Source organism: Lissotriton vulgaris, chromosome 6, assembly GCF_964263255.1.
Source record: "Lissotriton vulgaris chromosome 6, aLisVul1.2, whole genome shotgun sequence".
Lineage (NCBI taxonomy): Eukaryota > Metazoa > Chordata > Amphibia > Caudata > Salamandridae > Lissotriton > Lissotriton vulgaris.
The window spans coordinates 1,610,181,176-1,610,253,264 of NC_141694.1; positions in this window are offsets into that span (position 1 = coordinate 1,610,181,176).

The window sequence follows — 72,089 nt, forward strand, 5'->3', positions numbered from 1 at the left end:
ACGGCCTTGTTGGAGTTATTGTGTTTGTGTGTATTTACTTACTTTTTGTGTTAAATATGTATGTAATGGTGAATAATAATGTATGTTTTTAAGTTTTTTGTCAGTGGGAATGTTTATTTTTCTATTCTAGGTTTTGGATACAGCGTTTTCGTTTTCAGAACTTTTCCATTTTATTTTTCGGGTTTCCTGGAGCGTTTCTTATTATGTTTTTTAACTTTTTCGGGTTTTTGATGGATTATGAATTTTCGATTTATTTGCCTGTTCGATGGATTTGGCACACTGTAGTTTTGCATTTTATTGAGGTATTTTTTTTTATTCCTTTGGATTTATTACTACCTGGATTATTTTGGATCATTTGAATTTGCTCTTTACGTTGCTGTTAAAGGTAAGTGATTTTATATTAATTTTTTTTGTGGATTGGGAAATGCTTTATGTTTATACAGTTTTTGTTTAGTTAGATATTTATTTTGTCTACATATATTTAGATATTTAACTGTATTGGACACAATAAATATGTAATAATTTGTAAAGGAAATGTGTTTGTTTATATTTTAGGGAATTTTAGGATTATTTTTTAGCTTATATGGTTTGTGTTGTTAGATTAGTGTTTTGGCAATCATTTTTATTTTATTATTCTTTAGTTTATTTATAAAGCGCACTGTCACCTTGCAGGCATTCTGGCGCTAACTGACTCACGGGCAAACAAGTATCAGACAAGGCAGGACCACACAATCGGTCACTTGGGAAACAACCAGGTTTTGATCTTTCTCCTAAATGGGAGAAGTTCCGTAGTTTGCCTTATCTCAAGTGGGAGCAGATTCCATAATTTAGCAGCTGCCACCTCAAAGGATCTGCCCCCTGCTCTGACCTTCTTAAATCTAGGTACTTTCACCAGCCTGGCCGCTGAAGACCGAAGAGGCCTGGCTGGTGTGTACCAGGTAAATTTCGATTGCAGGGAGGCAGGACCAGTTCCATGAAGAGCCCTGAACACCAGGCAGAGGGCTTTAAATTGTATCCTCTGTCGCAGAGGAAGCCAGTGCAGCTTCGCAAGGGCAGCCGGTCCATGTGCTCTTCTAGGAAGTCCCAGACCCAGTCTGGCAGCTGCTGATTGCATACGTTGAAGCCTTTACAACAGAAACTCAGGGGAGCCCAGCAAAAGAGCGTTGTAATAATCCAATCTACTGAGGATTGTGCACCTTGCCACTTGAGGACGTGCCTGGAATGGTAAAAGTGGCAGAACTTTCCTCAGAGATCGAAGGATGGCAAAATAGCAGGCAGTCGTTTTTTTTACATGAGTCCCCATACTAAGTTTTTGATCAAGCATGACCCCTAAATTATGGACTGAAGCCACAGGCCGTACTTTAGTCACTGTTTCAGGAGGCCAAATGTTTTCTGGAAATGGGCGGGAGATCTTATTCCCAGCACTAAAAAGCACTTCCGTCTTACCAGCATTAAACTGAAGAGAGTTATCCTTTAGCCACCGTGACGTATCCCGCAGACAGTTGTGTAAAACTTCCACAGATGTTGAATCCTCTCCCTCAAAGGAGAGGATCATCTGCGTATCGTCAGCATAGTTCACAGTCTTGATGTTATAGGTTTTAATAAGCGAAATCAAGGGTTTTAAATAGAGATTAAAAAGTATGGGACTAATTGCTGAGCCCTGTGGGACTCCATGAGGCACCTGATTGAACACCGATTGAAAAGGGGGCAGAGACACTGCCTGCTGCCTATCCTGTAAAAAAGATCGAAACCATGCCAGAGCACTACCTCTCACCCCAGCTTCAAATAGACGGTTCAGAAAAATCCTATGGTTAACCGTATCAAAGGCGGCAGACATATCTAACAGAATCAGGAACACTGTCTGTCCCCTGTCTGCACACCTCTGAAGCTCATTCACGGCTGTCACCAGAGCCGTTTCGGTCCCGTGAGCTGGCCGGACACCAAATTGATCATTCTCTAGTAAATGATGCTGTTCCAGATGTTTGGAGAGGGTTGCACTGACCAGGCGCTTGACCACCTTAGCTGGAAAAGGCAGCAGGGAAACAGGCCTGTAATTTTTGGAGCCATCCGGATCTAAAGAGGCCTTTTTCAGCAAGGGAGAAATCACAGCCTGTGCTGGGACAATACCAGTAGCGATGGATTGGTTGCAAATTAGGCGGAGTGTGGGAAACAGTTCCTCCTCATACTCCTTCCAAATTTTGCATGGCACAGGGTCCAGAGGAGACCCGGAAGGGATCCTCCTAGCCAGCCCACGAAATACATCTTCAGTGAGGAGTGGGAATTCAAGTAGTGGTTCCCCCAACGCCCAAGCTAATTCGTCATCCCTGTCTACCGTTGCCCCAAATTCAATGTCAATAGGGTGACAGGTGTCAGGGGGAGCCTCCAAATCCTCAATATTTTTCTCGATTTTCTCCTTAAAGAATTTAGCCAAGTTCTCACAGAGTCCTTGAGACGGGACAATGGCATTCTTAGAACATTCAGGGCTGGTCAGGCTATTTAATATATTGAAGATGCTCCTGGAGCTATTAGCAGCCGTGCAAATCACAGAGGAATAATAGTCCGCCTTGGCTTTTTTAATCACACTTTTATATTCCGAGACTTTGCTTTTCCATAGCATCCTTGATGCTTCATCATAATCCCGCCTCCATCTTCTTTCTGCCTGTTTACAACCCTGCTTCAAATTGACCAGCGTATCATTGAACCATGGGGCAGAGACATTCCCCTTACAACGACGTGTTCTTAAGGGAGCATGAGTCAAGTCAAGTCAAAAGGCACTTTATTCGATTAAATAAAAATCATAAAAGTATGCTATACAAATACATAAAAACATCATACAAAGCTGTAAAAATACTGTACATTTAAAATTCATTAACAAAAACATATACATATACAAATACATATACATACACAAAGACATATTCATTAACAAATACATATAGAGTGACCTAGCACACAGGAATTACACTGTTATCAAAAATAATTCATATTCCTTTATAAAAATATATGTGGGTTGGACCAGAGCCTAGAAATTAGTTCATACTATCAGGTATAGGGCAAACATTTACATTAACTCCATCTAGACTTGTATGGAGTCTCTTCCGTCTAGCACGGATAGATGCAATCAGAAAATTGGCTACACAGAACATCACCCGATGATTTTCCATTAATTGTAAAAACAATAGTGCTGGTTTCAGCTGTAGGAACCCCATTTCCCTCAGAAGAGGCTTAATATACTTTACCCTGCCTTCCGAGAAGAAGGGACAGAAAAAGATAAAATGTATCAAATCCTGATTGGAAAAATTATCACATTCACATGGTGCATTTTCCATTGGAGTGCACCAGTTCTCATAGGTACCCAACAGAAAGTGTGCCTGATTAAATCTAAATTTAGTTAGCAACCAACGATGATAAGGACGTGTAACAATAGTCAGATACGGTTGCATTGACATTGAGTTAATCAGCATAAAATGTGATCTTACTGTCGGTTTAGAGATTTCAATCGACTCTCTATCCATTTCTCGGGTCCTAATGAAATTTTGTTTTACCCAGTGAATATCATCTTTAATCAAATTTTCCGGATTTAAATATAGTTCCGGTCGACCCAGGAGTGCAGTGGTTGTTTTGATGTATGCCAACCATTTAATATCAGCCACTCTATCCCGCCCCAAACAGTCCTTAATAATTTTATGATTCAATGTAAGTTTAGGGTTAAGCCAAGTTCTGATCCATAGTAAAAGCGGTGCCATGTTTAACATGTCCGCAATATAACCCATACCCAACTCTGCATGGACCGCAAAAGATGAAGTGGATTGGGGAAGACCCAAGAGGGAACGCAAAAATTTATTTTCCTCTCTCTGAATCAAAGATAGATCTTTATAGCCCCAGATTGCTGCCCCATACCTGGCTATGGCCATAGTTTTGGCTCTGTAGATCGCCAAAATGGCCTCAGGAGGTTTCCCACCCAGTCTTTTCGCAAAGCCAAGTATTGCAGCCGATGACTTTTTCACTGCTACTCTTTTATTGGCCACTTGGGGGCCCAGCTGCCCAGGTCATCAAACACTACACCAAGATATGTGAAGATTTTTACTTTTGATATTACTGAGCTATTGCACGAGAGGGTCTTGGTATTATTCCTTCCTTTCCCAACAAACATCACATGCGATTTCTCCACATTAATTACAAGTTCCAGGTTTTGCATAAAATTCCCAAAGGAGTTTAGGAGGCGTTGCAAACCTATGGGAGTCCTCGACAGCAGCACTGTATCGTCAGCATATAATAATACTGGCAATTTAGTACCCCCCATACACGGGATGTCTACAGATGCCGCCGCCGAATTTGCACTTAATGAATTAATATATAAAGAAAATAACATTGGGGCCAAAATACACCCCTGTCGAACTCCCCTCCCGGACTTAAAATCAGCCGTACACTTCCCATCTTGCGACATGCGTATGGCCGCTTTCAGGTCCCTATGCAATTCAGCCAGGAAGTACACCAACGCCTGGTCTAGGCCCATATCCAAAAGCATGGTCCACAGCTTTGACCTATTTACTGGGTCAAAAGCTGTGGACAAGTCCATAAACGCTAGATAGATTGACCCCCCTGCGGCCACAGTGTATTTACTGACTTTTAGATGTAAATTGAGGCACTGGTCCTCAGTTCCTCTGCCAGATCTAAAACCATACTGTGCATCACACAAGATGTCATTGTTGGTTTCCCACGTTGCAATTTTAGCTAGGATAACCTTCCCTAGTATTTTAAAGGACGAATCCAACAATGATATCGGCCTATAACATCTTGCGTCCCCCCTCTGGCCCTTCTTAAAAATAGGGACTATTATAGACCGTGACCAGGTCGTAGGCAATCTGCTTTTATCGATGCTGGCTATATTGAAAACATTTGTGAGGGCAATTGACCATATGGAAGGGTTGGATTTATACATATCTGCAGGTACCCCATCTGGGCCGGGGGCCTTATGAGCAGTTGTGTCCTCAATAGCCTTTAGGACTTCCTTAATGGTGAACCGCAAAGGTGGCCCTGATTGTGCACTTACTGTTGGTACAAATGGATCTATCTGGAGGTTGCTCCCATATATTTTTTCAAAGTGGTTCAGTCAATCTTTTTCAGATATATTCAATTCCAGCGGGGAGTTTTCTTTCTCACTGAACAAGGGTGTATTTACGATTTCCCAAAATTTGGAACTATCCCTCAGGGTGGCCCTATCATAGAGTGAGTCCCAAGCATTTTTCTTAATCTCTTTCTTACGTGTCTCTACAATAGATTTATAATTTTTCCTTAGTCTGGCCACTACTTGGGTGTCCCGGGGTGACTTTTTTAGTGCTGCCAATAAATCTCTGTGGGCCTTTGAGCATTTTGCGTCAAACCACCCATACAGTTTTTGCTCCTTGTGTTTCGTCTTAGATGTTAGATTCGAGCTTACTTGTTTACAAATAATTTCAAAGGAGGTAATAATGTCACCTCCAAACCTAAGAGGGTCCAAACAGGTGTTAATTTCATCTCCCACCTTTTCAGTAAGTTCACAGAAAAAATCCTCTGGGATAATTTTACTCCACTTGACCCGCCTCCCCTGGTCTTGCACAGATAAGTCCATGTGGTGGACAGTCTTTGTATTTGTAGCAAGTATCGCTAAATTTTTATTACTTAATTCCATAACTACTAGGTTATGGTCACTAAAAGTAGTTTGTACAGCATTATAAAAAATAACATTTTGTAGCAAACCTGGGGACACAAATATGAAGTCAATAATAGAGTTTGAGTCTCTTGCACTGTAAGTAGCTACCCGTTCATTAGGGTCGATAAACTCTGGCTCAGATAAATCGACATCGGACAGTAGTTCTTCTAGCGCAACCCCCTTTATTCGGACAGTAGTTCTTCTAGCGCAACCCCCTAGGGAGCATGAGCATCCAACACCGCCGTGATCCCTGAGCAGAGTGAGGTATAATTCTCCTCAACTTGCTTGTCCAAGCCAAAGGACTTACTCAAATTGAATACCCCGTCCGAGGGATTCAAACGAGCAAGCGCCTTCCAGTCTCTGCACCGAAATTCCTTAATAGCCGGTGGAGCCTTAGTGTAAGCACCCTTAGTGATTACAAAAAATTTGACAAGAAAATGGTCTGACCAGTCCGTGGGCAAGATTTCTCCCATAGCCAGCAGGTCAGGGACCGCAAACACCAAATCTAGGAGGTTCACCGCCTTGTGAGTGGCTCCAGTGACTTACTGAAAAAGGCCAAAGCTTTCGCAAGATTGAAGTAAGTTGAGGAGACCCAAATCAAGGGAGCCATTGCGCCAAAGATTAAAATCCCCCAGAATGACCAGCTTATGGTGGGACGCTGCAATATTAGTCAGAGTGGCTAAAAGCGCTTGTTGTTGCAGAGTGCTGAAAGCCCCTGGCGGTCTATAGCATAACACACCGGTGAAGACAATCCCAGAGCAAGTCCGGATAGATAACCCCAGCAGCTCCGTTCCCACCATGGGGTCCAGATCAATAATGTCAATTTTACAAGTTGCATTATAAATAACTCCTACCCCCCCACCCCTACCAATAGGTCTGGGAAGATGTAAAAATTTAAACCAAGGAGGGCAAGCACAGCCGAGCTCGACCAGACAGTCAGCATGAGTCCACGTTTCTGTCATAAAAAGAACGTCCAACTCATGTGTCTCAATCATCAACTGGATCTCTACACTATGCTTTGGCAGGGCCCTGACATTTAAAAGCCCACATCTCAAAAGATTGTTAGCAAGAAAATCTGCTCGTGGCTGGGCCGTATGCAGCAATCTGAGTATTCCCTTATCTGCGTGAAGCCTACCAATCTGTAAGAGCATCTCTCTCGAATAAGGAGGGCCGGGAAGTTGTTGGCACATATCTTGGGGCCCAAAACAGGCAGCATAACTGGCGCTGGGCCCTTCCTTGGCGCGGACGGGCGCAGACGGGCTTGCCTTTGGCGCGCCTTCGCCCCGCCGCCGGCGCGCCCGCTGCACTCGCCCGCTGCGCGTTCGCTCCAGTGTTGTTTATATGGAGCCCAAAGCGTGCAGCCTCGACCACTAGACCGTGGCCCAACTACACCCAAGATGGCGGGTCCGCTCGCACGGACGGACCCGACCAGGGGAGACACCAGAAGCCTCGAGCGACCGCTCCAGTCCTGCACAGGGTAAGAATGTCCAAAAATGCATGCTATGCATGTGATTGCACAAAGCGGCAGGCACCTCTCGGTGCCTGCCACTTTGTACATGTACATGCAGGGGGTACCATAGTTACCCCCGATGTGCACCCCCACCCCCCTACATATCGGGGGACCGCAAGGGGCCCCCAGAAGCAAAGGTCTACATGCTTTTCCAAGGCGGAATATCCGCCGCGGAAAAGCATGTCTCCGCACCCATCATAATATGGCTGGCGTTGTTTTGCAGACACCGCCACCATATTGTGGTCCACATCCCGCGGATCAGCGGCGGACAGACCTGCCGTCCGCCGCTGATCCCATAATCTGGCGGTGGGTGTTTTCAAGGGCCGCAGCGGTAAATCCGCATCCCCGGGCGGGCGGTGGCTTCCACCATCCCAGAAGATGCGGATTCACCTCCATCATAATCGACCCCTTAGTGTTGATTTTTGCAAATGTTTCCATAGACATTGGTTAAAGTGGAAGTAACATCCTTGTATGGATGTGTGAGGATATTTTTTAATGATGGAATTTATCATGGCATGTTCAAAGTCTATTATTATTATTAAGGGAAAGAAGTCTGTTGTTTCTTCTTTTATTTTGTTTAATATTTCTGTGTATGTTGAAGTTTGTTTGTTTGGTAACAAACAATAAATAAATGGTATGCAAGTATTATGGTATTGCCCATGTATGGTATATAATTGATAGAATGGTTTAGGGCATATGGTAAATGTGCCATACATCATCCATGTTTGGCTTTCTTTTAATTTTTGTATGTTGTTTATTGTAGAAAACAATATTATCCTTTTATTTTTATTGTTGTTATCGTAGAAGATAAAAGTTTCATCGTTATGAGTTATGGTAAGATCAGGTGGAATTATTACCTCTTCAAAAGTTTTAGGTGTTGGTATTGTTGGTCTTGTGGATTTGTTTGTTCTAGCTATGGTTCTTTTTATAGAAGCTATTGTTGGTAATTGACCTCTTGTTTCTCTAGGTACTCTAGGTAGTATTTCTTTAAGTATCACACTTGTTGGTAGTTCTGAGGTGCTGCTTATTTCCTTAATATTTTCTATAGTAGATCTAACCTCTATTTCGGAGATATTAGGTGGATGGTTGTGTTCAGTTGTATTAATTACACTTGTTTCTCTGGTTGTTGCACTCCCATAACATTTGTTTGATTAATACTTAGTACATTTCCAGTTTACTTTAAGGTGCTTTTGTTTTTACTGAGTATAAATATACCCCATATAGCATAACAAAAATCTTCCTTTCTGAGATGTAATAAATTTAGCATCTTCAGTCATTGTTGTTTTCTTAAATCTAGAAAGATTGTATTAAATAGTATTAGAAAATGTATTTATAATATAGGAATAAATAATAATATATGTACTTTTGTTAGGTACTTACCAATTATAATGTAGTTTACTTTCAATGTAGATGTTTTCTATTTTGGTTGATGCTGTTCTGTATTTTATTGGTCTGTGGAAAGAAAGTTAAGTATATTTTAGTGAATGTTTACATGTGTATTTTGGTTAAACATTTTGTAAGGTACTATATTTTATTATTAAAAAGTTCTATTTATTTTATAAAAATTAAATACAGGTTTAAAAAAATATATTTTTTAGTTAAATATTAACATTCTTGTGTTTTTAAGAGAAATAATAGTACATGTGCATTTCTTATATACTTACCAAGTGTTCTTTATTTGTTGTTCAATGTTGATTTTTTCTTGATATATTGCTGCTTTTCCTTTTTAAGATGTCTGTGGAAAGAAATAAAAGTATGTTTAATATTTTGTTTTTTATTTATATGTGAAGTTTTTTTTAAAGAAGCATTTTAGATTTTCCTTCTTTTAAACATGTGTTTACATTTTTTAACAATTTTGAAAGTAAAATAGGAGTTTTTTTAGATGCATATAACATTTGAGCATTTTATTTAGCTTTTCCTTAGTGTTTAAAAAATAAATTTAGTATACTTACATTTTCAGTTGGTTGTTTTAGTTTGTAGAAAATGTTCTTATTTTTCTTAAGGTTGAATCTGTTGTGGAAATATGATAAGATAGAAATATAATTAGGTTTTCAAGTTCTGAATGTGAATTGTAGGTTACATTTAATTTTACATTTCATCCAGAAACATTTGATTACTTACTTTTTGTTATCTGTAGTTTGTTTGTTATCAGATGATTCTTTAAGGTTGAAGCTGAATATTTTCTGCTGGTGTTAGAGTATTGAGTTTAATTCTTTATATAGTGTGTCTTTAATTAGTGTTTGGATGTCATTGGTCAGATACATTTAAATGTGTTTCTATTGGTTAGTTTGAATTTTTTTAAGTTACTTAATTATGTTAGTTGTATGTGAAATTGTTATTTTGAGATTGTGTTTCTTTTTATGTATTTTATGAATAGTTTTTAGATGTTGTATAGCATATAAAAAGTATTATATTTATTTAAAAATGTTTTATATTTTAAATGTGTTTGTTTAAATTGTTTTCATTTATGTCATATTTTTTAATAATTATTTTAGGGAGATTTTTTTTAGTTGTGTTTGGTATGTATATTAATAGTTATATGTGTTTTAATAATCATTTTTTTTCAGTTTAGAGATGTCGATATTTGGGTTATGTCGATAATAGTGATGTCTATATTTTTGGTTTCGATATTTTTGTAATGTGATATATTTATTTATAACTGTCGATATTTGTAATTTCGATATGTGTGTGTGCGATTTTGTGGGATAGATGTTTTTGTTTTACGATATTGTAAAATCGATGTTTCTGTCGTTTTATAAATAAATATAGGGTGTCGATTTATTTGTACTCGATATTTGAGACACCATATTTGTGTAATTCAATTTTTGTGTTTTCGATAATTTGTCAGTGATTCAGCCACTACGGCCCTCAAGGATCTCCACTGGCTTCCGGTGGAGCGAAGGGTCCAGTTTAAGTCTTTATGCATTATGCACAGGGTGATAAATAGTAGAAGTCCCTCATTGCTATGATCACTGGCCTCTCTCTCTATGTGCCCATTAGTCCTCTTAGATCAATCTCTGCCCATCTAGTCAAGGTCCCCAGGATTCGCAGATTGCGCTGGGGTGGAAGCTCCATTTCTTTCTTGGCATCCAAGCTCTGGAATTCTCACCACCTGGAACTTCACCGTCTGGAGCAAGAAGTTTCTTTCCACAAAGCCTTGAATACCTGGCTATTTGAGGAATAACAGAAGACCTGAGCTGTTCTACAGTAGCTGTGAAAGCGTTGGGAGGCCTATAGGTAGCTATGCAGTATACAAAAACTGCAGAATAGAATAGTTACATATGACACAGTTTACTTTTTCTGTCACCTCCTCTTTCACTATTGTGCATTTTGTCAGTCCTTTAGAAAGTAATTACTTTCCAGCCTCCATTGTGCTCTATCTTCAAGTGTTTGGCCACTGCGCAGCTCTGGCTTTTGTTCACCACTACTATTAAATGTTCCAACACGCATTTCTTTAATTCACAAATTGTACTTCCAATCGATTTTAGTCTACACAGACATGTTAGGACATATACTACAAAGTTGTATTTGCATGCATTTATATGTTTGACCTATTTTATCCAGTTGCTGCTCCATAATATATGCAATTAAGTACCCCCTGCCTTACATTATAAGGATATTGCAAGTCACCAAGGAGTTCCTTTATATGGTTATGGAACTCCCACATGACTTGCAATATCCTTATCATGAACGGTAATGGGAGTTGTATTCCTTATAATACATGGTTACCCCTTGACCTTTCCCGCAAACCACTTATTATACTAATGTGTATAGCTCTTTCATATGAAAGATAGAGCTGCTTTCAAACATGAAAAATAACAATAGAATATCTATTGCAAAATCAGGTGCACCAGTATAGCTGTTAGATTGTTGTTGGAAAAAGATATTAGAATCAGTTCATTACAAGCCATTTTTATTTAAAAAGGCCCAGTAGCTCAAAATGTGTGATAATATGCAGAAACATTCGAACTTTTATGATAATTACCTACGGAGTGCAAAAAATAAACACTTTCCCACAAATATCCCCTTACTGCTTGCCACTGTACAGCTAGACAAACAGAGCAGAATAAAGAAAAACAACTTTTCGTTCCTTAAACATTTGCTTTCATTATTTTCCATTGGCTGAACTGCCTTTCCCCTCCTCTGCTGAATCTAGCAGTAGGCATTTCAACATCAGAACTCAACTATAATAAGCTATTACAGTTGAGTGGCTACGTCATTGACTGAATTTGTCGACGATTATAAAGAAATTAGAGTTGCCTTTGTATACGAGATAGCAAAATCCCATACTATGTATTAAGTCCTATTGTACATGCCTTTCAAAAATTGCATTTCCAAAGCCTGTCTTGGCCGTCCACTCCAAAATGGGTAGTTGTTGATTTTGAAAAATGAAAATTTCTTGTGTGAATTATGTTCCAGGTTGTATTACTGAGTAAAGCATAGCCTCTTATTTTTTTTGTTTGAATATCTTTATTAGCATTTTTGTATCAATACAAAAAAAATAATAATGTTTATAAGGGTTTTATCACATATTTCACCTTTCAGTATGATTTTCTGCCTATGTCTACATTTCTGGCTAAAGCAAGAGCAGAGCTTGGTGGCTGTGTCACACCCGATTCTGCTGGTTAGGATCAAACATTACCTTTGTTTCACAGCTTGTATTATTCCCCTTTTACCTTCAACGGGAATCTCAGGCATCTGCACATTAACTTGAGCCTTGTTTATAACATAAAAAACTTGCATATTGGCAGATCAAAAGCAGTTTACTTTATACATATGTGACCCATTTTTCCTGAATTTGAACGATTTATCGCTAATGTATAGGATAACTTATTACAACAAACAAACCAGCACACTCAGGTCTTTACACATTATCCCCTTGGCTGTATCATATTATGGTCTAGCCCCTCCCCCCTGTATCCTTATTGCGTCTTGTCTTATGTTTCAGTTCACCTTTATCTACTCCCCTGTGTTCCCTTGTGCATGTTTCTGGTTTGAGGCCCCCTACACCAATGCGTGTATGTGCCTTGGGATGTGTTCCAGTCAAGTAGTTGCTTCTCCTCTGCCCTCACCTCCACCCTGTGCATTTTCTCCTTGTGCCTCCTGGGTCGTGGTGTGAGTCTCTGCCTGAATCGCGTCCCGACACTGTTCAATGGGATATTTACGCAGTCTGGCTATGTCTTTCTCTTTCCTATGCATCACTTTGTTTTCTGCCTGGGCCCAGATCGCAAGCCAGTATTTGAAACAGGGGGGATTAGCATACCAGTGTTTAGTGATTAACCTTTTGGCCACGATTAGTCCAAGGTCTATGAATCTTGAGGTGGATTTCTGTTTCTTAGATCTGGGGAATATCCCCAGTATGCATTCTTCCCAGGTGTGCAGTGAAGATCGATCAGTGTATGCTGCCAGCGCTGCTGTTACTTCCCGCCAATATGTATGTAGTGCCCTACAGGACCATAGCATGTGTAGAAGGTCTCCCCCTGTCTGATTACTCTGAGGGCACGCAGAGGTCGTTAAACTGAAATAAGTGTTTGTCTGGTAACAAGTATGCTATGTGCATAATGTACGTTATGTATGGTGCAAAACTTACCATTTTGTGGTATTTGAGTTAGGCTTACTAGGATAGTATCCCATTCCTTTTCTGTCCACCTGTTTCCCCTGTCCTCTTCCCATCTTGTGCGCAGTGACACTACTGGTTGGCAGATGTGAGTTAATAATTCTTCTGCCAGCCAGTGCACTAAATGGCTCCCTTTTCCCATTACCTGCAGCTATTGGATCAAAGTTGTGTTTGTGGCTTAGTGTCTATGTCTCCCCAAGCTGCCGTTAGTGATCGTATGGTTGAATTATTGATAGAAATTGGCCTGCAGGCAAATCATTCTCGCTGGTCAGTCTATTAAAAGGTATCAGTGTGCCTTCCTCAAACAAGTCCCCAAGGGTGCGTGTCCCAGCCTCTTCCCATTGTGCAATTACACCATATGTTATGCTTGTTTTGTTTCTCAGGGTGCCTACTAGGGGCAATGCTGGGGCGTAAGGCGTTATGCTCTTTGTAAGATATAGACTGCGCTTGTAACAAGGGTAAGCTAGAGCCAGGCCTGGGGCATCGGAGTAGGGGACCGCATAATTGGGTGGAACAAGCATAGCCACTTAATGAAGAGAGGTACATAGCTGGAGAAGAAGGAAAATCCCATGGCAGTTCATTTCTTCTATTTGACCTCAACTTCACTGAAAGTAAATAGATTATTTAATAGGCATATTTCCATCACTTTCCCCAACTTTTTATTATATCTCCATTATTACAGATCCCTTAGGTTTAAGAAGTATTTACATGCTTCTATTTCCATTTCATGATCTATATAAATATATATTGTTATTAATCTGCAAGTTGGATTCCTAGATATAGTTTAGATAAGCTAATATAATCCAGTGTGTCCCTTGAATATGAATTTAAGTCTTTTTCCATTGGACCAAGAAATATTCTTCATATGCTGAGGATTCCTCAAATTATGCCCCTTTTGATGAATCTATAGGTTTTGAGGTGGTTGGTTGGTTTTCTTATGGACCCTGGGTAATAAAATAGGTATTTGGTGCTACTGGATGGTCCACCATCAAATATGTGTGTTCATCATCATGCAGTAATCCCATTTCTTACCACAGAGCAAATTTTGCTTTGTAATAGTGTTTACTTTCTTCTGTTGGATTATTTGGCAGCTTTTAATAATATTTTGTATCCAGTAATTGTCTCTCTTTTATAGGAGTGGGTGGTAAACTCCACTCTGGCACCAAAGTTCGCAGAGTTTTGCCACTCTGCACTCAGCATGGAGCGTTGGGTGTGGCAAAAACTCTGCAAACTGCCGTGTGGCGGAGTTTACTGGCACGCCAACCCCTACTACAGATTTAAAAACAAAAAACTCTCTGGGACCGGCCAGTCCTAGAAGTTTGAAGCTGACAATGTCTCCATCCCTTCTTGTCTGTGAAGCCTCTTGGATCTCCAAGGGACTGTCCACTCAAAGGGTAAATAAAATAAGAAGAGATCCAGGCCGCATGAACTCGTTTGCGAGCTACGAGTGTGAATGGTGGTTGTATTGACACCTTCATCCCACACAATGCAGTGGTTGCTGCATGCCACACAAATGCCATTGTCCCACTGCAATCTCTTACCACGGGACATGTAACTTGCCTCATTACGCCTCTTGGCAAGTGCAACCCCAGCCGACACAGCCTTGTGTTCCTTGAAGGGTTTTGCAAGTTAACAGTGTATGTTTCCAAACCCTGTGCATGGGTCCAAACCATATCTGCGATTTGAAATGATGCCACGTGACTGAACTAAATTTTAATGACTGAAAATACTTCATGTTTTGCCCTGGTAACGGCTATTAGTTGTATAATGTTTCTCTTAATGACAGTTTCCTGAAAACCCCAGCAACCTGTATTATCACTTGCAGTCAATAAACGTAACATCACAACGTAGATGGACTGCACAGTATCTGGAAAAATGGAAGAGGTAAGTGATAGTGGAAACAATAATTGGTGGTTATGCAGGGGTCTTAGGGTAGAGGACTAACTGGTGCATCACTGTATTTGCTCATTGTTGGGGTGCAAACCCATCTGAAGACCAGATATTGGTGCCCAGATTGACAGAGGCACCTAAAAGGCACAACTATTCTAGTGCCACATGCACTTGTCATTTCCACTGTGACAGGAAATACTCATGCTAAGAGATGGCCTCAGCGCTAGCACAAGAGCTCATTGCTTCAGTCTGAGTATGTGCTAGGGAGAAGTGTCTTGTGTTTATGCATGCAGTAGCACAAGAGCTATTAACTGCTCTCTGAGCATGCACCTGAGTCCAGTATCTTGTTTCTGAGCATGCGCTCTTGAATGGCTAGTTCTTGGGACTTTATAACAATCGAGATGATTATGATTGGTTAGAATCGAAGGGAATGTTGTAACAACATGCTGCAAAGAAGAACACAATATCTTGTAATCTTGCAATATCAACTAGTGCATGTTACAAACCAGATTATTTTAAAAAATATTTAATTTTAAACATGTCTATTAATTTACATTAATTATAATAAAATGTGCAGGTACAATTTACAAAGGTGATGCATCTTAAAGCTAACATATTTACTTTGTATTAATTGCTAAATATTGTGACAGTTTTTATAACTTATAACAATAAATAAATAAATAGTATGTCCGTAATGGTGGGCTATTTCTTGGGAGCATGCGCAAAGAGATGAAGTCTATTTTTAGAATCAAGGCACCTTGTTGCTCATGCACGTTAATCACAACACTTTTCTTGACTCAGCCTCTCTAATGCATTAAGGGCTGGTGCACGGACATACCTCACTGTGAATGAGGGAGAAAGGGCAAGTCAAATTTGTTGGTCTTGCTTCAGAACTTTGTTTCTTTGGTGGAGCATCTGTAGAATTAGACGGGCTCTAGACTGTCCCCCCCCCCCCGTCCTTGCCCAGTTACAGCTCAGACACCGCATTTTCACCTGGGAAGAAAAACCTTTGCACTAGGAACAAGGAAAGGTAAGACTGTATGCAAGGTTTCTGTGGTTGTGGAAAGACAGGTGTGGAACTATAGTATCATGATGAGGTTCTCCAGTCCAGATTAGGGGTAGGTGAAGCTCCATGGAATTTCACAGAGTTTTTATGGAACTCTGTTTAATTTTGATGAGTAAAACTCTGCAAGGTCTGCGCACCGCCGCTCTTCTTCCTCTATGCAATATGTTTTAGCCATTATTACAATATTGCTTCCGCTATCTGTTGGTTTTATTTTTATTTTTGTGTTGTTTGTTTAAAGTCATTGTTTCCTTCTTATATACATTTTCAGTTTCATGATTATATACAGTTTCTTAAAATTACCCAACACCTTTATGATTAAATCGTGATATATGCCAATCTATTTCAATCTTATAATGTATGACATTATCTGGATTAAGTTGTATCTTACTTTCTCTCACTCCTTTGCCAATGTTCTTAGTTCTTCCATGAAATCACCTACCTCTGTTAGTTCGGGCACATTTAAATCATTTCTTTCCAATTCGTTGAAGGTTACAAGTACTGAGACATCAGTAATAGTCAGTCAGTCGATTATACTTTTATTTGATTTCGTTAAAAAAATCGTAAAAAAAGATTGTAAAAACACGTTATACACAGTAATTAAAAGCAATGATTTGAAAGATGAAAAAGGTAAAAAAAACACTTTTGTCATTACGCAATCCCCGTTAACATTTAAAATAAGAAATGTTATGTTTATAATCAGTGCGGTATTAAAGTGATAGGATATTTCGTTGAGAAACAATAAAAAATTAGTGCATGAAAAGGTGAGGTCCAGTCAGTCTGTCTTGTGAGGGCCACTCACGTTAATTATTCTGATTGATCTAGTTCTTTGGCTGCCATGTCCAAAGATGTAATAGATTTGCAGGACCGTTGCACTGACAGGCCTCCCAGACTTTCTATGACAGCAGCGCTGCATGTCCTTAATTGTTTTTTCCTAAAAACTAACGAAGGATGATTTTCTGGCTTTCTAAAAGCGAGGGGCAGATGCATAGTAGGTGAAGTAGTGTCTCATCTCCCTGTCCGCACATTCTGAATTCTTTCGGCGGCCATGTGCGTTTCCATTTTGGGGTCAGATCCTTCGTGGGGAAGTGCCCCAACCGTAGCATCGTCAGGTAGTGCTTTTTATGGTGTGAGAAGTGTTCTCACAAGTATTGTTGTGGTTTCAGCGTCTGATAAGATTGAATCACAGCTTATGCATGTTTTTTTGTTGCAAATGCAGTTTTATCCATCAACAAAGACCTTTGTTTTGCTGCTGTGTTCGCCACTTTTATGAAATGCAATAATGGTTCATGCATTGATTTTCTATTTCTTCTAGTCAGATTGTATGTGTTATATTACTTTGTTGCATACATTTTTGCTAACTTAATTTTCTGAATAGGTTTAGAGAATGGAAGAGATGGCAAAGAAGAAGGAAACATGAACTGGGACAAAGAAAGAGAGAGCCCAGCAGTCCCAAAAATGAGCATAATGAACTTATTGTTCTAAATATGGGTTACAACATCTGCCCCTCTGCAGACTCCGATTATAATGAGTAATCTCAACACACACACACATAAATATACATATAAACACACACACATGCACACACACCACACACATATATTTGTATGTAATTGTGGTGTGCTCTGGGGGAGAGGTTTGAACCCTTATGTACAACTTTAGTACTCTTTTGAACAAGTTACATTTATTTGTGGGACTGCTGATCTCACTCTTTCCTCATCTTCGTTCGTATTTCCTTCTTCAACAATATCTTCAGTTTCCTCTCTTACCTCTTCTTGTTCTCTTCTTGCTCTTCTTCTGCCTCTGCCTTAGAGTTCTAGCTGTTCCTCTTGCTTGCTTCTGATCTTGGTAGAGGAGATGCATTTTGTCTAAAAAAAATAGTTTGGACTCATTTGTCCTTATACATTCTGAGGTGCCCTCTCCAACACTTATTATTCACTCTTTGATATCCAGGTCTGTTGTGAGCATGTTGAGAACTTCCTATTTGCTAAATTCATACTTTTGACTAAAGTTAATATTCTGCTTTGGCCACAGCCCTCTTTACAATGTTGGAACTTTCTTTGGTTCATTGTTCTTATATCCTCCACATTCTTATCCATTCTCCTTTTAATTCCTCATGTCTTCCTGTATTATTTTTCATATTTCATCTAGTTCATTTTTGCCATGTTAATTTAATATTTCCATAAATCCAATTGGGAATTTCAAGATATATTCTCCCCACTCCTGAAGGAACTCTGTGCTTGTATCCTGGTGAAATAGCAATAACAATATCCTTACTCCGTGTGAAACTCTCTGTGAGACTCAAGTCCCAACTAACCTGTAGATCTAAATGTTGCTGTGGGAATGACATGGAACGCACTAGTCTCCATGTCAGTAGTATCGAACACGTCCAGCATTCCACTATGAACTTATAGTGAAGAGAATGGAAGTAGATAGATATGACAAAAGGCACACAAGAAACATTATAGGTTTGTTGTCAGTAGGAGGTTCTCTTGGATTTTCTGCAGTCTCTCATGAGTGGTGTCCTTTTTTTTATTAAACAGAGCACAAAACTAGTGCTGCTGTCTGCTATTACTTCACCTTAAAATACGTGCAGTTTTTCATTTACATGGATTTCACATGGATGATACCTTTCTATAAGAATTGGAACATACACAGGATATATTCTAATAACTGATGCACCAAGGTAAGCATTGAACATATCAATGCACAGTAACTTCACCTTGTTCATCCAAAAAACTCTCATGAGAGTGGCCTTGTTCCGATGTCATTTAGCATTTGTTTATACTTCACAACTTGAGAAACTGAAAAGGTTCACATAGGATCTGCACATAGCACAGAAGAGACCCAAGACAGTTGTTACATCACAACTTTGAGGGTCTTACAGAATCTCAGTATGTAGGTGGGAGCCACACTTACGAGTCCCGACAGGAGTCCGGCAATACAAACACATATTATGTAACTCTTCCTAGCTATTACAAACCTGAAGCCTCTGAAGACAGGCCTGGAAGGGACTGAATAATTGCAAGGATACAAGGAATGTCTTTGAGGTGACAGAAGAAATTTCAAAAAGAGCCACAAACAGAAAACTTCTGGGAAGATGTTTTAGATGTCTCTCTTTAACATAATCTCAGCTAGAGAGCCAGGAGCTCTGGTGAAGAGCTAACTAACCCCAAGCAGAAGAACACAGGTGAAGAGCATGGACCAAGCTGATGCTTCCTCTCATCAAAAGGGAGAAAAGGCAAGCACCCGTCCACTCCATTGGTGTGGCTGTTATAGATTGCAGGATCCTCATATACCACAGTAGATCTTTGAATCCCTCAACCCCTACAGTAGATCCTCGAGTCCTTCTGTAGTTTGCCACTCAGATGGTGCACACAGTCCTGGCTTTTGGTGTGCCTGCATGGAGACAAGATAGAATGTGATGGTGATGGAGGAGGGAATCTTGCCTGCATACATATGTCATCCAAATATTCCTGTCATGCAGCATGGACGATATCCTTAATAGCAATGCTCTGAACAAGGAATGGAAGGGGCGGCCAATAATGCAGGGACCACAGGTGGGTGGTAACGAGGGCGAGCACCTATGATAAGCTATGACACTATGCTTACCTCGATATATTTGACCAGAGTAATTTACCACAATGTATTTATGTTGTTTCTCTTTACCTTCTCTAATTGTTCACATTTCTCTTTAGTCGATATTTAGTCTTAATATTTGTATTTCCTTTGACGAGCCCTTCATCGACTTTCTTAAGTCCAATACTTCTGCATTAAATCTCACTTTGCGTTATTGTTTCATTTATGTCTACTTATCTCTCTGTGCGTCATGTATTTCCATGACAATTTGCATATCATTTATTCAGCAGATACTCTGTTAATGACACAGTGTTATCACCCAAAAAATTATATGAAGATAATATTCAAGTTTAACGGATACCTGAATGCCCCTTACCTCCTAGGAGATGGTTGGATTCACCTCAACATTTGGTCCCGTTGCACCGGCTTCTCAACCAGGTGGTAGTATAATCCTCAATTCCTCCCTTTACTTCAAATGCTTCTCTTCAAATCCTACAGGAAATCTTTCTTTGTCTGCCCTATACTCCAAACTGACTTCTTTGTTCACCTGCTCGGAGGTTGTTTAGATTTGGATTTTCCGGGTTTCAATTCTTCCCTGTGTATGTAGACCGCCACCTTGGTCTTTAAATGCGTTCCTCTTAGTTTGGTTTTGTAGTGTCTAGAGCACATGGCTTAATTTGTAGCCGGTGTTTAACGGGAGGACCAGCCTCAACTGTTTAGTAGGACAGTGTTTTGGGAGTGGTTGCCTCGTGATAAAGGTGTTTTCTGTTTATTTTTCTCTTTTCAAGGGGGCTAAACACTTTGGGTCTGAATACATGTTAAGCGGAACAAAAATAATGAATGCTTGCATGTATTTATTTTGCTTTGCTTATTTGTTAGTGCTTAGGTTATTTTCCGCATCCGGATTTAGCAGGTGGGAAAGAACCTAACACGATGGTTCCCTCCGAAAAAAAAGAGCAGGAAAAATTGCATGAGACTTTAGCTGTTGAAGGTTCTCAAGTCTCTTATTTTCTAACAAGGGGAATCATAAAATACTTTCCTCCACTAAAACACATCTTCCCCTTCTCTCCCCTACTGTTCTCAACCTACTACCTCACTCCCAAACCCAATCACTGGCCCGCATATATTTACCATCTACTCAGAGCAGATGGTGGCAAATGTGTGCAGTAAAAGAGAGCGAGTAGGAGCTTCCTCGTGGTTTATTAACTGGAAAGACAGGTCCCACAGTTCCCCACTCCATGAGGTTTTAGTTGTAATTAAACAATACTGAGGCAATATTACCGGTTACCGCAGAGACACAGAATGCGATTTGACCGTGCTGTAAAACCACCCCAGCACCATGCAACTTGCATTTAGGACCTTTATGATTTTCGTGAACACCCTGACGAAATGCATTAGGGTACTGTAAACAAACCTAAAACATACACACTTAGCCTGATTCATTCATTGTACACAGTAATAGAAGATTCGACCAAGAAGATTTGCAGAACAATTTGGGATTGCTGATTGATAGAGAAGTAATAAATATTGAACGAGTACTTGGTATCTTTACGAGCCTACTCGCTGTGCGGTGGGAGATTGACCTGTGCTATGGTATGTTTTGGCACAGCACTTTTGATGGAATATCTCATAGTACAGGAGCAGTGATGCCACAGTGTTTAAAACTGGACATATTCCTCCAGGACATTCTGTTTCAATAGTTTCAGTGGAGCATAGAAAGAGTATCAGATAAGCACGCTCTCTTCCTAAAGAGATAATTCTGAAAATTGTTTGAGATGGGATGAGAGCTGGACCCCCAAGGAGCACAAAAGAGCGGCCACTCGACCTGCTATGATCAGCACTTGAAGTAGAAAGTGCCCTCAGAGCTCAACACCCGATCGTGTTTTAGCAAGGCCGAAAGGTAAAATGTCGCTCTTTGGTAAATAGTTTTGTAGGTCAAACATAAAAATTTAAATTGAATTCCCCATTCAGTGGGGAGCCAATGCAGACTTCTACCAGCCACTGAGACATAACTGAACTCCCCAATCCAACAGATCAGCTTGACAGACACAATTTGCACTCTTTGTAACTTTGACCCCCTTTCTACACTGCTTCTCTTGTAATGTATTTTAACATGATATGCCAGAATGGTGGATGGAAAACCTAAAGCTCCCCCACCCCTATGTTACTGATCTAGCGACGACCGGGAGGATGAGTGCCATTTCGTTCCACATGACTGGATGGAAGTCAAACTGTTGTTTGTACAGAATCTTCTACTCCACTAATATGTCAGAAATGTTGCCCATAGTGGGAGGCGAAGTAATTGGGCTGTAATTAGAGACCACCTCTGGGGCCAAAGAAGGTGGGAGTTTTCATTCCAAACTTGAGGAATGACACCAGAGACTCATTATATCATGCTCGACAAAACCAGTTGCAGTTGGTGTCAGATGCACGCAAGACAGGGATGTAGTGTTAATCCCGATTCTATCAGCCCTGGGGCTACCTCGGCTTTTTGCTGACTAAGTAGATGAAACTTCCCCATGTCGTGGGAATCTCCCTGACTGGAGACTCATCCTGTTGCCAAAGTAGTAGGACGTCGGTAACTTTTATTTCAGAGTAAATGGACTGCATTTTAAACTGAACAAACAGAGAACTGTCTTAGGGCCAGATGCATCAAACGGGTTTGCCCATTCTGTGTCTATCGAAAAATGTGTTGATGCATAAGGCCCTAAGAACCTTTGTCTAAGAACCTTTGACAACTAGACTGTGCATGAGCAATTCATACAGGATTAAGAAATTAATATAAATTCAAGAGCAATGTGTGTGAAAAATGTTCTGCCTCTCCTTTCTGACTTTCCTTGGATGTAGAATCTGCTGCCTAAGTTGCAGCAAATGTTTCTGGAAAGTATCCGATATTATAGCATAAAACACATAATACTTGAATTTACCACTAGAGCCACATCGCGGTCTATGGTATATGGCCTTTCCTTACCAGCATCTTGTACTTTTAATTTATCACAGTATAGTTGGCGGGAGGTCATTCCCAACTGTATTGATCAGCTTATAGGCAGTCCCCCAATAGGTGAATAAAGTAACATTCAGATGATCAGTCCAATCTAGTTGGGAGGTAGCATCAACTGGTAAAACGTCTTGGGGGACAAACACCAAATCCAGCATACGCGTCGCCTGGAGGGCAGCATTGAAGACCCATTGCTGCAGACCTATTCCTTCTATCATACTCAGGACATCTGTGGCTGTTTGACTATTGTGGTCATCGATTTGTAAAGTAAAATCACCAAGGAACAGTATCCACTGAGCCTAAATGAAAACTTGGGTTATTATCTCCAACGTTTTAATCATGTTGCAGTAGGGTGGTGTATACGCATTAACAGTGCATAAACATTAGAATTAATTACATGATTTTACATGCAAAGCATAACCAGATCCTCTAGATCCCATTGGGATAAACACATCACGTGTAGATGGTCTCATGTCACAATTGTTGCTCCCCTCCCTCTGCTGACTGCAAAGTTACAGACAACAATTCTAGAACCCGATGAAAATGCATTTGCGAAGGTGAGCCCGAAACATTAGCTAATCTGGTTACTGTTAGCTCCAAGCCATCTCATACATTACTTGTTAACAGGTCCAATGTTTGCCATGGATGTCTGGCAAGTGATCGACAGTTGATCAATGATCCTTTAATGTAAGTCTCCTTGCAGTGGGTGACCAGGCTGCATCTTTGAACGTATCCTAGCCCTGGGGTGAGAGTGCACCCTTAAACCTTTTGTGTTCTTGGATAAGGCCACTTCCTTTATTGAGAGGAAAATACACCTCTTGAGATTAAAGCTCACCTCAACTTCCTACCGCCACCAAACTCCCTAGCAATAAAAGCCATCAAACTTTCTGTACTGAGGTAGGATAGGTTGCACTAAAATAAAATGCAAAGATGCAAAAAAAATGCACGACATTCAATAAAATCTGGATCTGTGTGACTGTGTTCAGGTTAGAATTAGATACCCGGTCACTGGTCAGCATAGGACCATACTCCCTGGAAACTAGACATCTCGCCCTCTTGTGTCCTAAGATGATGCACGTCTTTGGTGGAGAGGGGAAAGAGACCAACAATGAAAACCTCACCTCCGTTTCTTTCCACCAACAGAGCACCAGCACTTAAAACCATAAAACGTCCACTACTGAGGTACGATACACTGTACAAAAATGAAAAATGCAAAGATGCATGAAAAAGTCCCAAGTGGGCTCTTCACTAAAGTTTGGAACTGCATAGTGGTCCTTGCTATCACTAAAATGTGGAGATACATAATGGTACTCTAAAGTACTGGAAAAAGTAAATACTGTTTTTTTCATAACTACCATTACAACGTATCAAGTCTTGGTTAATATATTTTAGATTTTGTCCTGTACAATATACTTTTTTTCTTCAAGTTATCTCAAATGTTCTTGGGGCTTACAATATGCGTAAACTCTTGCAAATGACCAAACATGCTTAATATTGATCACTCTTTTACTTAATTATGGTGACTGTTTTGACATCTTGTGCCTAGTCTACATTTGTTCACCAGCCCGACACTGCCCACCTGCTCCAGTAACTACTCTTATGTAATCATGAACTTTATCTATGTAGCTGTTGGATATTTGAGGGAAATGATTGCATGACCTTGGTCCACCACTACCAGGGTTGGATTTGGGCCACAATTAGGCCCGGGCAGACAGAACAAAAGTGGCCCACATTCGCAGTTCGCAACCTTTCACAAAACACTGATTGATTAGGATCATGGAGCTAATGTTAGTAAACATCTGCGCTAATAAAAGTATTTTAAAACTTATAGGGCAAAAAACTTTTGTCAAGACTGGAAACAAAATGACTCTAGAGCCACACCCAAAAGTTTCCTGGCGCTAGTTTTAAGGCCTATAAATCTCATTGTCACCCTGAGGTCCTTGAATTTCCATCTCAACCTAAGGTGCCATAGCCTCAGCTCAATCTTAGATCCCTGAATGTCATGTATACCTCCACTCTGTCAAGTTTCTGTCCATCCTTAAGGAACCTTACATCCCAGTGACTAGTAAGTCTCCACAGGATCATACTCTGTCCTGGGTCTTGAGAGTTCTCTGCACAGTCAGGAACTAGTGGCCAGCAGCGGCCCATGCAGGTAAGAGAAGTGAAGCCAGGTGGGGGGATTTCGACCGAGGACGATGAGGGGAAATTATTTATTTATTTAATTTTGGCTCGTGGTCATCTGTCGAATCCTTCCCAACCCGGTCCCACCGCTCTTAGCTGCGTGGGCCGCTCCTGCCAGAGGCCCCTGCTTATTCTAAATCAGCAGTAAGAAGTCCTTTGGGGTAGTGTGTGAAATATAAATACTGTCACTCACTAATGCCTCAAGACTCTAGTTCATCATCAATTAGTTCCCAAAGAATTCAGTTATTCTCAGAACTCTTAAGCTCATTCCCACTGGTGGGTCCAGTTTGGCTCTTACACTCTGATCCTTGAGGGTCTTGCCCACAGAAAGGTCCCCATAGGTTACTGCTCTCTCAGGTGCTCTTGGATGTTTTTTCACCCTAAGATAGTCGTTTTCATCCTTAGCCCTTTAACACTCACCCTGGATTTGTTATATACTCACAGTATTATTATGGTCCTTAGGGAGGCCCTCCAGTGCTCAGATATTGGTGAAAGGTGCATCATTATGTTTGTTGTACTTGCTGCTAGCATCAAGCCTAAGTTCCGACAAAATGAATCATGCTAGCATGTGAATGCATACATTAAAAATCATAGTGACACTTTCCTTACACATGCAGTTTTATATAGCACAAACGTGGCTCAGAGGTATAGGAGTGTTTTACATGAGCATCAGATAACATTACAAAAGGTCAGTTTCACTTTTTCTTTGGGCTCAGGTGGATTGAGATATTTGCCTAGAGCCACAGGATGTTTGAGCTGACACTGGGACTCAAACCTGGTTTCCCAATTTCAAATTCAGCTGTGGCCACAACCTTCCCCAGTTGACTGCAGGAATTGATATGGGGGCAGGGAAAGAAGAACAGCAGAGAATATTTTACCCTCCCCTCATTCCATAGAGGGGAAGGGGATAAAAATAAACCGAGGAGTTCCCTCCTTGCCTCTAATAAACCACCCATCACCAAACTCTTTAGTCCTCTCCCCTGCCCCAGTCCTCTGCAAAGCAAGGGTTAATGGATTCCTATCCGTAGCTCCTTGAGGCCTCAGTTATACCTGGATGGAGCCAGGGGCGGCAGTCAGACATCTCATTCTGTGACAGCTGGAGCAACCCATTGTCACTCTGCCTCTGACAATTAGCCAGCTGGCCTGACTTCTTGTGTACTGGGACAGGCTCAGTATATCTAGGTGAATGCTGTAATAACAACCTTTCATATTGTGCACTTGCGGCGGCGTCCGAGACAGCCCAAGCAGGTTGCACTACTTTACAAACCGAGAAACTGGCCCACCAAGTGGCCTCAGTCACAGGCCCATTGGCCGATTGCCCGCCTTGCCAATCCGAGGCTGACCACTCCTGAGTGGAACCCTTTGCACAACAGAGGCAATGGATTTGAAGAAGCGCAGATTGTTCATGTTTTCGGTCTGTCTCAATATTCAAGATGAGTACAGGCACTGTGACTCTCCCTCAGATAAGACCCTGGCTCTGCAAATGTAGATTTGTAGATTGAAGTATGGAGAGATAAAGATATGGAGCTACAACCAGGGCCACTGGATTTATATGGAAATTGTGATGTGAAGGTTGAGTTTGCAAAATTATGGAGCAAGAAAAAGGCACATTTTGGCCAAGTGAAGACAACTTACGTGGCATTATATGTCCAAAGGCAAACTGTGGCACACATTCTGTGGCATTAGTATCTTACTATTTTATATTTTAAGGCACATTGATAAAATTATAAAGGGATCCCGATGTTATCGAAAATAAGTTTGTCAATAAAGAGAACTGTATATTTTTTGCTGATCCTCGACAAAATGTTACTGACCAGCAATTAATGCCTGTTTCCCACAGAGGCATTGGAACACAACTGCCCCTTCTACTTCAATGAGTGCAATTGATTGTGCAAAACGGACAGAGCTGTGTCACATAAAATTAGCATTAAGAAATTGTAATTTAAGATGTGTCTATCCATTTTGGGGCTGACTGGTGCCTTAAAAGGTTGAACAGTTGAAGCAGCTGTATTTTACAATTTTCGACAGTGGTAAATGGTTGTTTGTCATGGGAACCATAAAGAAATGTGTTGATTATGGCAAAAAAATAGTAGCATTTTCTGACACGTAAAGAAAACAACAGAATGTAAGGTACTAGCATAATCCAAAGCAAAAATACAACACAACTCAAACATAATAGTGCACAACACAACAAAAGAGTCAAAGCACAGCACAACAATCACAGTAAAACAGGATAAAAACACAGTGGAATAGTGCATCACAAAAACACAACAGCAAAACACAAAACATCACCACAACAGAAAGAAACACAACACAACACATAGGCACAAACATTCTTGTCACACATTACCACCTCCATAAATCTGCTTTCATAATATGTTGTTTACCAAACACTGCATTAGTTACCAACAAAAAGAAGAAATAGTGGCAGTCAAAAATGTTTGTGATTCATCTCAATATGTTGACCTCATCTGAAAGTAAGCATACCTGTACATTCATTTGGAGCATTCACGTTATGCTGTAAAACTTGCCTTCAGTTTTGGGTTTACCCTGTGTTAACACACAGGGTAAACCCAAAACCCAATCTCTTTCTATTAAACCACCACTGTTGAACATTGTGATACATTTTATATTTATTAAATATGTCTCGAACTTGGATGTACTTATACTGAAAAAGAGATGTGACGTGTTTAGGGCTACTTCTAAAGTCATTCAATTCAATTCAATTTTTATTTATAATTCCGAGCTCCAATAAATTTCACATAAAAGATATACAAGTAAAAAGAAGAAATTTCAATGCATCAAATCATCCTCATATTAATACCATAATAAAATAAACAACAAAAGCTATGGAATCAGCACCCATCTACAAAGTACAATTGCAAATAATGTCCTTTGAAACAGTAGTACGCATCCGTGTCAAATGAACAGGTCCGAGCTTGGCAATCATATATTTTCAATCCTTTATTTTGATTTCATAGTAGAAAAAAATTATCCAATTCACAAACGATTTTCTTTTTTCTCTTTTTTTCTAGCCAACGCGTTTCGTCTCTACAAATACTGGAAGAACTTGTGAGAGATCTGTCTTCATTCGCTACTTTGAATCCGTGCTGTTCGTTTTAGTGGGCCACCATGCCGTTCCTAAGTCATTTCTGAATACTCGTGGGACATGACAGATCTCTCACAAGTTCTTCAAGTATATTAAGAACTCGCCAGCTCATACTGCATACCATAAGACAGATATTTGAGCCCTGAAGAAGTCTCATTTGTAGAGACAAAACGCGTTGGCTAGAAAGAAAGAGAAAAAAGAAAATCGTTTGTGAATTGGATCATTTTTTTCTACTATGAAATCAAAATAAAGGATTGAAAATATATGATTGCCAAGCTCGGACCTGTTCATTTGACACGGATGCGTACTACTGTTTCAAAGGACATTATTTGCAATTGTACTTTGTAGATGGGTGCTGATTCCATAGCTTTTGTTGTTTGTTTTGGACTCTGTCCTTAAAAGGAACTTATAGGGTTGTGTTCCTAGGTTTCTCAAGCACCATCACACTATTCAAGTGTCACTGACTAGGACAGGTGCAGGCATCTTGCTCCAACCCTTCGTTTGTTATATTACCATAATAAAATACAAACAAGAGCACAACAGTTATAATTTCATCATACAATAAAGATTAAGGGACATTATTTAGGAAAAGACAAAGGCCAGTCCATTAAATCATATCACCTAATATATAAAGTGCAAGTACACATAAATAAGGACATTACTCAATCAATTATACATCGTAAAAAACCACAGTATACTATTTCAATAAACAATATTCTAACATCTTTCCATTTGTAATCCAAGAGAGTGTGCAACACTCAAATATGACCTTTCAGAACTAAACATATAGTAGGGGGCGTACAAGTATGACATTACACTTGGATGTACATATACTGAAAAAGAGTCGTGACGTGTTATGGATACTTCTAAAGTCAGAATGCCTCATGAAATAACTGCTGCTTTGAGAACAGTGTTTGTGAATGTAAACATTAATTTGCAAGAATAGCGAAACAAAACATTTTGATGGAGAAAAAATAGTGATCACCCGATTTAAATGTAATGTAAAGACTGTATATGTTTGGTTGTTGGTGCTGGCAGAAGACCTTCAACAAGTTCGTCATCCAGGGATGTTTGTATCATCACGGGCAATCAACAACGGGTGTGAAAAGTGGCCTTGCGCTTCACGAGCGTCGATTTCTAATCAGTTTTTTATCAGCTAACACCGGAAACAGTTTTTTTTTAGTGTATTACATTCTGCAAATTGTACCGAAGGTGATAGATTATGTAGAAAGGGTGTCAAATTAATAAGTAGCATCTAAGTCTGTTTTTCATTAGAAGAGGTGTACCTGGAAAACAATTGGCTTACATTAACAATATTGGACCATTACTAGGACTGTGCACGTACACATGTTGCTGTTCACAATTAAGCTGTAATAACACACCTTAAAAGACATGCCAGGCCAGGCTTCTATGTGTAGTAGTACGTCTGTCATATTACCTAGAGATGCTGATTTCTCCTCAGCGAAATTGTGCATAGTGTAAAATGTCCCTAGAGGGCAAGGGCACTGGAATGTACAAACACACATTTTGCCCCTCCCCTACCTACACCGTCAGCAAGTGATTGGGGGAGGGTGGGAGGGGAAGGGTGTGGGGGGGGGGGGGGGGGGTGTAACTTCAACCCTTGGCTGCAGTAACTTTCTCGACCAAAGGTGGGATTTTAATTCGCGAATGCCCACAAATGTCCCTTTTTGGGGGCGTTCACACAATCAGAAGGCAGACAAGACTACACCTTGTAGCAAACACTTCCCACCCCTTTAATGGGATTTGCTACTGCGTTTTTTTTCCGCCCTGAAGAATGATGCCGTAGTAAATCTATTTACCACTGCCAGGAGTCTTTTTGTGCATTCATTGGAGGCGTACATGGATAGATTTTGATCCATATAGATACAAGTTTACATCCGAAAATGCCTTTCCGTATCGACCCTTGTGCGCTCAGACCAAGGACTACAATTATAACGCTATACCTTCTTGGGTAAATATGTTTTTAGTGGCCACAGTTACCTGGAAATATTAGGTCAATAAAAATAAGATTTGCTAATTACTGAACATTTTTTTTGCAGTTTTACATAGCGCGAACTCGACCCCAAGGTGTCAGAGCGCTTTACAAGAACCCCAGTTGCATTACAGGGGGACTCCTTTATTTCTAGGCACGGGGAGAGTAAGTGATTTGCCCAGAATCACAGGATGTTTGAGCCAGACTCGAACCTGGTCCCACGCTTCCAAGTCGGCCGCTCTAGCCGTTAAGCCACAGCCTAAGCGGACTCTGTCCTCGATGTATAACTTTAGTGATTAGCGTTTCTTAATGACTGTCTTCATCTCTTTCTGTTCAGGTATCAGCTGAATTTGTTTTTCATATATTCTGAGCTGTCGCACTTACTGAGCAATGTGTTCGGCGTATGTATCGTGAGGTGTTTGTGAGGGTGAGCCAAGCAGGTCGAAGGTGTCTCATTGGTTGCTGGAAGGTTGTTTGTTTGTACCACCAATTGATGATGTAGACATACATGTCCCAGCACACTAACCCCATTTGACAGCCTTGAAAATGTTTATGGTTGACTTGACTCACTGCTGCAAAATGGCCATAAGTTTCGAAAGGTTTTCTCGGTAACTTGCCATGGCTAATTCTGTTTATAGCAACGGACAGAACCCTGACTATCAGTAAAGATAGCTATCTATCTATCCTTTCAAGGGAGGTCAGGGGAAACAAAGGTGACAACTATTCTTGTCTTGCCCTTGTGTGAACTTTGATCAAGAGAAAAACAAATGCTTATCCATGTGTTATCCATGTGTTTCAAAAACCTGTACATTTTCTGCGTGGTGTTTTCGATTACTTTTCTGTGTAAAGTATGCCGAATTAAAGAAGCCTTTGACATTCTGGTTAATCCAAACACAACTTCTATTTAATGTTGATAAAACGAAAAGGTATGTACTCTGCATACTTTGAGTGATATTGATGAAACCCTGCAAGGTATAAGTACAAAGCAGTGGCCTGTTTGCCATGTTATTGCTTGTTTTTTTGTTTTTCCCAATTTTTAAGCGCTTTTTACCCTGGCGTGCCTCAAGTGCTGTTCTCGAAGATACTTAATTCTGTTGCTTTACCATATGCTATTATTTCACGAGTGAATCTGAGCAAATCGTAAAAAAACGCAATCGAGTTGTCATATTTCACATATGCAGCCATCATTTCTTGTGAAATGGCATATCGAAATGTCAACAACTTTGTTCGATAAGGTTTTATATGTGCATACAAATTGTTTGTGATGCTAGGATCTATAGGGGTGCATTCACAAAAGGGGTGTTTGCGAGGGTGAGGGAAGCAGATCCAAGGTGTCTGGTTGGTTGTTAGAAGGTTAGGCGTTTGTTGATGTATGGTGGCTCTCCGTTGTGCAAGGTCTTGTAGGCGTGGGTCAGCTTCTTGAACTGGCATCTCTTCTGGATCAGGAGCCAGTCTAGATTTTTTACGGTGGGGGTTAATGTGTGTCCTTCTGGGGAGTTTGAGGATGAGTCTTGCTGCTGAATTAGTATAGTCTGGATACTCTTCAGGAGGCATGAAGTGATTTCTACGTAGAGTGTATTTCCGTAGTCCAGTCCGCTGGTGACAAGGGCCTGTGTGATGGTCCTTCTAGTGTTGACTGGGAGCCATCTGAAGATATTGCGGAGTATGTGAAAGCAGCAGATGTGACTGTGCTGACTTGTTTCTTCATCGAAAGCTTGCTGTCAAGGATGATGCCGAGGTTGCGGGCGTGGTCTGTCAGGTGCAGGGGGCTCCATGAGTCCTCCTGATATTGGGTACCGTTCTTGATGTATTTACCATTTGGAGTCCCTCTAATCCACTTAATGGGCAGTCAGACTGATGAGCTCGGCCCTCAGTCTGATTGTCTAGGGAACAGGGCCATACCCATTAGGTTGTACTGCCTCTTTCCTTCTTTCTCAGAGAGACCCACTTTACCCTGGCCTTTTAGATACCAAAGGAGGATGCAAAATGTAGCCCACCATATCATCTCCTCAGTAGATTATCAGGCCAGTGCTCTGGAGTCTGTATGACACAAGGACAGTTAGGCAATCTGTGTGACAAGTATGGCAGCTATCCTTGTAAACAAAGACAGGTTGGCATGCGCGGCGTTCTTCTATATGTACTGGATAATGTTAATATGCCTTGTAGGCCTCAATGCATATTACTATGGTCTGCATTTATGTAATGAATTGTATGTTAAGTGTATTCACTCGTTATAAGGACACTAGGCGTGAAAATCAGGAGTCAAGAAAAATATGATTTTTTTGTTCAAGCTGAAAAAATAATTTACGGGGTAGATATACGAACTTGTAACGAAGTGCAGTGCAGCAATTCACCTTTCTGAGCTTCACTGCATGACAGGGAAAGGGCAGAAATGCACCATATTTAAGTCAATATGGAGCATTCCTGCCTTTTTTCCCTGCGCTGGTGTCCTTTTGGCAGCCTAGCACCAACGCAGACACCCCTGCACCTGGGCGCAAGGGTGCCTCCGGTGCATGCAGGATTGTTTTTGTGCAGGAAGGGGAACCTTCCTGCATAAAAATAATTCTGAGAGGCATATTCCTCTATCTATCTCTGTGGCAGAATGCAGCACACATAAAAAGAGAAAGTAATGAAGAGAAATACAGATATTTCTCTTCCTTACGCCTCTCCTGGGATGGGGTGGGTCTCCAGCGGATAACCAGCGGATAAGTGAGAGAAAGTTAAAAGGTTACAGGAAAAGGTGTCAGAGGCAGAACAGCAAGACTAGGTCAGAGTAGAATGTGTCAAAAGAGATGATTCATTCAGCAGATGGAAGACCTGTGCTGCCAGACAGTTTGTTAACCACACTGTCCGGACATTATCAAGGTCCCGCTCATGTGGGGAGGGTTGCCATGGAAATACTGTTTAAACAAACTTGGTTCAGCGTTTGATTCAGGTTGATGGCTGAGGGATTGTGTCACAGATGTGTTGTGTGTCAACAGATACATTTAGGGACCATAAAGCAATTTTTCTAAAATTTAAAGTCCCTAATACTAATTCCCTTAGTCATAACACTCAGACTACTTTCAAGCAAGGAAAGAACTCAACAAAATTATTTTGAGCTGCATTCCTATATTAGGAAGTAATATAGACTCAGCCACCACTAATTTTGCTAATTGGATTGACTTGGCAGTCACCCTACTAGCCCCTGAAGAAATTGTAACAACCTATGGAAAGAAACCATCTGCTCCCTGGTACTTACCGTACCTCAACAAACTCAAACAAAAATGTTGACATCAAGAACATAGGTGGAGGAAAGAATATTACCCTGACGATAAAATCAAATACAAAGCTCTTATTAACTATTAGAAATCCCTAATCATCTCTGAAAAATTGAGATACTTCCTAGACAAAATCAATTCAGCAAAAGACATCACCAAGGAACTATTTAAAGCAGTAAAATCTTATCCAACTGTAGCAATAATAAGCCCTGATCAATCTGTATGCAATAAACTAGCAGACTTCTTTCAGTTTAAGGGAAATCGCATCTTTCAGGATTCAGGATTTCACTTCTAGTCATAATGCTTCCCCTATGGATGTTCTCACCCTATTAGAAATTGGGTTTCTGGTTGGCAGATATATGCACCCTGTCCAAGCCAGAACAACAATCCTAGTCAGGGTAAGTGTAGTACACTCTAAAAGTTTACCTGTGCTCACGCTCCGGTAGCTGGGCACAGAGCAATCAGGCTAAACTAAAGAGGCAAGGAATAAAGTATTTGTGCACACACACAGAGTAACACAGTGAAAACACCACAAAAGTACTCCACACCATTTTAGAAAAATAGCAAATATTTATCTAAGAAAACAAGACCAAAATGACAAAAAATCAACATACCCAAGTGAAGATATGAATTTTGCAGGATGAAATCAAAATGTACTGCTTAGAAATCAATAGCTCCAACTGGGGCCATCTGATTGCGATTGACCGGGGCAAATCCAAAAGTTCAGTCTGATGGTGATGGAGCACAGGCTGGATACAGGAGTCAAGCAGACCTGCTGACAGTACCTTGGATGCATCAAAGCTCGGGGATGAGGCGCTGAAAAACGGAGGGGATGCATCACTGTCGAAGGCGATATGTCGGTTCCAAAGTTGGGTAACATTGTTGATGCTTTGACGTCATGAGAGCCATGCATCAGTTCTGAAAGTTTGATGGTGAACCGCTGCGCTCTAGGCGATACGCTGACACAAAGCTGCGCATGGGTTGGAGTCGGGACAGTGCGTCGCGGACGTTGGTGATGCAGTGTCTGAGACTAACGCAGCAGCAGTGATACAGAGGAACTGCAACTACAAAGTCAGGGCTGCATTGTAAGTCGAGGTCATTGCAACGTGCAATTGGTAAGGGGTGTCCACGACTTCATTGCAGGCCGGAGTGATGCAGCGATAACGCAGGGAATTGCGCCAGTTCCAAACAACGGTTCAGTGTTGATGCTCTGATTTCTTGGGTTGAAGCTCCAAACAATCCCTTCCAAGGGCCCAGGACTGGATTTGGCACCACTTGGAAAAGCAGGCCTCACAGCAAGGGAGCCCATGTGCTTGTAGCAAGATGCATGTGGAGTCTTTGATAGTCCTGCGACTTCAGAAACAGAAGGCATACAGTTCTTGGAGAAAGTTTAGAGATGCAGGACGTAGAGAGTCAAGTTTAATCCTCTCACCTCCAGGCAAGAAGCAACAGGCAGCAGGCTTAAACAACAACGCAAGCAGCAAAGTGGCAGTCCTTCATTGCAGTACAACAATTCTTCTTCCTGGTAGAATGTCATCAGTTTCAGAAGTGTCCTGAGTATATGGTATCAGAGGTCAATGACTTATACACATTTGAGCTTTTGAAGTAGGGAGACTTCAAAGCAAGGTCTTTGTAGTGCACATGACCCTGCTCTTCCTTGCCACGGCACCGAACACACTACATGGGGGTATGAAACTCTTTTGTGGGGACAGGCACAGCCCTATTCAGGTACAAGTGTCTGCCTCTCTCTCTCTCACGCTAGCTCAGGAAGACCCATCAGACTGGTAATGGGCCATCAGGATATTCAGGGCACAACACAACTCCCTTTGTTTTTGACTGTTTAGAGGGAATGCACAAAATCTAGCTGTTACCAACCCAGATATGTTTTCCAGAGACAGGCAGAGGCACGGAATGGTTAAAGGAAGAAAATGGCAACTTTCTAAAAGTGGCATTTTCAGACTTACAATTAAAAAAACAGCTTAACTAAAATATGTGTTTTTAAATTGTGAGTTCAGAGACACTAAACGTATTCTGCCTATGTATTCCCAATTGGTAGCTACACTTGTAAAGTGTTACAAGGCAGCTCCAATGCTAACGTATGGGAGAGATATGTCTTGCTGTAGTGAAAAACAAATTTAGCAGTTTTTCACTACCAGGAAATTGATAAACTCCAAAGTACACGTCCCACCTTTTAAATACACTGCACCTTGCCCTTGGGGTACCTAGGGCCTACCTTTGGGGTGCCATATGTAATAGAAGGGAAGGTTTGGGCCTGGCAAGTAGGTCAACGTGCCAGGATGAAATGGCAGCTTAAACCTGCCCACACAGGCTCTGCAGTGGCAGGCCTGAGACAGGTTTTAAGGGCTACGCATGTGGGTGACACAATCAGTGCTACAGGCCCACTAGTAGCATTACAGGACCTGGGCACAAGTAGTGCACTGTGCTAGGGACTTCTAAGTAAATCAAATATGCCAATCATGGAGAAACCAAATGCATTACATTTTAGACACTGAGCACATGAACTTTAACACTTCTCAAAAGTGAAAAAGTGCACAGAGTCCTAAGGCCAGTGTAGGAGGCAGGCTTAGTACATGGTGCACGCTTATTTAAGTAAAGCATCTTGCACTAATCCAGGTAACCCTTATGGTGATATTAGTGGTCTTAGACAACCATAGAATGCTCTCTAAATGGTAGCTGTGAAGAGCAGGCTTCAGGTTTAGTCCAGAAGGAGTGTTAAGCAGCTTGTTTTACCCCCAACTAATCATATAGTGTAGGTTAAACAAAAAAGAACCACACAGTGTAATTATAAAAATAGGTATCTTTATTATACAAACTCACTAACACATTGGTATATTTCCTAACCGGAGATATCAGCACAATATCCACAGTACTTCAAATATAAACCGGTAAGTAAGCACAAATACACAGTGGTCTCCAGGGGGAGACCAGACCATATACTAAAGTGGGATGCGAACTGTAACCGAAGTTGGGACTTGGACCAGAAGACTCAGAAGAGCTGGGAACACAAGGAACCACCTGAGATAAGTACCCAGGGACCACACAGAGGCTGAGTGCAGAGTGGCAACACAGCCACATACTCAATACAAGTCAATTGAAAAGTCGCTGTACAATTTTTAAGAAGAAGGATCCTTACCATTGGACCCTGAAGAAACCTTGTGGAAGACAGAAGTTTGGAGAGTCACCCCACCCGTGGATACCCCAGGAACCAGGATACCTACACCAGGGAAGTCCGGTGCATAGGTGCGAAGTGACATCAGATACCTCCGTAGACCACAATGAGGACTTCAGGGAAGATGCAGCTGGCGAAAAAGGTGAAAGAGTCAGGTGGAATCCAAGGATGGATTCTTGACGAGAAGAACTTGCAAGCCGAGGGGACAGAGTCTTTGCCACTTGGAGGTGACCAGGAGGCACGGAAGAGCATTGAGCACTGATGACAGAAGATGCAGGAGTGATGACAGTGACTTTGTCTCTTCAGCTGTTCAGATCAAAGGATGCTGTGGAATATCAGTAGGTATGCACGAGATGTCCCACGTCTGGAGTCAAGAACCATGGGGTCAGTGTCTGGCGGGATCACCAACAAGCCTTGGCAGCAGCAACAGATGGGGGTAAACAAAAAAGGAGCTGCATTGGTACCAGCAAGATCCAAGGGAATCAGCAATTGCATTAGAGCCAACATAGGCCCGAGCAAGCAGGGGAGGCCACTGAAGCCAAAGAAGACTCTCAAGAGGACCTACAGGCCGAAGGCACAGGAGTCACAAGAGGACCTTGAGCAGCTCACCAAAGACGCAGGCCCACGGTGCAGAGGATGTGGTGAGGACGAAGATCTTGGTAGGAGGAGATGCTGGAGGCTGGAGCTTCTTGTAGCTCAAAGATCTCTGGAGGACAGGGCTAACAAGCCTTGGCAACGGAAAGTTGATGACTGTGCCTAGGGGTTCTATTTCCGCAGTTATGACGAGGATACTGGCTTGGAATTTGCTGAGAGAACAGGTCAGGTCTCAAGGGAGTTGATGAACCAGTGCCTGCTGCTGAGCCTTCCGAAATCCAAGATACGTCAGGAGCAGCAGACCTGCCCATAATGATGGCTTTGATGCATAAATAAGCACAAGTAATGATAGGTAATGCGCTGTGCAGAATAGCGAGACTTTTTCATGTCTAACTCATGTCGGTACTGAAGCGATGGTCTTCTCATGTATTATGCACTAGCAATGATAGGCAATGCGCAATATTTCGATTGTAATTAAGGTACTATTATATTTTGGTTGTTCTCTAATTATGATATTATTGCCAAGCAGCTAAGCAGTTAGACACACCATACCCGGATGTTTGGAGTTATATGCCGAATAACTATTGTGATTGTTCTTTAATTATGAAACTATTGGATAGCGGCTAAGCAGTTAGACGCATAACGGTATGCTAGGATTTACATGTCGAATAACTAATGAAGAGCTAGAACAACCTTATGCCTTTCCTTAATGTGGAAGCATTGAGGAAACTCGGTTACTATGGGAGGATAACTTTTATAATAGGTGACTCCCATCTCTTGTTTCTTTTCTATTGTACCTACGAGTCGACTCTGACCTGAACTTGCCGGAACTTAACTTAGGAGTAATATCGACCAATCTTTGCCCAATTTTGGAGTACTACCGCGGGAGTGCAGGTATGAGAGTTTATAAGACTTAAGCGTTGAATATTGTCAGTGTTGGATTATTTGAGAGACAATTATGAATTAAATGTCCCATACATTTGTATATTCCATCTTGCAGCTTATTGTGGCTGCTGTTATTCTGAACGCTGTACTCAATATATATACCTTTTGTAGAACGCATTTTATTCAATTTTGCAGCTGCCGATGCTGCTATTCCTACTATTGCACATAAGTAGACATACTTATTGAAGGACACATACATATTCGGTCTTGTAGCTCCTAGGACATACAGGATTCGAAGTGGGGACTAGAATATCCGAGTGATAGAGGTACAGTTCCTTTTAATCCTAAGTGGTAGATTTATGACACATGAACTACAAGAATATGTGATCAGGGATTATAACATCCCTTATCTTTCACATATGTTTCAGAAAAGATATTGTGAGGTGGTCTCTACTAAAAAAAAAGAAAAAAAGAAATAAAGAATATGTATATTACTTAAAGGACAGTGGATGAGGTAACCATACAGTGTCAAATAATTTTGAATGTAAATGTTTCTTTTTTTGTGGAATATGTTTTAAAACGCTTTTTATGATATTATATCGGTCTCCCTATGTTGTTGTTCACAGTCACATGGAACTTTGAAAATCTATTGGTCTTCCTATGCTGCTATGTATAGTTGCATGGGACCATTTCTGCTCAGCTTGTAGACATGTATAGTAATAAAAAAACTTGAAAAGATATTTAATATTGTAAAAAAAATATAGATTTAAGGCATAAGTGTGTGACAGTACTCACATAATGTGAGTTTCCCATACTGTCATGCCAATGTGGGTCCTGGTGAATGACGACTTAATATTGTAAATATGAATTGGAGTAATGTATAAAGTGGGATCATGGCCTTAGAGGTACAATTTTGGAAGCTTGTACATATAACTTCAATGAACGATCTCATAAAATGAGTAAGTGATTCATTTTATATATATATGTATATATATATATATATATATATATATATATATATATATATATATATATATATATATATATATATATATATATATATATATATATATATATATATATGCTCATTAAACAAAGTCCATAACCCACGCTCTCAGGAAACAACACGGAGACACCAAAATGAAGCCAGTGCTGTTTAATCCTCAACGCGTTTCGCCGACAAACGGCTTGATCACGTGATCAAGCCGTTTGTCGGCGAAACGCGTTTTGGATTAAACAGCACTGGCTTCATTTTGGTGTCTCCGTGTTGTTTCCTGAGAGCGTGGGTTATGGACTTTGTTTAATGAGCATATCTGTGTCGGATTCACTCCGCCGACGTCCACGCCACCTTTCATGGGTCAAGGGACCCGGAAGGAGTTTTGTTGTGAAACGAATATATATCACCTCCACAACGGTTCCTGCTCGGGATTTGTGCAGCGCTCATGCATGTGCGTTATCCTGCGGCTGAACCACGCCGCCTAATCTCTCCACAACTTTTCCCAAGGGGGAAACAACGGGTCGCACAACCAACTGGAGTTTTAACAGCAATCTCCTTTTATTTTTCAAGTCAACATAGGGCAAATAGCGCACTTGATCTACGCGTTTCGGTGTGTCGCCACCTTGCTCACGATCATCGGGTTTGGGTGGGGCAAACCCGATGATCGTGAGCAAGGCGGCGACACACCGAAACGCATAGATCAAGTGCGCTATTTGCCCTATGTTGATTTGAAAAATAAAAGGAGATTGCTGTTAAAACTCCAGTTGGTTGTGCGACCCGTTGTTTCCCCCTTGGGAAAAGTTGTGGAGATATATATATATATATATATATATATATATATATATATATATATATATATATATATATATATATATATGTATATATATATATTTTGATTTTTTTTTTTTTTTTTTTTTTTTTTTAATACCCATACAAGAGTCATTATACAAGAGTAAAATAAGTATTGTTGAACTTAGGAATAATGAAATACTTGTAAATGTGGGGCAAAAGCGACAATGATTTTTTTGTAAATATCGGCTCTGCACCCATTCATGATGATAATGAGATTGGGGATACACCCCCACATAACCACTGTAAATATTTTACACAAAAATGTAAATAACGAAGTTCAATGGTATCAAGCGTTCTATGTGAATAATGTATATATGGTAGTCTTAACAATTATTACAGTCAACTGTCGAACACACTTTTTTTATTTGCACAGTGCACTTTATTTGTCGCCATTTTGGAACAGGAAGAGAAAAATGAGTAAATGCACACTCAGTAATGGCCGCCATATAGATCAACCATGTACCATCTTTTATGTCTATTAACAGAAGAGGCGGACTGTTTAAAATGGCTAATATGTCTGTTCACAAACGACACTGACGAAGCCTTGAGCGAAACGCGTCTGTCGGGGGTGTAGGGGGTTCGGAAGCAAAATAAAAAAGAATAACACCTCACCCGAGTGCTGGCCGTTTTTTCTGGTAGAGTACTAGAATTGTGGGACGATGTCTTAAGCGCCTCACCAGCGCTGGCTACGAGCACCTGGGACTTAGTGGAGCGGCGGCGGTGGTGTAACGGTGGAGTAATTGATTTTGGCCGCTTGCCCCGAGGATACGGATACACATCAACCACGGAGTGCGGAGCAAGAAACTCTGTGCCGAAAGAAGAATCGAACGGACGAAGGAGCTGTTGTCTTCCCGCGGAGGGAGTGAGGACGACCGGAGAAAGCCGACGTGTGTGGGTGATCGACGGAAGCCTCCGAAGCCCGCAGTGAGTGACAGCGGCGGTAATCGCCCGAACTGACATTGATCAAAATGGTATCCTCTGTCCCGTAGGGTGAACATTCAAGTTTCCGAACCCCTGAAAGTAAAGTGTGGTATTACCACCGCCCCTAGAACTGTCTATTTGATATTAAGACTACTGACCAAAGACTACACAATTGTTTCCCACACATGGCTACGATGGCAGACATCACAGGCGAGAGGGAGGCGGCGGCAAACGTGATGTTCATGTTGGGGAAAGAGAAACCGGGGGCAAGCAAAGAAAGAAATGTCCCAACGGAAGGCACCACCAACCTCAAAAGTCTTTTTGTGAAACTAGAAAGACTTCAAGAGAGAGAAGTGAGGAAGTGGTGGGAAGCCACCTCCCTGGAGAAATACTTGGAGTGCAATAGAGTGCCAAGAGGTCTGCGCATTTACACGATCCCATCATATGAGAACCCGGACCCGGCCCTCCTGAAGGATTGGGCAGAATATACGGCGAAGTCCTCGAAAGGGATGGTCAGACTTCTTGTAAAGTACGCATGGAGTGACCGCGAAAAATGCTTGAAAGAAATTGCAGACCTAGAGGCTGAAATTGCAAAAGAGAAAGACACGAAAGCCTGTGATGAACTACGTGCCACAATGAGCAAAAGAATCAAGGACTACGAAATGGGGATACGAAAGAGGAAGCAAACAAAATTTCAGCGAGATGAGCAGGACTATGCATCTGGCAGGATTCTCACGTTCGCGCGAAAATTTGACGCTACACGAAAAAGATTGGCACAAGGGACGACCCAGGCAACAGGCTTAGATACAGAGGAATCAGAAGTGGAAACCTCGGATGGGGAACAAAATGGTGCCTCAGCGACAAAAAACGGAGAGGGAGAAGAGCCTTTTTTCGACGAGTACCACGTGATGAAGGAGACCCGCCAGAGACCACAGCAGAGAAAACACCCTCCGCAACAAAGACAAAGAGGAGGACGAGGCGGGGGAAGAGGCACAAGGGGAAATTCGCAAAATATAACAACCCCAATGCAGACACGGAGTGCCTCCAATCGCAAGATGTAACTGGTACCCAAGAAGACAACAATGTCATAAATCTATCTAGGAGAACATTAACAACGGATGAGATAAACATACTGAAAAAAGGCCTTAGCTTCTGTCCAACAAGCGAGTTTAACCTGGTAGACGCCAAAATTGACTTGTTTAAGTACATCAGGAAGTTAAAGTTCAAGAAAATCTTTCTGTTAAATCCGGACAGAGCGACCACGGCACAGTCAACAACACCAAATGCAACAGAAAATGACGATCTCCTTGAAATCTTACTCACACCAACGCAAGACTTACAGGAGGGAGAACAAGGAAACAATGATGAACCAGGTACTTCCGGACAGCAAGTAAGAGATCCGAGCCATCTAAACTTGAAATCAAGAAAACTGCCAAATACGCCACATGACGCTATAGATGTTTTTAATGAAGCAGTAACAACAGATTTGGAAAGGATGGCAAGTAGGAAGATGAACATGAAGGAGTCTAATATCACAAGAAAGGAGTGGGCAGCAATTAAATCCTTAAGAGATGACAAGACAATCGAGATCAAGCCCTCCGACAAGGGCGGGAACATTGTCATCTTCAATAAAGAACACTATGAACAGGAGGCCCACAGGCAACTGAAAGATAAGGACTGCTACATCACAGTTAAGCGAGAGGAATTTGTCAAGAGCACCATTGTATATGAAAATCTATTGAAACAATGGAAGGATGAAGGCATGATTAGCCATGATGAATTTATATTCTTGCACTGTGACGCGCCCATGTTGCCTACCTTCTACCACTTGCCCAAAATCCATAAAAATACCAAAAGACCACCAGGGAGACCGATTGTGTCGGCAATCGGTAGCCTTTTGGAGAATACCTCACGCTTTATTGACATCTTTTTAGCACCATTTGTGAAGGACTTGCCGTCTTATGTAAGAGACACACAGGATTTTTTACGAATCATGGACAACATCACGTGGGGAGAGGACATGTTGCTAATAACCATGGATGTCGTGAATCTATACACTTGTATAGATCACGAACAGGGACTGTGTGCCATCAAATGGTTTCTAGAACAGAAACATTACAAGTTTCAAACACACAGCAACATGCTCCTCTGCATGATAAGATTCTGTTTGTTCAATAATTTCTTTTTGTTTGCTGGCCAGATATATAAACAAATAAGAGGGACCTCTATGGGATCGTGCTTCTCCCCTAGCTACGCGAATCTTTTCGTGGGCTGGTGGGAGAAGCACGAGGCCTGGGGAGGTGAAAATGAAAAATGGAACCAAAACATACTTATGTGGACCCGTTATATTGACGATTTGTTCGTAGTTTGGAGGGGGGACAGAACCTCGGCTGAGGAGTATGTTTCAACTCTCAACTTGAACAACAAGAACTTGAAATTCACCAGTGTCATCAGTAACCAAAGTGTATTTTATCTAGACCTAGAGGTTTTTGTGGAAGGGGACCGTCTACACAACAGACTTTACAGGAAGCCAACTGCTGGCAACGCTATACTGCATGCAGAAAGCTATCACCCTAGGAGTCTAGTGAAAAATGTACCCTATGGTGAATTTTTAAGACTCAAGAGAAACTGCTCTGAGAATAAGGACTTCAGGAAAACACAGGTGGAAGCTAGGGGAAGATTCCAGGCGAGGGGATATTCTCGCAATATCCTAGACCAAGCCAGTGCAAAAGCAGAAACTATCAACAGGAGGGATCTCCTGCTGATAAATGAGTCCAAGAAATGTGATGAACAGGTCAGAATGATCACGACTTATAACAATAAGTCGGGAGAATTGGTCCAGTCCTTCAGGAGAAACTGGCACATTCTGCAGACCGATAACATCTTAAAACATGCGTTACAAGATAAACCATTAGTATCCTACAGAAAGTGCCAGTCCCTGTCGGACTATTTGGTTCATAGCCACTACTCCCCTGAGAAAACAACTAAACCGGTGAGCCAAGTGGTGGGCTTTTATCCCTGTTTGCGTTGCAAGGCATGCAAGTTCAGTAAAAAGGTGAAGGAGTACCCATGTAGATCAGGGGAAGACAGACCGAACAGAAAGATCTTGAAACACCTAAACTGTAACTCTGAATACACGGTCTACTGTTTGGTATGTCCGTGTGAAAAAAGGTACATAGGAAGCACCATAAAACCGGCAAAGATGAGGGTCCTGGAACACATGAGGGCTATTGTGAACAAAGATAAAAACTATCCAATAGCCCGGCACTTTGCGGAACAACACCAAAGCAATAGAGACCTTCTGATGTACTACTGTATAGATCAGGTTCCGAAATCTGAAAGAGGGGGGAATAGGGAGAAGGCCCTCAGAATAATGGAATCTAAGTACATCCTAGACCTTAAGACGATGACACCTTGGGGTCTTAATAACGATGCCGAGATGTGGGTGCACCTGTGACAGAAACCTGATAGAGTATTCCAGCAAATGTACGGGTGCATGGGGTGATACACCCAATCACCTCAACAGGACAGACTAGACTAGAAATCTAGCTTATTGAACTTGTTGAATGCCTAGACTGTAGCACATGTTGTGAGAAACTGGAAATACAGAATGGTACCATTAACATTAGAACGAGAAGGAGGAGTGTGGTAAACCGATAGCCCATATATGGCCGCATAATGGAATACTTAGCTTTGCCCAACAGCATTTAATACCCATACAAGAGTCATTATACAAGAGTAAAATAAGTATTGTTGAACTTAGGAATAATGAAAGCGACAATGATTTTTTTGTAAATATCGGCTCTGCACCCATTCATGATGATAATGAGATTGGGGATACACCCCCACATAACCACTGTAAATATTTTACACAAAAATGTAAATAACGAAGTTCAATGGTATCAAGCGTTCTATGTGAATAATGTATATATGGTAGTCTTAACAATTATTACAGTCAACTGTCGAACACACTTTTTTTATTTGCACAGTGCACTTTATTTGTCGCCATTTTGGAACAGGAAGAGAAAAATGAGTAAATGCACACTCAGTAATGGCCGCCATATAGATCAACCATGTACCATCTTTTATGTCTATTAACAGAAGAGGCGGACTGTTTAAAATGGCTAATATGTCTGTTCACAAACGACACTGACGAAGCCTTGAGCGAAACGCGTCTGTCGGGGGTGTAGGGGGTTCGGAAGCAAAATAAAAAAGAATAACACCTCACCCGAGTGCTGGCCGTTTTTTCTGGTAGAGTACTAGAATTGTGGGACGATATATATATATATATATATATATATACGTTTGTTTTTAAGTTTTTAAAATATCTTATGTTGTCTATGTCTTGTTGCTCTGAAGAAGTCCTCAAACAGGACGAAACGCGTTGGCTACTTTGAAGAAAGGAGAACTAAATGTATGGAATAAAGGATTGTGTAAATCAAGACATTTGGTGGAACTGTTTCTTTAAACCTCTAATGTGTGCGGATCATATTCTTTATTTAATTGTATCCTAGACCCCTTTTGTAAATCATTCAGCTTTGTTGCAGTACCCGCAGATGCAGGGGAGTGACTCCTTCACTCCACGGAAGATTCCAAGCTGCAGGAGTCTCCCTTGGTGCAGTCTTGGTTCCAGGCGAAGTCCAAGGTGCCCAGACAGTTGAAGTTCAAGTAGTTTCAAGTTTGATTTTTTTCTCATGACAAATCTGAAGAGCTACCCCAGGTAAGCCCTTAAATACCCTAGGAGAAAGGCTGGGACGATTCAAGGATCCCTCCCAGAGGAGGGGCTGGTTAGAAGAGAGGATACGCTTATGTTATTTTTGCAGTTTCACGCCAGAGCGGGAGCCAAGGGCTTCCTAACTGGCTCTAACTGGAGTATGCAAGCAGGACACCAAATGTGCCCTTCAAGCAGTCTGGTGGCACTGGCACCAGACCAATACACTAAGTCCTGTCTGGGAGGTGGTCACACCTCCCTGTGACAAGACATCTATTGTTCTGCCTTCCCCTGAGCAAGCTCAGCTCAGCAGCAAGAGGGAAGAAGTGGGTCTGTGGTCGGCAGCAGCACTAGCTTGCTGTTAGACCTTAAAAGGCTGGTACCTGGAATATAGGGTGGCGCTCTATGGGTACCCACAGTACATGGGATCCTACATCCAACACTGGAATCGGTGTTGGGGTACGATTCCAACGTGCTTGTAACCAAACATGACTGGTTTTGTGTAGCCAATATATAGGTAGACATCTTGTTATTGTACTGATGTCCACTATATGTATTAAGTGGCTGACGGCACTTACAAAGCCTGGAGAATCGACTCTGGGGTTTGTATTGGTGCCCTGCTCATATAGGGCAGCCTCACACATGTAACCAAGCACCCTGCCCTCAGGACTGAAGAGCTTGCCACAGGGGTGACTTATATGGTTTAAGTGTAGTGACCACAGGTATAAAGAAACTTATGTCTGTGGTTAGGGGTGCAAGCACCCACTCGCACAGGGTGCAATGGTAGGCCTCTAGTCACTGTTTGAGTGGTCTCTCATGGGTGGCATAATACGAGCTGCAGCCCATGTGGGATCCCTGATGTACCTATGCCCTGGGTTCATTAGTACCATATACTAGGGACTTAAAAGGGTACACCAGTAGCCAATTATGGAGGTACCAAAGTACTTACCATTGTCAAAATTAGGGAGAGAGCGCAGTGACTAGCAGGATCCCATTCAGATTAGTCATGAAGCAGCATAACACCAGCAGAAAGTGGGGGTAACCATGAAAGCACATCCTATTTACCTAGATCCAGAAAACATGAAGTTCAGCACACAGTCAAAACAGGAGAATCGAAGCCAAAAGGCAAGGGAAATCCACGCCAAGTGATGCTACGTGTAATCAATCAATCAAAGACATTTATAGAGCGCACTACCTACCCGTAGGGTCTCGAGGCGCTTGGGGGGGGGGGGGGGGGTGCCGCTACTGCTCGAACAGCCAGGTCTTGAGCTTCTTCCTGAAGGAGAGGTGGTCTTGGGTCAGGCGCAGGTTGGCCGGGAGGGAGTTCCAGGTCTTGGCGGCCAGGTAGGAGAAGGACCTTCCTCCTGTAGTGGCTCTGCGGATGCGTGGGACGGCGGCGAGGGCGTGGCTGGCGGATCGGAGGTGGCGTTTGGGAGCGTAGAAGTTGATTCGGTTGTTGAGGTAGCTCGGGCCTTGGTCGTGGAGAGCTTTGTGTGCGTGGGTAAGGAGGCGGAAGGTGATTCTCTTGTTGACCGGGAGCCAGTGCAGGTCTCTTAGGTGTCCGGAGATGTGGCTGTGTCGTGGGATGTCGAGGATGAGTCTGGCTGAGGCGTTCTGGATGCGCTGGAGTCTCTTCTGGATCTTGGCGGTGGTTCCGGCGTAGAGTGCGTTGCCGTAGTCCAGTCGGCTGGTGACGAGGGCCTGGGTGACGGTCTTCCTGGTCTCTGTGGGGATCCACCAGAAGATCTTCCGAAGCATGCGCAGGATGTTGAAGCACGACGAGGAGACGGCGTTGACTTGCCTGGTCATGGAGAGGGAGGAGTCCAAGATGAAACCCAGGTTGCGTGAGTGGTCCGTCGGTTTGGGTGCGGTGCCCAGGGCGGTGGGCCACCAGGAGTCGTCCCAGGCGGAGGGCGAGGAGCCCAGGATGAGGACCTCGGTCTTATCTGTGTTCAGCTTCAGGCGGCTCGTCGTCATCCACTCGGCTACCTCTCTCATCCCTTCGTGCAGGTTGGCTCTGGCGGCGGCGGGGTCGTTGGTCAGGGAGAGGATCAGCTGGGTGTCGTCGGCGTAGGAGATTATGTTGAGGTTGTGTTGGCGTGCGATGGCCGCGAGGGGGCTCATGTAGACGTTGAAGAGAGTCGGGCTCAGTGAGGATCCTTGAGGGATGCCGCAGATGACTTTGGTGGCCTCTGACTTGTACGGTGGTAGGCGTACTCTTTGTGTTCTTCCGTCGAGAAAGGAGACAATCCATTCCAGCGCCTTCTCCTGGATTCCGACGTTGCTGAGGCGCTGCACTAGGGTGTGGTGGCAGACCGTGTCGAAAGCCGCGGAGAGGTCTAGGAGGATGAGGGCCGCTGTTTCCCCGTTGTCCATCAGGGCTCGGATGTCGTCAGTGGCGGCGATGAGGGCGGTCTCGGTGCTGTGGTTGGCACGGAATCCGGACTGCGATGGGTCGAGGGATCCATTCGTCTCGAGGAAGGTGGCCAGCTGTTTGTTGACGGTCTTCTCGATGACTTTGGCTGGAGACGGGAGTAGCGAGATGGGGCGGTAATTCTTGAGTTCGGTGGGGTCTGCTGTAGGTTTCTTCAGTAGAGCGCTGAGTTTGGCGTGCTTCCAGCTCTCGGGGAAGGTGGCGGTGTCGAATGAGGTGTTGATGATGTCCCGCAGGTGGGGTGCGATGACAGCGTCGGCTTTGTTGAAGACGTGGTGAGGGCAGGGGTCGGTTGGAGATCCGGAGTGGACGGAGTTCATCGTGTGGACGGTGTCTTCGGTGTTGACCGGGGTCCAGGCGCGGAGGGTGGTGGTGGGTGGCGATGCTGCGGTCGTGGCGTGCGTCGGTTGAGTGCTGAAGCTGTAGTGTATGTCCGCGATCTTGTTGTGGAAGTAGGAGGCGAGGGAGTTGCAGAGGTCTTGCTAAGGGGTGATGTCGTTGTTTCCAGCGTTGGGGTTGGAGAGCTCTTTCACGATGTTGAAGAGTTCCTTGCAGTTGTGTGCGTTGTTGTCCAGTCGGTTTTTGAAGGCCGTTTTCTTGGCGATGCGGATCAGTTGGTGGTGTTTCCGGGTGGCGAGCTTGAGGGTGGTCCTGTTGTCCGGCGTGGGTTCCCTTCTCCAGGCTTTCTCGAGGGCTCGGCAGTTCTTCTTGGAGCTCTTGAGTTCGTCGGTGAACCATGGGGCTCTCTTACTGCCGGGTCTGCTGGGCGGGGTCCTCAGTGGGGCGAGTTCGTCCGCGCAGTTGCTGATCCACTTCGTGAGGTTGTCGGCGGCCTGGCTGGGGTTCGCTGAGCTGGCCGGAGGGTGCTGGCTCAGGGAGGCGGCGAGCTGGTCGGCTGTGATCTTGTTCCAGCTTCTTCGGGCAACCCGTTGCTGGTGGTGGTGGGTCGTCGTTCTTCTGAAGGTGAAGTGGATGCATCTGTGATCTGTCCAGTGGAGTTCTGTGGCGTGGCTGAAGGCGATGTCTTTGCTGGATGAGAAGATGGCGTCGAGTGTGTGTCCGGCGAGGTGGGTGGGGGTGGACACCAGCTGCTTGAGTCCAAGGTTGGCGAGGTTGTCGAGCAGGGTGCTGGTGTTGCAGTCGTTGTTGTTCTCCAGGTGGAAGTTGAAGTCCCCCAGGAGGATGTAGTCGGCGGAGGGGAGGGCGTGCGGGCTGACGAAGTCGGCGATGTCCTCGCTGAATTGAGTGCGTGGTCCCGGAGGTCGGTAGATCAGGGTGCCTCTGAGGGTGGTCTTCGGGTCGGTGTGGATCTGGAAGTGCAGGTGTTCGGCGGAGGGTGGGGTGTTGTCGGTGCTGGTCGTGATGCGGATGGTGTTCTTGTGGATGATGGCGATGCCTCCTCCCACCTGGTTGGCGTTGCGGTCCTTCCGGGTGATCTTGTATCCTTCTGGGATGGCGATGGCGATGTCGGGTGCTGAGGAGGCGTTCATCCAGGTCTCCGTGATGAAGGCAACGTCAGGGGCTGTGGTGTCGAGGAGGTTCCAGAGTTCGATGGCGTGTTTGTGGACGGAGCGGGTGTTGAGCAGGATGCACTTGAGGTGGTTGCTGCTGGTGTTCGGCATGGTAGGTGCTGGTGTCGGGCAGGTCCAGATGCAGGTGAACTTGCAGGTGTTGCAGCTGAAGGGTCCGTGGACGCGTCGTGGGGTGGCTCTGCAGCATCCCGGGACTCGGCCGGTGTTGAGTGCGATGAGGGTGGCGGCGGTGTACGTCAGGCAGGTCGGTCGGGGTCCTCGAGGGCCAGGGGTCCTGGCACTGGGCGCGGTCCAGGTGTGGACGGGCGTAGACGGGCTTACCTTTGGCGCGCCTTCGGCGCACAATCGGCGCGCCCGCTGCGCGTGACCGCTGCGCGTGACCGCTGCGCGTTCGCACGGTCGCCATATATGGCGAAGTGCGCGGGTGGGCGGAGCAGCTGGGAGGCGGGAGCGGGGAGGGAACAGAAGGAAAAAAGGGGCGGGGTCAGCGGTGGTGGCGGGAAGCGGGGAGCGGGGAGGGAAGACGGAGGGCGGCGACAGGCAGGGAGAGACAGGCAATACAGCGGGGGAAACAGCAGAGAAAATAGATAACAACACAAATTAAACAGTAAATACAGTAAAAACACCAGGGGCAAATTAAACAATTAAGCACAGAAAAACGCCAGGGGCACAGGGACACAGGGAGAAGAGCGCCGATCCCGGACCACGCCGCTCGAAGGAGGGGGCGTGGCTACGAGGCAGCAGACGGGCAGCGAGGCACAGAGGAAGGGGGTGGCACACGCAGCAGCTGGTGGCCGTGCGGCGCGGGAGTGTCCTAGAGCTGTAATACATCGAACTACTATATTCACAGAAGTCTTGGAACCTAATATATGTACTGCTCCTAATGTTTCTAACAGTTTCCTCCCCTCTAAGTAGCCAAACTCATTGAAACCACTAAATCTGGTGTGCCATCCTCCGACCCCTACTCTCCCCAATGTCCTATATGGGGTTTCTAACACAATGTCAGTTCATCTCACTGAACTGCCAAATAAAATACAGGCCTCAGGACACTTCCCGGCAGCATGGAAAAAGGATTTGGTACTTCCACTGCTAATAAAAGGTCTCTTGACCCCCATGATGTAAAGAGTTACTGGTCCATTTCAAGGCTTCCTTTTCTGGCCAAGATATTGGAGAAGGCAATCAATGATAAGATTATTTCTTTTCTGGATGATAACCATTTTCTAGAATCCTCACAATATGGTTTTAGACCCAATCACTAGCCTGAGTCAGCCTTAGTAGCTGCAACTTAGGAAATTATAATGATAGCTATACATTGGCATCCAGCATCTGCTGCAAAAACTTCAATCCCTTCAAAATGCCGGAGCCTGGTTGCTCATGATAATTCCTAAATTCAGTCCGGTCTCCCAAACTATCTTCAGCCTCCACTGGCTACCACTCTGCAAGAGGATTACATTCCAAGTGCTTTGCATGGTCCATAAAGCTGTTCATAAGACTGGTCCTTAATATTTCCATAGATCTTCTGCTGGCATGTGCCCAGCCGCAACCTTTGGTCCAGCTCAGCTAAGCTGGTGGCCATCGCCAGAATCAACAAAGTCATATGAGGTGGCAGATGTTTCTTCTATTCTGCCTGTAAACTATGGGACTCCCTTCAACTAAGGTCACTGTCAAATTTACTCTAATTCAGGAAAATGTAAAAACCTGCATCTTCTCACTCTCTTCCAAAATTGATCTCTGATTTTTTCGGCTCTTTCTTGGACGCTAGCGCCAAGATGCCTGCAGGCATTCAAGCGCTTTACATTCTTATTACTTACTTACTTAGGGAAAAGAACTACAGTGACACTGAGCCACATAGGAAGATAAGGTAGTCCATTCAACATGATGCAGTTGGGCTTTATTGAAATGCCTGTATGTAATGGATTGAAATATGTCCTGGTGGTTGTGTGGAGATTCTCGCGTTAGGTCGAAGCTTACTCGACCAGCAGAAATGACATTTTTACAGTCTCCAAGTTGTGTTGCGAGAACTGATTCCCAGGTTCAGTTTCCGCGCTTCTCTGGAATCAGACCAAGAGACTCACGTCAATAATGAGATCCTGAGATTGTTGTGCTCAGTATTACAAGTGTAGCAAAGACTACATTGCAGTTATCGCCCAGATGATTCTGGCATAGTGGAGCAAGTGAATGGCACGCTGCAGTCCAGACTAGCCAAAGTGTGTACTTCGACGTCTTTGAAGTAGCCCACTACTTTGCCTCTTGTGTTGATGAATCTTCACAGTATTCCTGATAGAAAGACATGACTGTCTACCCATGAGATAGCCCCCACCACCATACCACATCAGGAGCAGCTCTTTGACTTCTGTCCTGGTGACTGGGTTCTGGTGAAGAAACATCTGGGAAACGTGCCTGGAACCTCAGAGGCGCGGCCCTTACCAGGTGATTCTGGTGATATCCACGACTGTTAAACATGGAATTCACCCCAACTGAATCCATGCTGCCAACACTAGTAGAGTTGAGTGTCCACCTGACAATGTGACAGCACCTCTCCCAGAAGATTCATCTGTGACTGAGAGACAGCAGGTTAGACAAATTGTAGGAGACCAGTGAGAGGCCGAGACAGCACATGTGGGGCTGGAGGAGGGTCTTGACGAGTCAGCCGTTGAAGTTGAGGCAAGAGATTCTCGTCCAGTGGAACTGACCGAGACAGATTTGGACCCTGACAAAGGCCTAGTGCTGCAGTGATACAAGTGGGGCCTGGAGAACGTTGGCCAAGAAGACGAGAGAGAGAGAGAGAGGCCAAGTGCCTTACACCATTCCAGAGGATACTGAGGATTCTGACCTGAGTGACACGGAAGACAAAGGGCTATCACTCAGGAGGTCGAAGAGAGTACCATATCAAAGGTTCTCTTTCCCTGAATGGAAGCACTTTGTTGCTGATGACAGAAAGAGGGAATTTTTGGATTCTGAGGATAAGAGGGCCAATCCAACTAACCCTCCGCAAACCAAATATTGTGGCTGAACTGCGTTTTGAATTTACCTTGCCATTGAATAGATTGATACGATTAATCATTGACATGATAGCTTGTTGAACTTTGAGCTATGCACTCATCAGAGACATTTAAATAGACTTTGTTGAAAGAATGAAGGAGATTACCTAGGCCCGAGGCTGTTGAATGAGCGCAAGGTTGTCATTTAGAAGAACATGGAACAGGGATAGGGAATGCTCATGAAGACCTTGTAAAAAGCTTCATGATATAGAGCTTGAACTTAGTTTTGCATTTTGTACAGGTGGAAAACCAAAAGAGAAGACTCTGCTGCTGCTACTTTCCACTCAATGGTCTGATTTCAGAGGAGTCATGGAAACTGATAACCGTAGTAGACATAAGTACATATTAGCAGGTGTTTAAACAGCTGTAGTTGCAGTATTGATTATTTTGCTTGTGGGGCTTTATTCATCCATATCCTCTATTTCACCTGAGACTAAATATACAATAACTTCTATCACAATGAGTCTTAAAGACAATAGTTTGCATTCACAGGAATTCAAGGCTTTGCATGTAGATTCAGCTAGAGGGGATTATGCACCAAACACTTATTATAAAATACTTTATGAGTATGTTGACACTATGGGTGCAAGGGCCTGCTATGTTTGCACGCCGTTACCTGCTTTAGCTGGAGAGGAAATTACCTATTACTGTATTCCTCTTACATATGGTGTTACGTGCAGCCTTCTGTTGAGTTTGTTTTATGGGACAGGACATATCGAATATTATTATTCCAACTATGATTTGGTGCCTTCTGACATTCCTTTGTTAAAGCATCTGAATAGACATTTCCATGCTAAGACTACGGAGATAGCTCATAGTGTCCTTAACCCAAAGGTGAAATTGGACGCAACTTATGCTCATGGAAACAATTTGACTTGCTTCTTAACTGAAGTTGGGAAGTAGTTTTTGAAGTTAACAGTAGACAGGATCGTAGCCATAACTGAGAGGAACAAAGCAGGATTGGACGAGAGATATAGGGGATCCTAGGATAAAGAAGAAGAGAAACATCTAGAGTTAGGTTGTATGCCTACACTACTCCTAGATTGGAAACATAAAGGAAACATGTGTGACAAGAAACAAATTGGAATTTAACACAGGGTTCATAGGTGCAAGTGATCATGACCATATTTTTGAGTATGCAAGAGTCTGGCTTTTGTTCTTGTGTGGACAAGATCACGTTATTCCTAGAGTTTACTTCATTTGTGGGGAACAAGCATATTTCAGAATGCCCAAGGGATGGTATGGTACAGGTTACTTAGGTATAGTTTTCTCAAAGATTTATCATGTGGACCATTTCAATGAACCTGTCTGGGAGACAAACCTCAGATCTAAATGGGGTACTAGTGGTGCAGAAATTGTGGAAGACATTTTCTGGTGCAATAATTTGTAGTTGTAATTCGGAATTATCTAAAGATTAGGAAGTTGTTCACTATATTAGACAATCTGCCCATGAGTACAGCAGGTGCCCTATTGGTTGTAGATAATGAGAAGTTAAAGGATGTTGCGGACACATACTGTGGGGAGGAGAAACAATTGGGTTTCTGGTGACGTGGGGGCAGATATATTTGTTATTGAATCTTTTAAAAAAAACTTTATTTATATCATTTTGTAAAACATACAAAGATACACTCTCGTGTGGTCCCTTATATGCAACATCATGTATCAAAAACCGGGATAATGATAAGCTGTACATGTTCCAGATATCAAATACAACCTTCAGTTCCAATGAATCCCATCCAGTAAGGGCAATAACAAGTCATAGTACACATTACAGGCATGGCATACTCAAAAAGTGTAAAGGGAAAGACAATTCACATCATTTTAGACCGATGTAGCAGACATCCTGGAACATCCACATTTCACGGTGACAGTGCAATCAATTGTATAGCGCTATACATAATGTATCCAAAAGTGACAGGATAAAGACTATCAAATTCACATCATGACATTAAGGCCATTTCCTCCCCCCCCCCACTCTCTCTCTCGTGCATTGCTGTGTGACGATCCATCTGAATCCGGATCCACTGTACTTATAAGGTAAGTTTGCAATGGGGAACATCCTTTACAATGCAACTTTTACCTCGCAGTGCCTTTACGACGCAACTATTACAACGCAAACCATTACAACGCATTGCGCTGGGGGGCGCTCTAGGATAGGGAATAGATTTAATTTACTATCCAACACCTTCCCTAGTGTCCACGGGGACTGGAGTTGGAATAGTAAATTAAACTATTCACTATCCAGCACCCCAAAGCGCTATGCGTTGTAAAAGTTTTCGTTGTAATACTTGCGTTGCAACAGCATGCGTGGTAAAAGCATGCGTTGTAACGTCATACATCCGTTTGCAATGGCCCCATATATCTCTAGGCCTATTTGCCATCGGTTGTGTTTCAGCATGAATGTCAGTTTGCTCTTGACAATATATGACATCATTGAGCCATTCCTTAAACTTCGGAGCTCTCCCTCTTCCCCAGCGGCATGCCAATCTGCGTTTAGCCAACAGTAGTGTAATGTCTAGGAACTTCCTGCAGTGCTTAGGTATTTGCACAGTGTATCCCAACAGCAGTATTAGCGGGTCTCTATCCAATGTGACCCCTAACATGGCCTCAAGAGCCGTATGCACCTGCGTCCAGAACTCGAGCAGTAGGTTGAGTATAGAGTAATTGCATCCAAGAAATAAACAGCTTAGGGAATCCCATTCTCTGCAGGACTGCAAATAAGTATTTCAATTTGACAGAGTCAAATGCTTTTGAGGCATCGAGGAATACCGCAGCAACCGGGAAGTCAGGCGCCACAGTCTGTATCAAGGGAAATAGAGTACTCAGATTGTGATTAGTGGAACTACCAGGGACAAATCCGGACTGATCCGGGAGTATAATCTTTGTCATCAGTAGTGACAGTCGAGTGGCCAGTACCTTAGCTAAAATCTTCGCGTCTCAATTAATCAGTGATAATGGGCGATATGAATCGCAGACCGTGGGATTTTTACCAGGCTTCAAAAGGGACGTGATCACTACTTCTCGCATTGACTGAGGAAGGATCCCCACCTCTAGAGACTCCTCTAACACCTCACGTAACACCGGAGCCATAATGTCAATGTAACATTTATAAAATTCTGCAGGCAACCCGTCAAGCCCCGATGCCTTCCTATTCTTAAGTGACATTATCGCCTCTCTAATCTCATCAAGTTCCAGAAGAGGGCTGAGGAATGCCCTGTGTACATCACTCAGCCAGCATAGGGCAATATCCCCCAGAAAGTCCTCAAAATCTGTCTCTCTGATATTCTGCGTGGTGTACAATTGAGTATAGTGTGACATGTCCCTCCCTCTGATCTGCTTATTTCCGAAATACTAGTATTGAATCATTGGTTTCTAGTAATCTCAGATAATGCCTTCCCCAGCCTTTCCACTTCACAATACTTACACACCACCCAGTGTCGTCCCCGAAACTTAGCTTCCCTAGCAGCCTCCTCTTCATACTCCGACAATTTAGCCGTAAAGTCCTTGTGCGCTTGCCCCACGTCTCCACACAGCATGAGACCCACCAACCCCTTCAGTTCTCGCTCCAAGGTACGTAGTGTCCTCTGTATATCCCTTAAGACCTCAAAACATTTGGAGATACAGTAACCTCGTACCGTAACCTTAAATGCCTCCCATACAACTTCAACACTGTCCACCAATCCCTTGTTGCGTGGAAAAAAAGCTGTAATGTCCTCCCCAAGCTCCATCTTAAACACCGCATCCAACAAAGCTTTAGGCTGAAGACACCACACCGGTTTAGGTCTATCATAGCCAGGCATATGCAGCTGAATCCAAATAGGACAATGACCAGAATACGTTCTGGCTAGGTGTGCGGCCCTTATGAGGCCCGTGCTCAGCCCCCGGGAAATTAAGCAATAGTCTAGGCGTGCCCATGTGCCAGTGTAAGATGTGAAATGTGTCACTTCCTTCCTTAGGGGATAGACAAATCGTCAACTATCCAGTAGTCCCCCCTCTTCCACAATACCCTGCAGGGCTTCCCTGGTCCAGCTATTGTAGTGTGCAACCCGATCAGCCCAATCCTGAGTAGGTATCATAGCAACATGAACCCTCCTCCAGCAGATAATGTGCATGGACCCAATATTCACAATTGTACCCCAAAGTGTTGTAAAAAATTCTGGTGTATCCACATTATGGGCATAACAATTCTCAATGGTCACAGTTTCATTCCCCAATCTACCCCACACAATCACATACCTCCCAGGTGGATCCAGGAGCTCACCAGAGGGTGTGAACTGTATATTCTTTTTAATCAATATGGCAGTGCCCCTAGCGTACGAGGAAAAAGATGAAAACAGTCGGACACGCCCATCTACTAGCGAAAGTGTTATGAGAATGTGGGTGTTTATGTGTCTCTTGAAATAGTGCAATATGCACCTGGTGCCGGTCTAAGTATGCCAATATCTTCCTGCATTTCCTTGCATCATTCAGCCCTCTTATATTCCAAGTCATTATTGTTAAGGCCGAGTCATTCCCAGTCCCCGCCACTCTGTTTCATGTATGTTGTATAACAGCCCTGCACCCCAATCAAAAACGATCATACTTTCCGGGAACATTGTATTCAGCTGGACCACACAGAGTATATCATCCCCCTGCATGCAAGAAACGTTCCCAACCCCACCACCCCCGCCCACTGAAACATCCCAATCGTGCCAGCCAGAAGCCACACCACCCCCTCCCCCCCACAACACACCCAGAACATAATTCACCAGGGGTACTCTCAATGGGGTTTTCCTTCCAGGTGACACACTTAAACCTTGTCTCTAGACAGAGAACTGCCTACACTCGTCATTCCCCAATAACCAGCAAGGGCGTCCGGTTAAAGTCATTTAACGTGCTACGCCCTCCCATACCATAGTTGGTGAGTAGCTTATCATTGACATGTAAGATAACCCAATGCAACAGAAGAAGTTATATATTACAATTGTCCATTGTCCGAACACAGACAGCACCTCCCAACCATCTTTCAAATATCCTCGCCTCCACATGCGACGACGCGGCGTACATGCATTCGTTCATTCCACATCCGAAAGTGGCGTTTCTTCCATACCATCCCATTCTCAAGAGGCTGCCTTACGACGTCTCAGTGTCTTTAAGAATTTCTCCACCGATTGTGGCGTCGTCTGTATAGTTTGTTTTCCCTGATGGGTGACACGAAGACGCGCAGGGTATAACAAAGCGTAGTCCACCTGCTCTTGCCTCAACTTCTGCTTCACTCAGTTGAACTTTCTTCTCTCCTCTAGCACCCATACCGTGAAGTCAGGGAAGACAGTGAAGGTGACTCCATCATAATTAAGTTGTTTCTTCTCTCTCGCCACCTTCAGGACCGTATCACGATCTCGGTAATTAAGGAGACGCGCTATGATGGGTCAAGGAGTGGCTCCAGGAGGTGGTCTTGGACCAAGCGATCTATGCACACTCTCTACTATAAACTGAGCAGAAAGCACACCCTCGCCGGTGACTGCAGTCAGCATTTTTTCAACGTTTTGTTCTAAGCGCCCCATATTGGTGCTCTCAGGCACACCTAAAATTGGTAAATTATTACGGCGGCTGCGGGCTTCAATGTCCTCATTTTTGGCATCTATTATTCTCATGAGCATGCCCATTTGAGTCACATCAGTCTTCAGCTGTTCCGTGATGCCTTTTGAATCAGATATTCGCTGCTCCGCTTCTTTGAGCCGGGTATCATGGTTGTCCAATTTTTGTGCGATATTATCCATGCGAGTTGTGAGCGTGTCTACCTTTTCTGCTATTGTTGCAAAGCCTTGCCTCATTTCTGTATTGTGCGCATATCACTGTCAGAGCTGGGGTTCCTTTCAGCCGTCACCCCCGGCACACCATTCCACTCCTCTACAGGTGGCTGTTTCGTGCTCTTTTTAGCCTCAAAAGTGAGGCGCGGTTGCCGTGAGCCCAGCCTGCCCATGTTGCACCTCCTGTACCTAACAAGCACAGGGCCAAGATGCTTTACAGTGATCGACCATGAAAGTTCCGTCTGGACAGCTACCCGTGATCTTGACTATGGTGGTAGCTCCACTCAACAAAGGTAGACCCTCCAATTCCTTGCGACTGCCACCAAGTCACTACCCCAGTGGTGCAGCAATCAGACTTGTGCAAAGTCGTTAGGACGTCGTATCTGACACACCAGCAAGAGGTGTTATCTAGGAAAGCGCAAAAGGAAGCTGGCGTCGCAGCAAGTACCTCTTCGTGTTCGTGCAAGTGGGATGTGGCGTCCTCAGGGCCCTGTCAGGAAGCAGTGGTCATTCATATCAATGAAACCTTTACCATGAGCCACGGTGCCTGTAGGTCAACGCTACTCCACACACACACACCGAGAAGGCAGGGCACAGACAACCCAAAACTCTTCAGGAATAAAAGTTGCTACCAATTTCAAGATACCTCACCGCTTCCCACTATGAGCGCTGCATAGCCAAATATAAGTATGACATCTGCGAACCAAGCGCCATCCGATTTGCAATCCTCGCAGTGATCGACATTCAATACAGAGAGGTTTAGGCATTTGTGATGGCTGCCGCCATTTTGCGATGCTGGCCGGAGCGCTCACCCACTGTCAGTCCACCACTATAATCCTGCGGCCTCTCCAGGCAGTGGCACCTCAATCCGACCTGCCGTAACCCGGTAACGCCCTCTCCTGCACCCTCCGACTTCCACAGGGGCCTCAGCTCCAAGATTCAGACGCGCACACTCACGCGGCCTGCTCCTTACGTTGGAACCATGGTGCTCACGTAGCTGTTGCTCCCCGCTCCGAGCACCACACCACCACATAAGTCACGCCGCGGGCGCTTTACCGTCTGCCAAATAGCTCACGTCTGCTGCAGGACGAGAATATCTCACAGTCTGTTCTCACCACCAGTGTCGGGCCATTTAGAAGCGACGATCAATATCCGCAGTGGTCGACATTCAATACAGCCAGTTTAGGCATTCATGGTGGCTGCCGCCATTTTGCGATGCTGGCCAGAGCTCTCACCCACTTTCAGTCCGCCACTATAATCCTGCGGCCTCTCAAAGCAGTGGCACCTCAATCCAACCTGCCGGAGCCAGGTAATGTCCTCTCCTGCCCCCTCCGACTTCCACAGGTGCCGCAGCTCAGAGATTCAGACACGCGCACTCACGTGGCCTGCTCCCCAAGTGGGAACCACGGTGCTCACGTAGCTGCTGCTCCCCACTCTGAGCACCACACCGCCGACTGGGTCGCGCCGCGGGTGCTTTACCGTCTGCCAAATAGCTTACGTCTGCTGCAGGACGAGAATATTTCACAGTTCGTTCTCACCACCAGTGTTGTGCCATGTAAAAGCGACAATCAATATCTTATTAGGTGGCCGTAGACCCGGGATAATTGAAGGATAATGCACCGGACAGCGGGAACCCCACGTATCCGTGACCATTCCGCTTGTGCGCCACCTAGCGCCCCTTGTTCTTGAATCTTCTTGATTTAGTCTCACATCGCTACAGTTCAGTACAGATCCTTTCTGACTCTGTGGGGTACATACCTCTTCATTCCCCTTGAAAGTGTGTATCTTTACACTAAGCACTTCTCTTTTTGAAGTCTTCTACTGGAGTTTCACTATGCTGACCCCTTTCCGCACTTCTGAATTTTTCTGAGACCAATTCCCTACTGACACTCTTGCGTCTTAGACTTAGAACGTGGGTTAGATAACTCTAGAATTTATTCATGTTTAGGAAGGAGGATCGGAGCTTTTTCAAAAAACACCAATTTCTATTTTTCAGTATCTGTATTGTTGTGACAGCGTTCATTGCATGTCTTATGCTATTGAATCAGAATCTCTCCAACGTTTCAGCTCACCCATTGTAATTCGGTACCTTTATAATATGTTTTTGATTAACGTGTATATTGAATTGATTATTAACTTGTAATAAACCCACTTGACTTCATTTATCGTTTCCGGGTCCTCTTTATGTGGCACATGGACTAAACGGAAGTTACATTGTTTTATTTGTGTTGACTCTCAGCTTCTGAGTCAACTAAGATTAATCGTATGAGAAACGGTAACCACTTTCCTGTGCGCCTACAGTTGGATGGGTACACAGAGGAGTGTATGAATGAATGGTTGAGTGGATGCAGACAGGTTATACCAAGTGTAGATGCTGAATAATATCTGCAGTAATGTTGTAAAAGTGACAATAAATACCTATATTAAGTCACTATAAGTACCGCACCTGTGCTGGGCATCGTTCTGCGATATGTTAAGAATTACAACTCATTAATTCTAACTGCATACAGAGTGTCACACATGAGGCATGCAGAGGTCACAGACTAGTGCAGCTGGGCGGCAGGGCTCGTGCATGCATGAGCCTCAAGGGCTGTACAACTCTTCTGCCTATGCAGTCTACTAATAGCATAGAGTTCTGGGGAGTCCTGCTTTTGCTTCATTTCGTGCCAGTAACATTAGGCCAGGGATGCTTCTTCACAGCATCCTCCAGACAATGCCTAAAGCAGCAAAAATGGGGGACCAGCCTTGGACACTCTTTGGCTGAGAGTGAAGTGCAGCCCTGGGATTTTATGTCCCACCACCCCCTTAGAGCAGCACCTTTGTCAAAATGTTTCGAATACAAAAAAAGCATAGATTTTACAGGCAGTTATGTAGTAGTGGTACTCGCATAATATTTAAATACTTCAGGGTCTCTCGCAGAGGTCAGTATCACAACTTCTCTGCAGCACAAAATAATGCACGTCCCTTGAATAGAAAGGTAATTAATCCCATGTGCTTTGCTGCCATGGGTGCAGCAGGTGCAGTGGCACCAAGGCCCAGAGTCCTGAGGGGCCCATTGAACCTTGATTATTTCTGTATTTAATAATTTACGCAGCAGCCAGGGGAGCAATTTCCTTCATTTCACTAGGGCCAATGTCACACCAGCTACACCACTGGGTGTGCAACACCCTCGGAATGCGTTTGCGCCTGGATTTACCAAGAATCGCAGTCGATCTGCTACGAAAAGTAACTCAGTATCCTGCTCAAGCTCAGCGGGCGAAGATGTATATGGGGTCCCTGTGTCTCACATAGCCATCTCTCATGCATGCTCCAAGCCGCAGCTGCCGAACACCAGATATATATTGCCTGTCTGATATCTGCATGGCAGGATTAACATTCACTTTCATGTGGAAAATTGCAATTGATCCCGTTTAGATGAGATGTCTATGTTTACCAGTGGCCCTTTCACAAGGCTTAGGTTTGGAACGTGCGAGTCAGTGGAGTTCCAAGCTTGCCAAAATAAAGCTGAAGTCTGTACAACAAATTTATAAGAACAAGAGAACTTCTTAAAATAAATGCACATACGTATTTGAAATGTATTTGAGTTTGTTAATGTTTAACTGTACAAATGTCTGCAACGAATGCTATTAATTAAATATGTCTCTCCCATGATATATAAATATCTCAATTACGTGGCATAGCCCATGGCATGCTTAATATTAAGACACACAGCAGCAGCTGGGATTTTATTTCAGTGAAATACAGCACCGTTTAGCAAAATTGTTAGAAAGTGCCTTTTCCCTGTTTGAATCTTGCAGACCCACATAACCACATATCCACCTCGTTTCTCGTAATTTAATTTAATTTGGGAGATTCTGATTAATCTCAAACTTTCGCGTGTGACTTCCATGTTAGAAGATTCCCTAAAATACTTTTTCAAAATTATATAAAAAATATTCAAAGCTGTAATTTAATCTGAACAATGTGGACAATCTGCCGTTAACATGATTAAAATCATGAACTGAATTTTTCTAGTTAAAGCTTTTGGGTCTACTCAATATTCGATACTTTGTCCATGTATTTATCAGGCTGGTCAAAATTTATCTTTATATCAGGACTTTGAGAAACTGACTTATTAGTTGAGGTGGATGGTAGTCCACCACAAATAATAAAGTCACTAACTTGTTATGTCCAGTTAAAGGTTTCAGGAATTTCAACCTGGGCGCAACCCCTGATAGCTATGACACAGGCAGTGGCGGCTCGTCCGCTAAGGCGGAGGAGCATCGCTCCACTGCTTCAGCTGCAAGCTGAATCCAAAAACCAAAATGATAATAGCGTTCTGTTACTTTCATATTGCTTTTTGTAATCATCTTGGAATTGAAGGGGCTGGGCTCCCCGTGCCTCAAAGGGAGGAGGAGTTGGAGCAGCACCAAAAGTGCATATGACTCTTTGGCCGGCCATCTCAGGCCGGCCAACGTGACATGCGCACTGTGCATGTGCTCCACTCAGGCTGCACTACAGCCTGGGTGGAGAACATGCCCAGCCTGCCAGCCCCTGTCTGATCGCGGAACCACGGCACTCAAATCAATCACAATGCTGCTAAGGCAACGTTGTGATTGACCAGGGGATTCTGAGAGGCTGTGTGCTTAGCTTCCTGGTTCCAGGCTACTCCAGCGAGGAAAGAGGAGAGGCGGAGGTCGGTGATATGAAGGTAAGTGTTTTTTCAATTTTGTTTTATTTCCCATCCTCTCTTGGCCTCACACCCGCACCACCCCTTTTGGGTAGCAGCTGCTACTGGGCACAGGCCAGACAGGCTTAACTTAAGGAAACAGTAAACAAAGTTGGAAACACAGTACAATAAAAATCCCACTACAATTTATAAAAGGAGAGACATCTTTAATAAGCAAAGTTACACCAAAATGATAAAAATAAATCAGATAAAGGAAACCTGTGATATGATTTTTTAAATCTTTACGGCGAAAAAGCACCAAAAAGCAAAAACTGTCAATAGTAGCCAATGGTCACGGTAAACTGAAAAGGGACTGTGTACTCTTCTATGACCCCAGGACATCATGCAAAGCACTCAGAGACTCTCAGTGTGTCAGGCACTTGGCAACAGCAATGTCCAGTTCAGGTCAAGTTGCCCTGGGTATGCTGGACTCCTTCACAGAAATGTCCACTTCAGCTTTGTCATGCTCCTAAAACCACTCAGGGGATCAGCCTTATGATTCTTGGAGATCTTTAGGTCATTGGATTTCAAGTGGCAGGGTGGGCAGTCTCCTTGGGTGCTTCTCACAGGTCACAGTTGCAAAGTACTGCAGGTTCAGACCCTGTGGTATAATTTCATAAGTCCAGCAGTGTTCTGTTGGGGTGCCTTGAGGTGCCACTTTTATGTCTGACTCTAGCTTTTGGGTAGGGATGATATCTGATCACTCCTTAACCAATGTGGTAAAGGTTCCTGGCGACCCTTCATCCCCTTCTAATTACCGTCCCATCTCCCTCCTGCCTTACTTGGGCAAGGTTCTAGAAACCCATGTAACCAGCACCCTGAGCACCTACGTGGAAGCTAACCACTGCCTCTCCCCCCGGCAGGCGGGCTTTCGCCCCCTCCACTCCACGGAGAAGGTGGTGACCTCAGTGATGGACAGCCTACGCGAGGGCATTGATACCAACCTTCCGCAGGCCCTCATCCTCTTAGACCTGTCCGCCGCTTTTGACACGGTGGACCACTCCATCCTCCTCACCCGTGTCAGGGCGGCGGGCATAGAGGGCCTGGCCTTCGCCTGGCTTGAGTCCTTCCTGAGTGATAGGGCTCAGGCGGTCCACCTAGCTGGTTTCACCGCTGCCTCTCGTAAGGTTGTATGTGGAGTCCCCCAAGGCTCCTCACTTTCCCCTCTTTTGTTTAATTTATACATCTACCCCCTTATTTTTATGTTACAGCAGCTCGAGGTCACGGTGTTCAATTACGCCGATGACCTCCAGCTAATTTTCAACCTTTCCCACTCCTCCTCATCTTCCCTGAACGTCCAATCGGTCATGCTGTTCATCCAGGATTGGATGAACTGCAACCACCTCAAACTCAATCCGGACAAGACGGAGTTAGTCTTGACCGGAGGTGGTTGCAGTCCCTGGTCCCCTTCCCACTGGCCTTCTTCACTTGGTGTCCCTCCGCTCCCTGTCCCCAAGGTCAAAACCCTTGGTATTTTTCTGAACTCTTCACTTTCCGTTCACTCACAGGTCAATTCGGTCGTTTCCTCCTGCTTCTTTTCCCTTAGAACCATCAGGAAGATCTCTCGCTTTTTCTCTCTACCTGCCCTAAAGATCATAGTGATGGCTATGGTGCTCTCGCGCCTTGACTATGGTAACATCATTTACAATGGCGCCCCAGCCTACGCCATTCACCGTCTGCAGCTAGTGCAGAACCAGGCTGCCCGCCTGATTCACGGCCTGCCCAAATTCCATCGAGCCACTGCTTTATTGCAGGCCCTGCACTGGCTGCCGGTGAAAGAGCGAGCCTTGTTCAAGCTTGGCTGTACCACCTTTCAGGCCAAAATGGGCACCGCCCCGGAGTTTATCTGCTCCGCCATCAAGCCCTACACGCCGGGTAGAGAGCTTCGATCCACCCATCAGGCCCTGCTAACCACCCCCCGTTTCAGAAAGAAAAAGGCAGGCGGAACAAAATTTGCAGTTCTCGCTCCTGCGTTCTGGAACTCCCTCCCGACGGAACTCCGTGTGACACCCTCCTACACTGAGTTCCGGAAAGGTCTTAAAACTCTGCTCTTTTCCCGAGCTTACAATGTCTAGACTCCCTCCGCTCCTGTTTGCCCCCTCGCAATCTAAAAGCGCCAAGAAACCGCGTGGTAGAAGTGCGCTATATAAATGTTTTTAAATTCAAATTCACTCTACCCACTTGTTCAGTAGTTTCTGTATGTCTCAATGCACACAGGCCATAAATGCTATGTACCAGGGCATTTTTAAGATGGCAAAATTCTTCGTCAATACTAAACTTGGGCTCTGATGGGTGTGTACGAGAGTGCCATAAGAAAACCACTAGTACCCTTTCGCGTCTAACTCTAAAATCTAGTTTGAAGCAGGCACTGCATCCTCAAAAAACCCAGAGACAGAAGCTGGGTAGGACAAAAGAATTGTCATAAAGAACCAGATAGGAGATACAATAGAATTGTCCTGCCAATCTTTTCCCTCCTTTTCAAGTGCACCCCAAGTGCTACTTGTGGCTCCACAGAGCTGTTAAGCAGAATTTGATAGTGTGGTATCAACAGGATTCCCACCGTCTCCACTCTGAATATCCAGTTTGAAGCAGGCATTGCACCCTGAAGAAACTCAGAGACAGAAGCTTGGTAGGACAAATGAACGGTCCTTCAAGAACCAGATAGGGGATAAACAAGAATTGTCTTGCCAATCTTTTCCCTCCTTTTCAAGTGCACCTCAAGTGCTATATGTGGTTCAACAGAGCTTTTAAGTAATATTTGACAGTGTGGTATCACCAGGATGCCCACAATCCCCACTATGAATATTCTGTAGAGTTGAGAGGAGTTTCTCTGCCCATTTGGGCCATCCTATTTTTTGCTGCTGCAAGGCATTTTATACTTCTTTCACATCTATTACCTGGCTGGAGCACAGTCTGGAAGCAGGCATAGTCTTATGCTCATTAGCCTCTCAAAGTTTAGACAGGTAATGGGTAACTTTCTAAAAGTTACTTTTTCATAATAGTTAATAAAAATATGACTTCACAATTAAATTTGTTTTTTAAAACTATTAGGTATGGTGTTTTTTTAGCTTGATCTGTATTTTGATTTGCCACATAGGAAAGCTAGGCCTGCCACAGTAAAAAAAAGCTTTTAGGGCCTTGTCAATGTAGGGACATGGTAACATTAATTTTCTACATTCCCCACTTTGAAACATTATGCTCTCTACCTTGTGGGCTACAATGTTTGCATAGGGCTGGCTTGCTAATATGTATAAGGGAGAGTTTTTATGTGCTAAAAAGGTTTATTTTAAAGGTTGCACTTACGGTTTACACTGCAGCAGTCAGGCTACAATCGAAGACCTGAAGCCTTTTTCACACCACTTGATGGCACAATAAGTGCTGAAGTCCAGAAATGACATTTATCTTTGCATGCCATAGTTCTGCATCATATACTATGGTCTATAAAGAAAAGTGAAATAATACAATGAAGGATTAAACAATTTCTTTTCTGTAGGCGTCAGAACACCAACACTTGACACTAGACAGCAGTTCTCCAGTGAGCAAAGTGTAAAGACCAGAAAAATTATTTAGCAAAAAATGGGGGTGACCACGCAAAAAGGGCCGTTTCTCACAAAGACTGACACACTTAATGATTCCTCCATGTTACAAATGAGACAATGTTCCAGTCCTAGGCTTTTCTTTGTCAAATCAGTTTTGTCCTATCTGTTAGTTCAATTGAATCTAATGAAGTGAGCATGACTACAACTCCCAGGTTACATTAGTGCATTACATAAAAAACAGAGCCTGGGACTATTAAAATATTTAGTAAACTTACAATAAAACCTTGGCCTGCATAGGGTGGAAGACAAAAGGTAAGGCGAAGAAGAGTACGGAAAGTAGCCCTCCACTAAAAACAAAAATGAAAAGTGATTGAAATGTCTCAGAATCGTACTTTTGGTCACTTAATACACTTTAGGCTGCATTATCTATGCTCGTTGTATAGGTATTATGGTTTTACAAAGTTGCACAATTTACATGACACTTTTGGGCAAAACTATTTTGATCGCAATACCACTAGTCACTTTACTTTTTTGATCATATAGGAAGGAAGCTTTGAAAGTAATATTGTTAAATATCAATGGACTTAACAATAGGCGTAAAACTCAGGTAGTAGAAAGTTGGTTAACGGGCCATAGCCCAGACAATATACTTTTGCAGGAAACCCACTTTAAGAATATGAACAGCTCGAGTAACTTTTTCCAACAGTGGGCCGGGTCCCAATGTTTATCCAATGCTAGCTGTGTACAAAAGGGGGTAGGGCTATACATTGGTAAGCATATACCATTTCAGATAAAGGCCATGCAGGCAGACTCCGGGGGAGGATGGGTATTTATTAATGGGAATCTCAATGAATCAAACCTAACTATAGCTACAATCTACGCACCAATTTTAGATGACCCCTTTACTCTGCAAGAACTAAAGCAGGCCTTAAATAACATCCCAGGCCAAGTCAATTCGGGTGACAATTTCAATTTCCTTAATACTCACTGTTAGATTCATCCTCCACAATCTAGAAACAAAATAAGCCACAAATGGCCATAGCTTTGGCCAATTGTAAAAGGGAACTAGATCTGATTGATCCGTGGGGCTTTCATCACCCTAAGAAACTGGAATTTTCATGCCTCTCTGCAAAATATAACACTGCTTCCAGAATAGATTAGTCATGAATATATTCAAAACGCCTTTTCGGATCACGCATTGGTTAAAATGGAAGTGGCAGGAATCGGAGTCAAAAGAGCTCCTAGACGATGGTGTTTTAATAAAGTTAATTTGGAGAATGAGAATGGTGTATGGGGGTCTCTGATTAGCTAAAAAAACTTCTTTATGATTACTACTGACATTGCTCATGGAGAGATTGTCTGGGAAGCCTGGGGATAGGAGTTGGCCTAACAGCTAGGGCTGTCGCCCTCGAATCTGGGGAACTGAGTTCGAGTCTCGGCAATGATGACGCTGAACATCCTGTGATTCTGGGCAAATCACTTAATCTCCCCGTGCCTAACAAAAAATGAATGTGTACTCATGTAATGCAACTGCTTCTATGTAAAGCGCTCTGATACCAAATTCGAGCCAAGTTCGCACTGTAAAAAGCTCTGTAAAAAAAAAAGCCTTTAAGACCACACTTCGGGGTTATATCACAACCACACAACAGAGAGAGAAATCCTAAATCCTAACAAGACATGATTTGGAAGCTGGGCTGGAGAAAGCTAGCAGAACTTATCAACAAATTAGAAATTCAGCCACAAAGCAAGTATTCAATCAAGCTAAATTAGATATGCAGGAATACTAGTATACACATGGCAATATAGCCAACATTGCCTATCTCCAGAGTATATACAAAAAAGTGAATATAGGGAAAACTTTTGGCATGGCAGGCCAAAAATCGACAGGTTAAAATCAGGATCTCATCTCTAGTAGATACCGAATCAGAGGAGTAGATAACTGACTTTGCAGAGATTGGAAAGGCCTTTTTGAAACAATACGAGAAACTATATCAATCAGATCAGCAAAGTTGGGCTGATTGTCTTAGGGTGTTCTTAGACAAACTCCCTATCCCATCTCTTTCTAATGAACAAAGTCAAATGATGTTAGCTGAATTTTCCCTTGAGGAAATAGAGAGTGTAGTAAACTCAAAAACCAAGGATAAATCGGCAGGCGACAATGGCCTACCAGCAGAATTCTATAAGAAATGTGTCCCAATATTAAACCCACAATTATTAAAGCTTGCTAATTACATCTTAGAAGGTGGAGAACCTCTACCATCTTTATCAATTCCAGAAATGTAGGTTGCTGCAGAGTAAATGGAAGGACCCGTCAGGGGTGTCCTCTGTCTCAATACTCTTCGCCCTGTTTATAGAACCATTGGCAATAGCCATCAGGCAAAAAGATTTAATATCAGCACCACTGTATGGTATGTCTAAATAAAATTGTATGCCGACAATATTGTTCTCTTTCCTAATCCCGGGGTAAATATCCAGAAGGAAATCTTTGTAGTCTTTAGAGAGTTTCAAGCATTAGGCGGGTATAAAATAAATAACGCCAAGACCGAAATTTTACTCTGCAGCTGTGCACAGGACACCCTTTTTTTAAAAACATAATTTTATTGGTTTTATATGACATGTTACAATAATCCAGTACTTAAGCCTATGGTACATTCCTACATTGTTTTGAGGCTTGCAGTTATTTACATTTCAGCAATATTTTATTGTATTAGCAGCGCATGTACATCTGCACCTTCTCCTATTGAACAGTCACTTTGTAGGATCTACTGTTGGCTTTAGCTGTTACAATTACTCTCTTCCAAAGGAAGAAACAATTCGAAAAGTAAAAACAAAAAAAAACAATAACTTCGCATATCTACCCCCCCCCCCCTCCCCACCCCCCCACCCAACCACTAGACTGGCTCAGCTATTGATCATGCTAATATCTATCATGCACAGAAATAACCTATGGAGAAAGTGTAATGTTTTGGGCATAACTTTCAAAATGACGAGGCTAGTACTCAGAAAAACCTTGTGTGGGATATCCATTCTCTGGGTTCGGCAGAGGGGGCGATGTGTCTTGTGTATGTGGGGGCATAAAGGGGTCAATGACCTTGAGTGATTCTAACATCTGATTCTAACATCTGACCCTCATTCAAGACTGGATGAACTGCAGCCACCTCAAACTCAATCCGGACAAGACCGAGTTGATCCTGACCGGAGGTGGCTGCAGTCCCTGGTCTTCTTCTTTCTGGCCCCCCTCCCTTGGTGCTCCTCCACTCCCGGTCCCTAAAGTGAAAACCCTGGGAATATTTCTTAATCCCCAGCTTACTGTTCTCCCACAAGTCAACTCCGTTGTCTCCTCATCTTTTTTCTCCCTCAGAGTAATTAGAAAAGTTTCCCGTTTCTTTTCCCCCCCAGCTTTAAAAATCATCATGCTAGCCATGGTATTGTCCCGTATAGACTACGGCAACATAGTCTTTAACGGAGCCCCTGCTTATATGATCCACCGATTACAACTGGTGCAGAATCAGGCGGCCCGCCTGATCCATGGCCTTCCCAGATATCATCGGGTCACCCCACTACTCAAAACTCTGCATTGGCTCCCCATAAGGGAGCGTGCCCTGTTTAAACTCGGCTGTCTCACTTATCAAGCCAGAGCGGGCACTGCTCCTGAGTTCATCTGTGCCCTCATCAAACCTTACTGTCCAGGCAGAGAACTTCGATCGGCCCATTTGGCCCTCCTCACCATCCCTCGCTTTAAAAAACAGAGGGCGGGCGGAGCGAGATTCGCTGTCCTGGCTCCAACTTTTTGGAACTCCCTCCCGATTGCTCTGCGCACCTCACCTTCTTACCCCCTGTTCCGAAAAAATCTTAAAACTTTTCTGTTCACGCAAGCCTACCCTTAATCCTTCTGCTGCTGCCATTCACTGATCACCACTAGCGCCATGAAACCGCTGGGTATGCGAGCGCTGTACAAATGTTTTTAAATTCAAATTCAAATTCAAATTCCATTTCAGGGATATAGGTGTTTTACGCATCCCATGGAGTTCCTCCTTCCTGATGGCAGCAGTCTCTGCTCTACCCCAGTGGACCATTTCTTTATGCCAAGCGTCTTGCGTAGGGGGAGGGCAGATTTCCATCTCATTGTGATTGCTCGTTTCGCTATGAGGATGGATATATTCGCGAAGCGGCGTTATACTTTCTGTGTTTTCCGGGAGCGGGGTAGACCAAGCAAGCAGCTCTCTGCTGTGTTTCATCCAGAGGTACCCGTAGTGTCTCTCACTACCTGTCCAATCACACGCCAAAACCTGCCCAATCATGGGCAATCCCACAACATGTGCTTTATGTCAGCATCAGCCATCTGGCATCTAGGGCAACAGACTAGTGTCTCAGGGTATATAGAGTTAAGGTGATGTGGGGTAAGGTATGCCCTATGTAAGATCATATATTGTATAAGTTTGAATTTGGCATTGCAAGACACTTTTTTGGGGAACTCCAGGAGAGAAGACCATTCCTTGACAGTTAGGTTTCCACTAATATCTCTGGCCATTTCTCTCGTAGAACCATGAGGGATGTTCAAGCATGTGCCCTCACTACCTTGTATAGACATCTAATTAGGTGTTGTCCCTTCCCCGTTAGATATCCTACAGCTACCAATTCATGCATAGGAGGTTCGCTCCCATCATGGACCAATTCTTTTTAATGTATCGAGTGATGTTAGCGTGTAGTATGAACAGGGAGCGAGGAACTCCTTGACTATTAGCAAAGTTTTCATGGCCCGCAAGCGTACCATCAATGAACAACGCTCCCACTGTGGATACCTCTTCTTTTGTCCAGTTGGAGATACTACGTCTGGTGACTATTCCTGTTGCAGTGGGCATTCTGAGTGTGGGAGTATTGGGTGCATATAGAAGGTTCCGTCTGGTGTATTGCAAGGCCCGTTTCCAATATAGAAGTGCTACTCGAAGCTGCGGGGGAATGTTAGGGGGAGTCTTAATCCCAGGTAGCAGTAGAGTGTGTAAAGTGCCTCGTCCCAGGCTTTGTAACATGTTTTTAATTTCATGTAGTTTTCAGCCTGCAAGCCAATATGGTAGCCATTGTAATTGGCTAGCTAAGCAGTATGCGCGGAAGTCCGGTATGCCCAGCCCTTCCTCATCTGGCCACAGGTGCATTTTGGCCAGGCTCACTCTTCTGCATCCCCTCCCCCATATTAGGTCTCATAGAAGGAAGTCTGGAAAATAGAGGCGGGGACCAGGACCAGAAGATTTGTAAAGAAGTGTAACAGTTGTGGGAGAACCACCATCTTGGAGATGGCTAATCTGCCCATCACTTAGAGGAGTAGCAATGTCCAAAAGAAGACCTTGCCACGTAGCGCTCTGATCGCTTTCAGGAGATTACCTTCTATAAAATCTTGGGAGGTCCTATAGATTTGTTCTCCGAGCTATTTAAAAGTTTGTGAGATGATCGCTAGGGTGAACTTCTCAGATGTGATGGTCTCTAGATCTTCCCTGCAGCGAGCAAAAAAAGCGTGTGATTTCTTTTCATTGATAGCTAACCCTGAAATGCATTTAAATTGCTGAAAAATATACAAAACCTCCTTCTTATATATATAGTGTCTGAGTCCGCTGCCAGAGCATGTATATATAGAATAAGGTTGTCGGCATATGCCGATACTACATGTGGTGTAAGCTATTCTGAGCCTTGTTGCATGCCTCTTGCCACTGGGTAGGAATGGGAAATTTGAGAACCCGTACGGACCCGGGCTGTTGGAGCCATATATAATAACTTAACCTAACCCATGTATCCCGCTGGGATGCCAAATTTATTCATGGCCGCTGCCATGTATTCCCAATTTAAATTATCGAAGGCTTGCCGCAAGTCATGAGAGATGCATCCAGCCACACGGGAGACCTCAGAGGCGGGCCCCATGTCATAGTGCAGGGGTCTGATGTTCAGGGACGTACTGCGACCTGGGACAAAGCATCACTGGTCAATCTGAATTAATTTTGGGAGGTAAGGGAGA